This window comes from Arachis hypogaea, chromosome 8 (assembly GCF_003086295.3).
Source record: "Arachis hypogaea cultivar Tifrunner chromosome 8, arahy.Tifrunner.gnm2.J5K5, whole genome shotgun sequence".
Lineage (NCBI taxonomy): Eukaryota > Viridiplantae > Streptophyta > Magnoliopsida > Fabales > Fabaceae > Arachis > Arachis hypogaea.
Genome location: NC_092043.1, coordinates 12,114,643 through 12,186,731, shown reverse-complemented (window position 1 = coordinate 12,186,731; position 72,089 = coordinate 12,114,643). Strand labels below are relative to the sequence as shown.

At 34.6% G+C, this 72,089-nt stretch overlaps 2 protein-coding genes across 21 annotated transcripts; one reads left to right on the top strand and one right to left on the bottom strand.

Annotated features, from left to right (window-relative positions):
• The first annotated feature begins 25,682 nt into the window (after positions 1–25,682).
• Positions 25,683–28,824, top strand: LOC112706140 (F-box/kelch-repeat protein At1g22040). 11 transcript variants are annotated; one of them, XM_025757283.3, is made up of 4 exons: positions 25,769–26,162; positions 26,377–26,493; positions 26,628–26,672; positions 27,001–28,824. In XM_025757283.3, exon 4 carries the CDS (start codon positions 27,003–27,005, stop codon positions 28,425–28,427), a length of 1,425 nt encoding a protein of 474 aa, XP_025613068.1. In that variant the 5' UTR covers positions 25,769–26,162; positions 26,377–26,493; positions 26,628–26,672; positions 27,001–27,002; the 3' UTR covers positions 28,428–28,824. The 11 variants fall into 11 exon arrangements, with proteins under 11 accessions (XP_025613069.1, XP_025613068.1, XP_072056796.1 ...); XM_025757281.3 differs by having other exon boundaries at positions 25,780–26,162; positions 26,380–26,493; XM_072200694.1 differs by having other exon boundaries at positions 25,952–26,162; positions 26,380–26,493; positions 26,628–26,676.
• A 1,179-nt stretch (positions 28,825–30,003) lies between these two features.
• On the bottom strand, positions 30,004–41,039 carry LOC112706138 (uncharacterized). 10 transcript variants are annotated; one of them, XM_072200690.1, is made up of 12 exons: positions 40,570–40,789; positions 40,300–40,450; positions 39,273–39,433; positions 38,658–38,858; positions 38,071–38,193; positions 37,822–37,859; positions 37,610–37,739; positions 32,586–37,154; positions 31,826–31,945; positions 31,531–31,632; positions 31,304–31,446; positions 30,004–30,796 (listed from the first exon to the last, which is right to left on the bottom strand). In XM_072200690.1, exons 3-12 carry the CDS (start codon positions 39,348–39,350, stop codon positions 30,541–30,543), a joined length of 5,760 nt encoding a protein of 1,919 aa, XP_072056791.1. In that variant the 5' UTR covers positions 39,351–39,433; positions 40,300–40,450; positions 40,570–40,789; the 3' UTR covers positions 30,004–30,540. The 10 variants fall into 10 exon arrangements, with proteins under 10 accessions (XP_072056791.1, XP_025613062.1, XP_072056794.1 ...); XM_025757277.3 differs by lacking the exons at positions 40,300–40,450; positions 40,570–40,789 and adding an exon at positions 40,894–41,039 and having other exon boundaries at positions 39,273–39,467; XM_072200693.1 differs by lacking the exons at positions 40,300–40,450; positions 40,570–40,789 and adding an exon at positions 40,894–40,999 and having other exon boundaries at positions 37,822–37,863; positions 39,273–39,467.
• Positions 41,040–72,089: the final 31,050 nt, after the last annotated feature.

Below are 72,089 nucleotides of genomic sequence, written 5' to 3'. Positions count from 1 at the left end.
CACTATATAAATTCCTGGGAATCTTACCCCCATTGAGCAATATTGATTATTTGAGAAAACGTTATGCATAGACTCTTGGGGATGCACGTCGGGGGATAGTATAAGGACAATTCAGACTTGTCGGGTTGGCTGGATAACCGACAGATGAGCCTCATCAGCCATAGGACAGGCATGCATCATATGCTTTTGTATGCTTTGTTTGTGTTTGAACTTGTTTTGGTTTGCCTAATTGCTAAACTGTTCTTAACTGCTACTTGAATTATTTGATGTAGCTGCTACTTAAACATGTGCTTTCCTTGTCTGTCTTGCCTGTGTTTGTCCTGGCATGCTACATTTGAGAATGAACTTTGGTGCTGAATTAATGATTGTATTGTTTGATTGCGTGGTTGATTTCTAATTGAGATTTTCTTATAAGAAAGGAAAGGTTTCAGATTTCTGAAAGATTAAACATTGTTTCTTCGAAAAGGTTTTGAACGATTACCTACTGGTTTTTAAAAGATTCATAAGGCAATGATAATCACTGAGCTTGAAAATAGTTTTCTTATTAGATATCTTCTTATGACAACTTTGAAACTGCGTGGTGAGACCGTGTGGTTAGGTTCTCACCCCCTACAGCTTTACCTTTTTAGGAACCAGATGAAGAGGCATTAAGGAGAGTTATACTGCGTTTGGTTTATATGCTGTTATGTTAATTAGATTGTTATCTTTCCTCATCTTTGTTATTACAAGTTTGTAAGAGGGATAGGAGTTGTATGTTTTATATGTATATTATTTTATGAGATATTATGTAAGGAGTTTTGTATATAAATCTATGACTGCGTGTATTTTTCTTAGGAAAGTATTTATTTCTGATTTTCAAAGAAATCAGCGATACAGTGTCGAGTCACAGGCTCCTATTTTAATATTTAGTAGGTAAAGTAGTCGTAATACTTCTTGCAATCAGAGTAGCGCAACCGGAAACGTGACTTCTGAGAGTGAGGGTGTTATAATGTGAATTGGTACTTTATTTTTAAGTCAGCTACCAAATTTCTGATGGTTGAGTCGGTAAACTGAGTTTCATTATCCATGGTGATGGACTGGGAACTCCAAACCTTGTGATAATATTCTTGTAGAGAAACTTTCGACTTTTTGGGCGGTGATAGTTGCTAGTGGTTCTACCTCGATCTATTTAGTAAAGTAGTCAGTCCCTACTATAAATTATTTGACTTGTCTTGGAGCTTCGAAAAATGGTCCTAGGAGGTCGAGACCCCATTTTGCAAATGGTCATGCCGAGGTAACACTAATGAGCTCTTCAGAAGGCATAACATGGAAGTTGGCATACTTCTGGCAACGCGGGTACTTCTTAACAAACTTGGCCACTTCCCTTTGCAAAGTCAGCTAGAAGAAGTCGGCTCGGATGACTTTCTTAGCTAGTGATCGTGCTCCCAGGTGATTTTCACATATGCCGCTGTGTACTTCCTCTAGGATCTCCTTTGTGTTAGAGGTTGGAGTGCACTTAAAGAGATGTATAGATATCCCTCTACTATATAGGACATTGTGGACCAATGTGTAATTTTGTGCCTCTCTTATGAGCCTTCGAGCATCCTTTCCATTCTCGGAGAGGACATCAAATTTGAGATAGTTGACTATAGAGGTCATCCATCCTAAATTTTGGTTGGATATCGCCATTACTTTCGAATTGTCGTCTCCCTTAAATATTGATGGTGCCTGTAAGGTCTCTTGGATAAGGCTTCTGTTGTTGTCCCCTGGCTTGGTGCCGGCCAATTTGGAGAGGGAATCGGCTCGGGCATTGGATTCCCGAGTTATATGTCGTACTTCACCTTCTAAGAACTATGCTAATTGTTCTCGTACTTCATCTAAGTATTACTTTATGTTAGTATCTTTAGCTTGATAGGTATCATTAATCTATGAAGTTATGACTTAGGAGTCACTGAACACTATCAGCCTTTTTGCCCCCACTTTTTTAGCTAGCTTCAAGCCAACAAATAATGCCTCATATTCTGCTTGGTTGTTAGAAGCGAGAAACTCAAACCTTAATGAGAGTTCTATCCGAGTTCCTTGTCCGCTTTTTCGGATAACTCCGGCTCCAATACCAGCTTTATTAGATGACTCATCTACATATATGCTCCATGTTGTTGGGCTTCCTTGATTTTTTGTATATTCAGCAATGAAATCGGCGAGATATTGGGATTTGACTGCTGTTCGGGATTTATATTTTAGGTCGAACTCAGACAGCTCGACAGCCCATTGTAACATCTGTCCTGCTAGGTCCGTCTTTTGTAGGATGTGTTTCATTGGTTGATTAGTGTGGACCTTTATGGTGTGAACCTGGAAATAAGATTTAGGGCAAGTATAAGGACATATGCAAACTTTTCTATCTTTTGATAGTTCACTTTCACTCCTTGTAAAGCTTTACTGACAAAGTAGATAGATCGTTGTCCCTTTTCATCTTCTCAGATCAAGACTGAAGCTACGGCTCGGCTTGCCACTGCCAGGTAGAGAACAAGCTCTTCTTCTGCTATAGGTCGGGTAAGTATGGGTGGTTGTTACAGAAAGGCTTTGAATTCTTAAAAAGCTTGCTCACATTCTAGAGTCCACTCAAATTGCTTTCCCTTTGTGAGAATTGAGTACAAGGGTAGTGATTTCAGTACTGACCTTACTAGAAATCTGGATAGAGCTGCCAACCTTCTATTTAGTTGTTGAACTTCTTTAAGACAAGTCATGCTTTTCATGTCAAGTATAGCCCTACATTTGTCCGGGTTAGCTTCTATGTCTCTCTGAGTTAGCATGAAACCTGAGAATTTTTTCGCTTATACTATGAAGGTACATTTTGAAGAATTTAATCTTATCTCATGCTTTCTTATTGTAGAAAATACCTCAGAGAGATCAGACAAAAGTGCCGAATCATCCTTGGTTTTGACAAGCATGTCGTCCACATATACTTCCGTAAGTTTCCCTAAGTGGGAGGAAAACACCTTATTCATCAATCTTTGGTAGCTAACTCCAACATTACCACGTAGTAATAGTTAGCTTTTGGGGTTATGAATGAGGTATTCTCTTGGTCTGGCTTATATATCGAGATTTGGTTATATCCCGAGTAAGCGTCCATGAAAGACAGATATCCATTGCCAGAGGCTGATTCGACTAGGGCATTAATGCTAGGAAGAGGGTATGGGTCCTTGGGACAAACCTTATTGAGATCGGTCGAAACACATCCTCTATTTTTCATTTTGTTTCTATACCAAAACTACATTGGCCAGCCTTAATGGATACTTTACCTCTCTTATGAACCTTGCTTCCAATAGGGCCTGAACTTGTTCTTCCACGACCTGTGTTCTTTCGAGCCTGAGCTTTCAGCACTTTTGTTGGATCGGCTTAGAACCAGGGTAGATGACTAGTTTGTGAGAGATATCAGGTCGGGATCTATGTCAGGCATGTCAGAGGCTTTCTAGGCAAAGAGGTCGGAATTTCTCCTTAAAATGTTAATGAGTTGCTTTTTTAGACCTTTTTCCAAATTCGCCCTTATACTCGTTTTTTTAGGGTGATCCCCGATTTAAACTTCTACTTTGCCTCCAGGTTGGGAGCGTAATTCTACTCGAGTTTGGATGCCACCAAGTTCAATAGTGTTGACCTCCTTTTCCCCAGGTCTGCCTTTTAAATTAAGGCTTTCATTATAGCATTTTTGTGCTAGTTTTTGGTCCCCTTTTATTGTAGCAATTCCCTTAACAGTAGGAAACTTTATATACAGGTGGGGTGTAGAGACAACAGTTGCCAGTCGATTCAAGGTTGTCCGACCGATTAAGGCATTGTATGCTGAGGTAACGTCAAGCACGATGTAATCAATGCTCAATGGCTTTGACTTTGCACCCTTTCCAAAAGTCGTGTATAATGAGATGTACCCAAGAGGTCGGATCAACGTGTTTTCTAATTCAAAGATATTATCTGGGTATGCTTTTAGGTCATTTTCTTCTAGCCCAAATTTGTCAAAAGCGGGCTTGAACAAGACATCTGTCGAGCTACCTTAGTCTATTAAGGTTCTATGGAGATTTGCGTTGGCGAGGATCATTGTTTATCACCACGGGATCATTATGACCATGTGTTATCCCTTGAGCATCTTCTTTAGTGAACGAGATGGTGGGCAGGTCGAAAAATCTGTTATCTTTTCCAATTTGGTACACCCCTTTAAGATGCCTTTTTCATGATGACTTGGATATTCGCCCTTGATAAGCGGATATTTTATACGCTTTTTGGGGGTAATTTCATGTAGATTTTAGTATGTTTTAATTAGTTTTTAATAGAATTTTATTTGGTTTTAAGCAAAAATTACATTTCTGGACTTTACTATGAGTTTGTGTATTTTTCTGTGATTTCAGGTATTTTCTGGCTGAAATTGAGGGAGCTGAGCAAAAATCTGATTTAGGCTGAAAAAAATGACTACTGATGCTGTTGGATTCTGACCTTCCTGCACTCGGAATGGATTTTTTGGAGCTACAGGAGTCCAATTGGCGCGCTCTCAATTGGGTTGGAAAGTAGACATCCAGGACTTTCCAGCAATATATAATGGTCCATACTTTGCGCGAAGATAGATGATGTAAACTGGCGTTCAACGTCAGTTCCATGTTGCAGTCTGGCGTCCAGCGCCTGAAACAGGTTACAAGTTGGAGTTCAACGCCAAAAACACGTTACAACCTGGTGTTCAACTCCAGAAACAGCCCAAGCACGTGAGAAGCTTAAGTCACAGCCCCAGCACACACCAAGTGGGCCCTAGAAGTGGATCTCTGCACCAATTATCTTAGTTTACTCATTTTCTGTAAACCTAGGTTACTAGTTTAGTATTTAAACAACTTTTAGAGATTTATTTTGCATCTCATGACAATTTAGATCTGAAATTTGTACCTTTTGGCAGCATGAGTCTCTAAACTCCATTGTTGGGGGTGAGGAGCTCTGCAGCGTCTCGATGAATTAATGCAATTATTCCTGTTTTCCATTCAAACATGCGTGTTCCTATCTAAGATGTTCATTCGCGCTTAATTATGGAGAAGGTGATAATCCGTGACACTCATCACCTTCCTCAATCCATGAACGTGTGTCTGACAACCATCTCCGTTCTACATCAGATTGAATGAGTATCTCTTAAATTCCTTAATCAGAATCTTCGTGGTATAAGCTAGATTGATGGCGGCATTCATGAGAATCCGAAAAGTCTAAACCTTGTCTGTGGTATTCCGAGTAGGATTCTGGGATTGGATGGGTGTGACGAGCTTCAAACTCGCGAGTGTTGGGCGTGATGACAAACGCAAAAGAATCAATGGATTCTATTCCGACATGATCGAGAACCAACAGCTGATTAGCCTTGCGTGACAGAGCATTTGGACCATTTTCACTGAGAGGATGGGAAGTAGCCATTGACAACAGTGACACCCTACATAGAGGTTGCCATGGAAGGAACTTTGCACTTTTGCATGCATGAGGGAAGAGGAATACAAGAGAAAAGCTGAAATTCAGAAGACAAAGCATCTCCAAAACTCCAACATATTCTTCATTACTGCATAATAAGTATTTATTTCATACTCTTTTATTTTTCGTAATTCAAACTGATAATTATAATTAATATCCTGACTAAGAATAATAAAATAACCATAGCTTGCTTCAAGCCAACAATCTCCGTGGGATCGACCCTTACTCACGTAAGGTATTACTTGGACGACCCAATGCACTTGCTAGTTAGTTGTGGGGATTGCAAAAGTGTGATTGCAATTTCGTGCACCAAGTTTTTGACGCCGTTGCCGGGGATTGTTCGAGTTTGAACAACTAAAGGTTTATTTTGTTGCTTAGATTAGGAATAATTTATTTTTGTTGCTATAGAGTCATTTATTCCCTTTTCAAAAATTTTTCAAAAATATTATTTTTCTTTATCAAATTTTAATTTTTTCGTGAGTTTAGTATCTTGTTCTAAGTTTGGTATCAATTGCATATCTTGTATTTTCCTTTAAATTTTCGAATTAGTGTTCTTTGTTTTTCCTTGATCTTCAAATTGTTCTTGTCAATTTTTCTTGTTTGATCTTTGGTTTGTCTTGTTCTGTGTCTTTTCTTGTTTTTCTTGTGCTTTTTCAAAACATTAGTTTTCAAAAATTTATTTTTATCTATAAAAATAATACATCTTTAAAACACGTTACATTTACTTCCCAATTGGCTAGAGCATTGGTCTATGTTCTTGGTAATTGGGTTTCTTTTTTTAAAATCTTTTTCAAAAATAATTTTTCTTTGGTTGAATCTTGTGCCAAACTTTAAGTTTGGTGTTTTATTGTTAATATTTTCATAATTTTCGAAAATTTTATTGAAGTTTTCTAAAAATTTTAAGTTTGGTGTTCTTTCCTTTGTTCTTATTGTTCTTGTGAATCTTCAAAGTGTTCTTGAGTCTTCTTTGTGTTTTGATCTTAAAATTTTTAAGTTTGGTGTTCCTTGGTGTTTTTCCTCCAAAATTTTAAGTCTTGTGTCTTTTGTGTGTTTTTCTCTTTCATCATAAAATTCAAAATTCAAAAAAATATCTTTCATCATTAAAAATTTTCAAATCTTATCCTTTTAAGATTTAAAAAAAAATTATTATATCTTTTTCAAAACAAATCTATATCTTTTCTTTCTTAAAATCTTTTCAACTCATAAATATCTTTTTCAAATCTTCACAATATCTTTTTCAAAACAAATTTATCTTTTTCAAATATCTTTTATATCTTTTCAATTTTCAATTACATCTTTTTCCTATCATATTTATCTTTTACAAATCATATCTTCTATCTTATCTTTTCTCATAATTTTCGAATTACTTGGGTTGACTTGGTCAAAATTTTTCAAATTATATCTTTTTCAAAACTTCCTAACCACTTTTTCTCTCCTCAATTTTCGAAAATTATATGCAAAATTTTTCAAATCTTTTCAAATAATTAATTATTTTCGTTTTCAATTTTTTTATTTTATTTATTTTGGTTTTCTAATTTTCTAATTTTATTTAATTTTTCATTTATTTTATTTCATCTTCCTTTTAATTTTCGATATTCAAAAAAAATTTAAATCCACATCATCTCCCTTTCTCCATCATGGAACTAAGTGGAAATGAACAGTCTAGAAGGACTCTGGGGTCATATGCTAACCCCACTACTGCTTCATATGAGAGTAGTATCTGTATACCCTCCATAGGAGTCAGTAGCTTTGAGTTGAATCCTCAGCTCATTATCATGGTGCAGCAAAGTTGCCAGTATTCTGGTCTTCCACAGGAAGAACCTACAGAGTTTCTGGCACAGTTTTTACAAATTGCTGACACAGTACATGATAAGGAAGTAGATCAGGATGTCTACAGATTATTACTGTTTCCATTTGCTGTAAAAGACCAAGCCAAGAGGTGGTTAAATAACCAACCTAAAGACAGCATAAAGACATGGAAACAGCTGTCAGAAAAATTCCTGAATCACTATTTTCCTCCAAAACGGATGACACAGCTAAGGCTAAGCATCCAAGGCTTCAAACAAGGAGATAATGAATCCCTTTATGATGCCTGGGAGAGATACAGAGAGATGCTAAGAAAATGCTCATCTGAAATATTTTCAGAATGGGTGCAATTAGACATCTTCTATTATGGTCTTACAGAGAAAGCTCAGATTTCTCTTGACCACTCAGCTGGTGGATCTATCCACATGAGAAAAACAATTGAAGAAGCTCAAGAGCTCATTGATACAGTTGCCAGGAATCAGCACCTGTACCTAAGCAGTGAATCTTCCAAGAAAGAAGAGGCTTAAACAATAACTGCTGAACTCAGTCCTGCAGAACAAGTTACAGAATTCAATCAGCAATTGGATTTTCTAACAAAACAGCTAGCCGAATTCAAAGAGATATTACAAGAAACAAGAATGGCTAATATGAACATGGAAGTGCAATTGAAGCAAACAGAACAGCAATTATCAAAATAAATAACAGAAGAGTGCCAAGCAGTTCAATTAAGAAGTGGGAAAACATTAAATACCTCACTTCAAGATAGCAGGAAGCCAAGAAATGAGCAAACTAACCAAAACCCCTCTGAGGACAGTAAGAGCCCAGAGAGGAATAATTCTGGCGCTCAAACGCCAGAAAATGGGTGGAAAACTGGCATTGAACGTCCAAACCATGCTCAGTCCTGGCGTTCAACGCCAGAAACAAGCAAAGAATTGGCATTAAACGCCCAAAGGAAGCACAGTTCTGGCGTTCAGACGCCAGAAACAGGCAAGGAGCTGGCGTCTAACACCACTCCAGCTTCCACCCCTGGCATTCAAAGGCCAGTGGGAGATCAGACACATACAAGTGCTGATAGCAACCCCTCTAAAAAGGCTTCTCAACCCTCATCTGTAGGCAATAAACCTACAGCAACTAAGGTTGAGGAATATAAAGCCAAAATGCCTTATCCTCAAAAACTCCGCCAAGCGGAATAGGATAAGCAATTTGCCCGCTTTGCAGACTATCTCAGGACTCTTGAAATAAAGATTTCGTTTGCAGAGGCACTTGAGCAAATACCCTCTTATGCTAAGTTCATGAAAGAGATCTTAAGTCATAAGAAGGATTGTAGGGAAACTGAGAAAGTTTACCTCACTGAAGAATGCAGTGCAGTTATTCTGAAAAGCTTACCTGAGAAGCTTAAGGATTCGGGAAGCTTTATGATACCATGCACATTAGAAGGTACTTGTACCAAGCAAGCTCTATGTGATCTTGGGGCAAGTATTAATCTAATACCTACAGCTACTATCAAAAAGCTTGGGTTGACTGATGAAGTTAAACCAACCCGGATATGTCTCCAACTTGCTGATGACTCCATTAAATACCCATCAGGCGTGATTAAAGACATGATTGTCAAGGTTGGGCCATTTTCCTTTCCCACCGACTTTGTGGTGCTGGAAATGGAGGAGCATAAGAGTGCAACTCTCATTCTGGGAAGACCTTTCCTAGCAACTGGCTGAACCCTTATTGATGTTCAAAAAGGGGAAGTAACCCTGAGAGTCAATGAGGACGAGTTCAAGTTGAATGTTGTCAAAGCCATGCAGCATCCAGACACCCAAAATGACTGCATGAGCATTGATATTATTGACTCTCTGGTAAAAGAGGTCAATATGGCTGAGAGTCTCGAATCAGAGCTAGAGGATATCTTTAAAGATGTTCAGCCTGATCTGGAGGAACCAGAGAGAATAATAGAACCTCTGAAAATCCCTCAGGAAGAGGAGAAACCTCCCAAACCCGAGCTCAAACCATTACCACCATCCCTGAAATATGCATTTCTGGGAGAAGGTGATACCTTTCCTGTAATCATAAGCTCTACCTTAGATCCACAGGAAGAGGAAGCACTAATTCAAGTGCTAAGGACACACAAGACAGCTCTTGGGTGGTCCATCAGTGATCTTAAGGGCATTAGCCCAGCCAGATGCATGCACAAGATCCTATTGGAGGGTGACGCTAAGCCAGTGCTTCAACCACAAAGACGGTTGAATCCAGCCATGAAGGAGGTGGTGCAGAAAGAGGTCACTAAATTACTAGAGGCTGGGATTATTTATCCTATTTCTGATAGCCCCTGGGTGAGCCCTGTCCAAGTCATCCCTAAGAAAGGTGGCATGACAGTGGTCCATAATAAAAAAAATGAACTGGTTCCCACAAGAACAGTTACAGGGTGGCCTATGTGTATTGATTACAGAAGGCTCAATACAGCCACCAGAAAGGATCATTTTCCTTTACCATTCATAGACCAGATGCTAGAAAGACTGGCAGGTCATGAATACTACTGCTTCCTGGATGGATATTCAAGTTATAATCAAATTGTAGTAGATCCCCATGATCAAGAGAAAACAGCATTCACATGTCCATCCGGAGTATTTGCATACAGAAGGATGCCATTTGGTCTGTGCAATGCACCTGCAACCTTTCAAAGGTGCATCCTCTCTATTTTCTCTGATATGGTGAAAAAATTTCTAGAAGTCTTCATGGATGACTTTTCAGTATTTGAAGACTCATTCAGCTCCTGTCTTGACCATCTAGCACTTGTTCTAAAGAGGTGCCAAGAGACTAACCTGGTTTTAAACTGGGAAAAATGTCACTTTATGGTGACTGAAGGAATTGTCCTTGGGCACAAAATTTCGAACAAGGGAATATAAGTGGATCAAGCTAAGGTAGAGGTAATTGAAAATTACCACCACCTGCCAATGTTAAGGCAATCAGAAGCGTTCTAGGGCATGCAAGATTCTATAGGAGGTTTATAAAAGATTTTTCAAAAATTGCCAAACCTCTGAGTAATCTGCTAGCTGCTGATACGCCATTTATCTTTGATAAGGAGTGTTTGCAGGCGTTTGAGACCCTGAAAGCTAAACTGGTCACAGCACCAGTCATCTCTGCACCAGACTGAACATCACCGTTTGAATTAATGTGTGATGCCAGTGACCATGCCATTGGTGCAGTGTTGGGACAAAGGCATGACAAGCTTCTGCACGTCATTTGCTATGTCAGTCGTGTTTTAAATGACGCACAGAAGAACTACACAACCACAGAAAAAGAATTACTTGCAGTGGTTTACGCCATTGACAAGTTCAGATCCTATTTAGTAGGATCAAAAGTGATTGTGTACACTGACCATGCTGCTCTTAAATATCTACTCACAAAGCAGGATTCAAAACCCAGACTCATCAGATGGGTGTTGCTTCTGCAAGAGTTTGATATAGAAATAAGAGACAGAAAAGGGACAGATAACCAAGTAGTAGATCACCTGTTCCGAATAGAACCAGTAGAAGGGGCGTCCCTCCCTCTTACTGAGATCTTTGAAACCTTTCCGGATGAGCAACTCTTTGCCATCCAGGAAGTGCCATGGTTTGCAGACATTGCAAACTTCAAGGCAGTAAGATTCATACCCAAAGAGTACAGTAGGCAGCAAACAAAGAAATTGATCACGGATGCAAAGTACTATCTTTGGGATGAACCATATCTCTTCAAGAGATGCGCAGACGGAGTAATCCGTAGATGTGTGCCTAAAGAAGAAGCACAGAAGATCCTCTGGCACTGCCATGGATCACAGTATGGAGGACATTTTGGAAGTGAGCGAACAGCCACAAGAGTCCTCCAATGTGGCTTCTACTGGCCTACTCTCTATAAAGACTCCCGAGTGTTTGTACTTAATTGTGACAATTGCCAAAGATCTAGCAACCTGCCTCACGGTTATGCCATGCCTCAACAAGGGATCTTAGAGATTGAATTGTTTGATGTATGGGGTATTGACTTCATGGGGGCCTTTCCCACCATCATACTCAAACACTTATATTCTGGTGGCAGTGGATTATGTATCCAAATGGGTGGAAGCTATTGCAACACCCACTAATGACACTAAGACAGTGCTAAAATTTCTCCAGAAACACATCTTCAGCAGATTTGGTACCCCTAGAGTATTAATCAGTGATGGGGCACTCATTTTTGCAATAAACAACTTTACTCTGCTTTGGTTCGATATGGAGTTAGCCACAGGCTGGCCACTCCATATCATCCACAGACAAATGGGTAAGCTGAAGTCTCTAATAGAGAACTTAAAAGAATCCTGGAACGGACTATCATTAACCGTAGAAGGGATTGGACAAGAAACTTGGATGATGCTCTATGGGCATACAGAACAGCATTCAAGACTCCTATAGGAACTTCTCCATACCAGCTTGTGTATGGAAAAGCCTGTCACTTGCCAGTGGAACTAGAACATAAGGCCAACTGGGCAGCCAGATTCCTAAACCTTGATGCTAAGTTAGCTGGAGAAAAACGATTGCTCCAGTTAAATGAGCTAGAGGAATTTAGACTCAATACTTTCGAAAATGCAAAAATATACAAAGAGAAAGCAAAAAGATGGCATGATAAGAAGCTGTCATCCAGAGTCTTTGAGTCAGAGCAGAAAGTTCTGCTGTTTAATTCTAGGATCAGATTATTCCCCGGGAAATTAAAATCCTGGTGGAGAGGTCCATATGTGATTACAAGTGTGTCACCATATGGATATGTAGAGTTTCAGGATAATGATTCTAATAAAAAGTTCATTGTTAATGGACAGAGGGTCAAACATTATCTTGAAGGCAATTTTGAGCAAGAATGCTCAAAACTGAGACTTGATTAAAGCTCAGTAATAGTCCAGCTAAAGACAATAAAGAAGCGCTTGCTGGGAGGCAACCCAGCCATTTACAAAGTTTAATTAATTGGTTTTTACAGGTATGTCAATTTTCTTCAAGGTAAAATGGCAATTGCATGAGTTCACAGAGTTACAGAAGGATTTATAGGATAAAACAGCAAAAAGAAGCTCACTGGTGCAAAAAAGCCAGTAATAGCTGTTTTGGGCGTTGAATGCCCAAAAGAAGCATCCACTGGGCGTTAAACGCCAGTAAGGATAGACATCTGGGCGTTAAACGCTAGAAAGGAGCATCTTCTGGGCGTTGAACGCTAGAAAGAAGCACCTTCTGGGCATTTAACGCCAGATTTACAGTGTCCTGGGCGTTCAGAAAAACGCCCAGTGACAAAGGAGTTCCTAGCGTTCAACGCCAGAAAGAAGCAACAGCTGGGCGTTGAACGCCCAGGAGAAGCTACAGATGGGCGTTAAACGCCCAAAACATGCAGCGTTTGGGTGTTTAACGCCAGGATTGTAGGGAGGAGGTAATTTCGTTTTCAATTCAAATTTTTTTCCAATTTTCACGTTTCAATTCATGATTTCTTGTATAAACATGTTACAAACTCTCATCTTTCAACTTCAATTTCAAAAATTTTTTAATCCTAAACATATTTCTTGATTTTTCTTTAATTTCTTCAAATCTTTTTCAAAACTCATCTATCTTTTTGAATTCTTTTCAAATCTTTTTAATTTCTTCTCATATCTTTTTCAACTCATCATATCTTTTAAATTTCGAATTTCCCTCCCCTACTATTCCTCTCCTTTCCTTTCTTTTGCTTGAGGACAAGCAAACCTCTAAGTTTGGTATGATTTGCCATGATCACTGAGCTAAAACTCATCAAGATCATGGCACCTAAGGGAACAGGAAGAGCAAGGATGTGACTTAAAGGAACTGAAGCGTCAGAAATTATCTCTTGAAGGACCAAGCACCCCACAGACTAGAGGAACATCCACTTCCCAAAATAAAGGTCGTTGAGTTCTAATCTTTGCCTTAACTCTGTGATAACTGTTCTTATTAGGAATTTACCTTAGAAGTTATATATTAGTAGTAGTAATTAGTATCTCTACTTTGATTTTAATTTCAATTAAGTTATAATTTATTTTTCTCATCATCATCAAACATGAATAAATAGTAGATTTTTAGAATAAAGAGGCAATATTTTTTTCGAGTTCTTAATAAGGAAAATTCTAATTATTTATATGTGGTGGCAATACTTTTTGTCTTCTGAATGAATGCTTGAACAGTGCATATTTTTTATATTGAATTTTGTGAATGTTAAAATAGTTTGCTCTTGAAAGAATGATGAACAAGAGAAATGTTATTGATGATCTGAAAAATCATAAAATTGATTCTTGAAGCAAGAAAAAGCAGTGAAGTAGAAGCAAAGCTTGCGAAAAAAATTTGCGAAAAATAAAAGAAAGAAGAAAGAAAAAGGCAAGAGCAAAAAGCCAATAACCCTTTAAACCAAAAGGCAAGGGTAAAAAGGATCCAAGGCTTTGAGCATTAATGGATAGGAGGGCCCAAGGAAATAAATCCAGGCCTAAGCGGCTAAATCAAGCTGTCCCTAATCATGTGCTTGTGGCATGTAGGTCCAAGTGAAAAACTTGAGACTGAGTGGTTAAAGTCGTGATCCAAGACAAAAGAGTGTGCTTAAGAACTCTGGACACCTCTAATTGAGGACTTTAGCAAAGCTAAGTCACAATCTGAAAAGGTTCACCCAGTTATGTGTTTGTGGCATTTATGTATCCGGTGGTAATACTAGAAAACAAAGTGCTTAGGGCCACGGTCAAGACTCATAAAGTAGCTGTGTTCAAGAATCAACATACTAAACTAAGAGAATCAATAATACTATTTGGATTCTGAGTTCCTATCGATGCCAATCATTCTGAATTTCAAAGGATAAAGTGAGATGCCAAAACTGTTTGGAAGCAAAAAGCTACTAGCCCCGCTCATCTGATTAGAATCTGAGCTTCAATTAAAACTCTGAGATATTATTGCTTCTTGATTTCTTTTTATCCTCTTTTATTTATCTAGTTGCTTGGGGATAAGCAATAATTTAAGTTTGGTGTTGTGATGAGCGGATATTTTATACGCTTTTTGGGGGTAATTTCATGTAGATTTTAGTATGTTTTAATTAGTTTTTAATAGAATTTTATTTAGTTTTAAGCAAAAATCACATTTCTGAACTTTACTATGAGTTTGTGTGTTTTTCTGTGATTTCATGTATTTTCTGGCTGAAATTGAGGGAGCTGAGCAAAAATCTGATTTAGGCTGAAAAAAAGGACTGCTGATGCTGTTGGATTCTGACCTCCCTGCACTCGGAATGGATTTTTTGGAGCTACAGGAGTCCAATTGGCACGCTCTCAATTGGTTTGGAAAGTAAACATCCAGGGCTTTCCAGCAATATATAATAGTTCATACTTTGCACGAAGATAGATGACGTAAACTGGCGTTCAACGCCAGTTCCATGTTGTAGTATGGCGTCCAGCGTCAGAAACAGGTTACAAGTTGGAGTTCAACGCCAAAAACACGTTACAACCTGGCGTTCAACTCCAGAAACAGCCCAAGCACGTGAGAAGCTTAAGTCTCAGCCCCAACACACACCAAGTGGGCCTCAGAAGTGGATCTCTGCACCAATTATCTTAGTTTACTCATTTTCTGTAAACCTAGGTTACTAGTTTAGTATTTAAACAACTTTTAGAGATTTATTTTGCATCTCATGACATTTTAGATCTGAAATTTGTATCTTTTGGCAGCATGAGTCTCTAAACTCCATTGTTGGGGGTGAGGAGCTCTGCAGCGTCTCGATGAATTAATGCAATTATTTCTGTTTTCCATTCAAACATGCGTGTTCCTATCTAAGATGTTCATTCGCGCTTAATTATGGAGAAGGTGATGATCCGTGACACTCATCACCTTCCTCAATCCATGAACGTGTGTCTGACAACCACCTCAGTTCTACATCAGATTGAATGAGTATCTCTTAAATTTCTTAATTAGAATCTTCGTGGTATAAGCTATATTGATGGCGGCATTCATGAGAATTTGGAAAGTCTAAACCTTGTCTGTGGTATTCCGAGTAGGATTCTGGGATTGGATGGCTGTGACGAGCTTCAAACTCGCGAGTGTTGGGCATGATGACAAACGCAAAAGAATCAATGGATTCTATTCCGACATGATCGAGAACCAACAGCTGATTAGCCTTGCTGTGACAGAGCATTTGGACCATTTTCACTGAGAGGATGGGAAGTAGCCATTGACAACGGTGACACCCTACATAGAGGTTGCCATGGAAGGAACTTTGCACTTTTGCATGCATGAGGGAAGAGAAATACAAGAGAAAAGCTGAAATTCAGAAGACAAAGCATCTCCAAAACTCCAACATATTCTCCATTACTGCATAATAAGTATTTATTTCATACTCTTTTATTTTTTGTAATTCAAACTGATAATTATAATTAATATCCTGACTAAGAATAATAAAATAACCATAGCTTGCTTCAAGCCAATAATCTCCGTGGGATCGACCCTTACTCACGTAAGGTATTACTTGGACGACCCAGTGCACTTGCTGGTTAGTTGTGCGGATTGCAAAAGTGTGATTGCAATTTCGTGCACCAGCCCTCTAGCGAATCCTCCGTTAATCATATGTATATGTCACTCGGGATTTTGAGGTGGACATTGTTATCGGCTGGTGCACGAAATTGCAATCACACTTTTGCAATCCCGCACAACTAACCAGCAAGTGCACTGGGTCGTCCAAGTAATACCTTACGTGAGTAAGGATCGATCCCACGGAGATTGTCGGCTTGAAGCAAGCTATGGTTATCTTGTGAATCTTAGTCAGGATATCAGAAATTATCAGGATTGATTGTAAAAAGCAAAAGAACATAAAACAGGTACTTGAATTGCAGTGATGGATAATAGGTTGAGGTTTTGGAGATACTCTGTCTTCTGAATCTCTGCTTTCCTACTGTCTTCTTCTTCAAGCACGCAAGGCTCCTTCCATGGCAAGCTGTATGCAAGGGTTTCACCATTGTCAGTGGCTACCTCCCATCCTCTCAGTGGAAATGTTCAACGCACCCTGTCACGGCACGGCTATCCATCTGTCGGTTCTCAATCAGGCCGGAATAGAATCCAGTGATTCTTTTGCGTCTGTCACTAACGCCCCGCCTTCAGGAGTTTGAAGCTCGTCACAGTCATTCAATCATTGAATCCTACTCAGAATACCACAGACAAGGTTTAGACCTTCCGGATTCTCTCGAATGCCGCCATCAGTTCTAGCTTATACCACGAAGATTCCGGTCAAAGAATCCAAGAGATATCTACTTAATCTAAGATAGAACGGAGGTGGTTGTCAGGCACACGTTCATAGTTGAGAATGATGATGATTGTCACGGATCATCACATTCATCCGATTTAAGAACAAGTAGTATCTTAGAATGGAAGCAAGCATGATTGAATGAGAAACAGTAGTAATTGCATTAATCCATCAAGACACAGCAGAGCTCCTCACCCCCAACCATGGGGTTTAGAGACTCATGCTGTGGAAGGTACACAAAGAAACGTGTAAAGTGTCATGAGGTACTGATACAATGTCAAAAGATCCTATTAATAGTAAACTAGTAACCTAGGGTATACAGAAATGAGTAAATGACGTAAAAATCCACTTCTGGGTCCACTTGGTGTGTGCTTGGGCTGAGCATTGAAGCATTTTCGTGTAGAGACCTTTTCTGGAGTTAAACGCCAGCTTTTATGCCAGTTTGGGCGTTTAACTCCAAGTTTTGTGCCAGTTCCAGCGTTAAACGCTGGAATTTCTGAGGCTGTTTTGCCACACCGGTTTGGGCCATCAAATCTCGGGCAAAGTATGAACTATTATACATTGCTGGAAAGCCCAGGATGTATACTTTCCAATGCCATTGAGAGCGCGCCAATTGGGCTTCTGTAGCTCCAGAAAATCCACTTCGAGTGCAGGGAGGTCAGAATCCAACAGCATCTGTAGTCCTTTTCAGTCTCTGAATCAGATTTTTGCTCAGAACCCTCAATTTCAGCCAGAAAATACCTGAAATCACAGAAAAACACACAAACTCATAGTAAAGTCCAGAAAAGTGAATTTTAACTAAAAACTAATAAAAATATACTAAAAACTAACTAGATCATACTAAAAACATACTAAAAACAATGCCAAAAAGCGTATAAATTATCCGCTCATCATCGGCTTCCTTCTTTATCTCTCTTTCTCATTCTTGGCTCGTCCGACCTATCTGCCAAGTACCTGTCTAGTCGGCCTTCTCTAGCCAACTTTTCTATGACATTCTTTAAATCATAACAATCGTTCGTAGAATGCATATGGAGTTTGTGGTACTCACAATATTCAGTCTGGCTCTCTGCCTTTTATGTTTAATCGGATGAGGAGGTGGAATCTTCTCAGTGTAGCATATCTCTCTGTAAACATCCACAAGAGAGGTCCGGAGGGGAGTGTATTTATGGTATCTTCTGGATTTCTCCGGGTTGTATTCTTCCTTCTTCTTAGCTTCTTCATCTTTTTCCCGAGGTAGATAAAGCAGGATGAATCTCGAAAGTGGTAGTCGTGAGTTCTCCTCCATGTTGATATACTTCTCTGCCTGTTCTTGTACTTTGTACAGGGAGGCCGAGTGTCGCTTGGATATGGATTAAGAAAATGGCCATTCTTTAAGGCCATTAACTAATCTCATTATTACTGCTTCAGTGGGTAGATTTTGAATCTCCAAGCATGCTTCATTGAACATTTCCATGTAGTCTCGGAGAGTTTTCTTGACCCCTTACTTAACTTCCAATAAGCTCGGGGCGTGTTTTACCTTATCCTTTTGAATAGAGAATTTAGTAAGAAACTTTATTGCCAGGTCGTCGAAGCAAGTTATCGACCTGGGACGTAGGTTATCAAACCACTTCATCGCAGCCTTAGTCAAGGTTGTCGGAAAGGCTTTGCAATTGGTAGTATCGGAGGCGTTAGCTAGGTACATCCGACTTTTAAAATTGCTGAGATGGTGTCTAGGGTCAGGTGTTCCACCGTAAGATCCATGTCGGAGGTTTTGAAATTCCTTAAAACTTTTACTCACATGATATCTTCCATGAATAGGTCTTCTCCTCCTAAAGGACTTTCTTTCCAATCTGCTCGATTACTACGTTTCTGGAGGTCGGCTTCCAGTCTTAAGAACATTTCATCTAGCTCCCTTTGTCACTGTACTTCTTGTCGTAATTCTCGTTCTGCTTTCCGTTGTTGTTCAACTTCTTATTCAAATTGCTCTAGCGTCCGTCATGGCCATATATATTTCTTTTTCTCTGGTAGCTCTCAAATCTATCCTGATAAGTAATATTTATAACAAATAAAAAAAGAAATAAGTGAAGACATTTTCTTTTATAGAAATTGTTAATTATTTATTAAATTATAGCTAGATAATTAGTTTGACCTTTTTAGATTTAATTTTGTAATAATAGCTAAAACATTAATTTCATGTAAAATAAAAAAATTGAAAATAAAAACTATATATAATTATATAATGATTACATATATATAAAAATTTTAATTATAATTATATAATTTTCATGTCATTCTATAGTTTTTGTTTTTTGTAAACATAAATTTTTATCTATATTAAAAGTGAAAATAATATTATTTATTTTCTAGTTCTATTTTTAAGAGTATAAATAAGAAATTTAAAAATATTTGTTTAAAAGTATGAAAAATAATATTTTTATGTATTATATATAATATTTTAAATAAAATACATATTTATAAATATTTGGATAAAACTTTATATTATATAATAATATATTTTTAACAAAATTAACTATTACAATATTTTTAATTTTTTAACGAATAATCTATTATTTTTAAATAATCTAAAATAATTTAATTATTTTATATTTTATAATTAAAAATAATACTACATAATAATTAATCTTAATAAACAAAAATAATTTTTTATGTATTTATATATTTTAAAACAAAATTGTATTTGTCATTTTTTAAGTATTATATATTAAAATATATTTATTTATGTATACATTAATATATTCTATATTTATAAAATTTATGAATATTTTTTATAATATTTTTTTATTTTAATTGATAGAATTTAATAATTTATAAAAAATAATGTATTTAATATACAAAAAATTATTAGACTATTTTAAATATATCTAAATTATATATAAATAAATAATAACTAATTTAAAAATTAATTCATATTATACACAGTATTATTTTTAGTTGCACGTGTGGAACTGATTTTTCTCATGAATAGTAGGAGAAAGAAGGGTTTTTAAAGTAATTATATATGATCTTTTGAAACAGTGGTATCATGCTTGGCGACCACGTGAAACGCTAGCTCCTTTGGTTCCTTTTGTGCACATTTTTTATTCTCACTTGAAGTTGGGCATTGGCGGTGAGATATTCTTTGCACAATTATTCGGAAGAAGTTAAACTTGAGTTGATGCTCTTTGATCCTATCAAGCAGGCAGGAGATAAAACAGGTTGGTTTTGGTCTTTTGGACAAACTCAAATACTCTCATCTACTCGACTAAAAGCGGGTATGAATGGTTATTGAAGAAGAAATTTGGCTGGAATGATCATGAAAATTGGCTTTGGCTTTGGCGCTTGAGAATACCAGAGAAGATAAAGTGTCTGCTCTGACTTTGCCTCAACAACGGAGTTCCCACAGCTAGGTACCGATTTCAAAGAGGTCTTGCTACTTCTGATTTTTGTCAGAGATGTTATCTTGCTCAAGAGGATATTAATCACTGCTTTAGGACTTGCCAAAAATCTCGTCAGATTTGGATTAGCTTAAATTTGGGAATGACCGCTGAGGACTCTAGTTTGGATTTTGTGTCTTGGATTCGTTTTAACCTCAACAACAATGAGTTTCTCTTTGCAGCGGCCTTTTGGTGGATTTAGAGGGATAGGAACAATGACATCTTCCATCAAGATGATCCATGGAGTAAGGAGAAAATTGTTCACTTGGTTAAACATGCTGTTCGAGATTTCTCTAATGTTGTTACCAACCAAAAACATATTATTCCTTCTTCTTTGAAATATAACTGGTAACCACCTCCAATGAATGTTTGTAAATTGAACTGCGATGCAAGCGTTTTTGAAAATGAGCAATTAGCTGGCTTTGGATATATTATTAGAAACAGCATGGGAATTTGGATAAAAGGTTGTTCTGCCAGTATACCTCTTTCTAGTGTTCTCTGTTATAAGCTTCATGCTATTTGGAGAGGGCTTGTTATGGCTTGGGATTGCGAGTGCAAAGAGGTCATCTGTGAAACTGATAATTTTAATGTGTTTCTTCTTGTTTCGCGAGGCACAACCAGCATGATTAGGAATGAATCTGATCTGCTTGGCAAAATTAAAGAGATGCTCCAGTGCAATTGGATAGCTACTTTAGTTCTCATCCAGCGCACAGCAAACAGAGCGGCTGATTTAATGGCTAAGACTACTGCTTTAAACAAGCAGGTGTATTTAGAGTGGTTACTGTCCCCTAATAATTTAGACATTATTATTAAAGAGGAGTACTACTCTTTTTCTTAAATCTTTTTTCTTTGTGTTATGTTAAGTCACAAAAAAAATGTTGAGATTTGAGGCTGAGGGTGTGTTTATTTGTGCCGTTATTAAATTTCTCCGGTCCTCTCACTTTTATTTCCGGATGCAATGCACCTCATTTAAGTCTCACCATTTACCATGTAATCAGTAAGATCTTATCGATCTTCTCCTTTTATTTATGTCTTTCATTTATTCCATCTATATCTGTATCAAATTTTATGGTTCAGAATAAAATTCTGCGTTAAATTGAACTAATTATTCTTAGAACAATTTTAATGGAATCAATTTTAAATTTTTAATTATTAGTTTTTACTTTTATAGTAATTAAAAAATAATAAAATAGTGACATTTGTATAATCTATTAAATTTTTCTTAAATGAATATTATAACAATTTATTATGACCTTACAATAAAAATTCAATCAAAATATACTTAAATAAATTAAATGTACTCAATTGTACTCCTATATTTTGTTATTCTATTTTTATTATTATTTTTTTAATTGTTTATAAAATTTTAATTTTTCTCGATCTAAATATACAAAATTCTCAATTTTCACATTCATAAATTATTTATTTTTCATTGCAATTTTTTTAGTGAGTAATATCTTTTAAATATGACATATAATTATTAATTTTGAATTTTATATTTTTTAGTTTAGTTAAATTTTCACAATTTAATTAAAATTATTTGAAATAGTTAAAAATAATTTAAGTATAAAGTAAAATGAGATGAAATATTATAATGATAAATTTTATATTAAATTTTAAAATAAAATTTTATAATATATAACTTACAAATATTTATATAAACTAAACATTGGACTCTTATAAACTAGACATTGAACTCTTATGTTTTGTCAAATTTTGAAATGTGCAATTTATATTATTGTTACCAGATTATTTGCGTGACTTCTTTCTTGGTTAAGCGGTTTGACATGTTATATTGCGCTCTGCGCCTGTCTGTTTCTGTGACCGCTTACTATCCTCGTAAATGAAATCAATATTATCTTATTAATAAAAAAATTAATTTTTAAAATTTTTTTCTTTAATTATTCTGTGAAGTATCATCTCTGATCTTATTATTTTTAAATAAAAAAATATATAACAAATATTAAATAATAAAAATGATATTTTATTAAAAAATTAAAAAAAATTCACTCCTTATCAATAATTGTCCTAACAAAAGTTTACTCTCTCTCAGGATAAAGAAATTATTTCATGGTCAGGAGTTCATTTAAATTGGTTTTTTTTATAATTTTTACATATTATAAATAAAAAATAGATTTAGCTAAGAAGCATATTAATATTATTATTCTTTAAAATTTTTAAACTTTTTTAGATTAATTAATACATAATAAATGTATGAAGAAGAATTTAAATGTTATATGTTCAATAGATAACAAATGTATTAAAGTATCAAATTTTATATATTTTCTATAAAAAATTTATTAATTAGTAATCTTAACATATTAGCTAATCCTATAAAAAATAATTAATTATGAATTTTTTTAAACACACGTTTATATACTGCAAAACATTAAAACACAATTGCTTGAACTTCTTCCTTCTCATAGATGATATATTGATGATAGTTATTATTTTTTCACATTAATCCAATGAATGTAGATATAACTTTATCCATATCCCTGCTGCATTGCTTTATGTTTAGTTAATATTTTTTTTGGTGACTATATGTTTAGTTAAGATGTGTTTTAAGATTATTACGTGTTTTTAAATTTTTACTTTAATAAATATAAAATAAATATATTAAAAATTTTATTTTGTATATTTTTATAAAAAATTTAATCAAATTTAAATATATTATATTTTTACAAAATAAGTATATTATTATGTTTCTAAATTTATTTTCAAATTTTTTAATAACTATCAACATAAAAAAATCTGATGCATTTAATTTATAAAAAATGGAAAGGTTATTTTCGATGATGATTTTCTTATTGTGTATATAAAATATCCTGTATAAAAGAATTAATGAAATGTGTTAAGAGTTAAAAAAGACATTATTCATTAATTTAGAGATATGACTGGAGAAGTAAATTAATTAATGTTAATTTGATTTTTTTTAATGTACAATTATTTATAAAAATGTAAAATGTTAATTATATACTTAATTAAAAACGGCATTGGATTTCATTGTCAATATTATTAGAAGTATAATTATGTATACACTTCTTATCGATAACTTAAGCTTTTGGAATAAACAATTTATTATGATAAGATATATATTGAGAACTTTTATGATGAAAAATTTTATTAAAAAATTAGTAAAAGAGAAATAAAAAAAGGAAAGAAAAAAATACTAAAATAGTGATAAATAGTTATTTAATGATTTTACCAATTCTTGCTTATTTATTATCTTCAACTTTTCGCCGCGTCACAACATGCATCTTCTTATTTATTTTTTCCAGATTAGGGTGCACCGAAAGCCTGATTTTGGTCTTTGAAATGTGCCTTCCACTGAGACTAAGCGAAACTACACACGCAAAAACGGTACACACTCGAACAAAAAGAGAGTGATGCAAAATGGAACCACATATATGTTACCCTAATAAGTAATGCCCTTTCCCTTCTCCAATTCAACTCCGCAATTTCTTCCATTATTTCATGCATTTAATTTTAATATTAGCAATAATAAGTTAATAACGTATATCCAAAACTTTCTTTAATTCACTGCCAGCCGTATCCAACCATGGCCAAATGCACAATCCATCTCATTTAATTTTTTTCCTCTCTTCATTTTTTTCTTGCAGGAATTATATTTTCTGCTATGTTTTGTAGCTTAGCTTAGCTGAATCCCATTCAACAAATTTTCCCAGATTCATTCACGATGAAGTTATGTATTCGGAACCAGCTGGTATTTATAGCATCATAATAGGAAATCAACAGTCTGTTATGTCCATTCTCTTATGAATGGATATAATTACAGATTTTTTACCACAAAAAGTGAAGAACATAAATTCAACGCTTTATAGCAACGTTTGGTTATGGAAATCAACGGTACCATTCTCAATGAGAACTTTTCATTGTAAAAAATGTTACCGGTACCAACACCAAGTAGGCCTCAAAACCCTAGCTGTAAGTCAAGAAGAAAAAATACTACCCTATAATGTTGTACACTGTTACACCGTAGCACCGTCATCGAAAACCTCTTCTACGCCGCCACTAACGCCTCCTCCTCCTCCTCCTCCTCCTCCTCCTCCTCCTCCTCCTCCTCCTCCTCCTCTGCCACCATCAATGTGGGTATCGTGTTCATATGCGTTCCGGTGCACCATGATCGGCGACGTGCTTGGAGCGGAGAGTGGAGATTACATGACCTTTGAGGTCAAACCTGAAGCTGAAGAAGAAGAAGAAGAAGAAGCAAAACCTTCTTCGTTGATTCGAATCAAGTTGAGTAAGGGCAAAGAGAAGATGGAAGAAGAAAAGATGAAGAAGAAGAGGGGGTTACAGTTTCCACCGCCGATAACGTTGATGAGAACACATACGGGGAAAATGCCTTGGAATTTCAAGAGGGAATGCGGCGATTACGGGAGGCTTGTGATAACGGCGGAGAGAGTGAAGCGCCGTGAGTATGTTGAAGCTCTCAGAGTGAATGGAAAGGTCACAATGAAGCTGGTTCCAGAAGAAGAAGAAGAAGAAGAAGAAGAAGAAGAAAGTGAGTACTGTGAAGAATGTGGGTATTCCATGAACGAGGAGGAAGAAGAAGAAACGATGGAACTTGAAGATCTTGAGTTTAACAATGAAGAAGAAGAGGAGGTGGAAGAAGAAGGTGGTTTTGAGATAGAGGTTGAAGAAGAGGGGTATAATAGTAATTTGTGGGACAAGGAGAGGGGACTATGTTGGGATTTCAGTGAATGCAGTGTTGGAGTTGGAGATTCAAATGATTTTATGGGCCGTCCTGGTTCTGGTCCGGCCCATCTTAGGCCCATTACTTCCGTCATGTGATGTGAGGCCCTTCCTACTTTGAGAATAGCTACTTGTGAGGACTGAGTAGTAAAATTATACTCCGGGTACTGATAAGAGCTAAGAAAATTACTTGTAGCGTGGGTAGTCGTAGTGATTCTTTTTCTAAAATTTGTTTATTTTGAAGACTGAAGAGTCTTGTGGGATATTTTCATGGTCGTTTAGCATTCATGTAACTCTATGTACCGCTGCTGCAACAGCTCAAATATGTTACTATTTTTTGAAGAAAAAAACAACTCAAAATTTTGCTAGAAATATAAAGAGTAATATTCTTGGTAGTTGTACACTCAAAATATTAGTATCCGTTACAAATAATTGATGGTAATGATGGTGAGCTTGAGAGAGATCTTTCCCAACGATGAATGAGGAGATGGAAGTCTCAAACTGAAACTGAAGGGATTTCCCCGAAATTTATCAATTTACAGATATTGAAGGAATCTCCGTCTTACCTCAATTCCCCTTTTCTTTCTCTGATCTGAATCAACTTAAATTATTGTGATGTATACATTGTCTCTCATTTTTTTTTTTTTGGTTAATTATATTGTCCTGTTCATTTCAGGGGCTAAGTAAATCTTCTCAGCGAAATTGGTAACATTGTAACAACAATTAAAGTGTCCATAAAATAGGAACAAAATAACATTCATTAACAAGAAAACGAATTGTACATATTAAATAAACAACTCTGTTAAGTATATCGACCACCACCAACCAGCCACACATATATATTTGAATGTGATAATTAATTTAGTGACTCAGTTTGTGTGTACATAATATTTCTACTAAACATAATTGACAAGTCATATGGTGCATGTGAGAAGGACATCTTCATGAATAATTGAGAAAATAATACATAAATAAATAAAAGGCAAGATGTCGTAAAATATAATTATTAAACTAAATTTAACACAGTGTAGCGTAAAGGAGAGAGTGGACAGATGAAGACAAAGCACTGGTAGGTAGATCATGGATGAAGGTGTGAGTGGAATATGAAGGATTAAGATATGTAGATCTATAATTTAAATTTGATGAAAAACATTGACGTAGTGTTCAGGATAACTAATATGTGTGGTTCTGGTTTTCTAGTAGAGGGAAATTTCAGCGAAAAAGAAAAAATGAAGAAAAGTATGAATACGTGGAAGGTTGAGCTGAATTGGTGCCACGTGTATATTAATTTAGGTGTGATCAGTGGACGAGGTAGAAGAGGAAGAAGACCTTCACCTTCCCCTTCCCCTTTTATTTTCAACTTGAAAGTTGAAAGCAAAAACCGCGACTTCGTTGTTCTTCTCAACTCTGAACACTGTGATTTAACTAAATAATGCGGTGCCAATTAATTTCCCACCGTTTTACGTTTTCATCAAACCTTTAATACTCTCTCTCTCTCTCTCATCCTTTTCTATTACCAGCCAGGTACCTTCTTCACTTTTTCTCCTTTATATATTCTTTCTTAAATTATCTCATCTGTGAATCTCGAGTACTAATTTAAGTATTATTTTGTGCCACTGTAAGTATATTTATTTATTTGTCTTAGTTTCTTGCTTGCTTCATCGGTCTTCTTTTTCTTTTTCTTTTTTATTAATTAATTATTGGTTGTTGACTTGATCGTTCTAATTATACATACTAGTAGATTTGATTGCGATCATATTGGATTTCTGTATGTGGATCATGAATTGGTGATGTTCATCTGAGTCTCTGTTTTGGACAAGTGGTGAATCAGAGGAAGGGAACAGCGTACATTCATGTAACTGAAAATTCTGATTCTGAGATTTTATTTCGGTGTTTCTTTTGCTTATATAATTCAGCTCTGATTGGTGTAGGATATGCATCTTGTGATCTCATGAATTGTTCTGTACTTGTTTTTCTTGTTTCTGTCAGCTGCTTCTGGTGCAAACTGAGGGGAAGATCTTTCTTTGTTGAGTGGTAGGTAGGATTTAACTGTATGTTTAGAAAGAAAGAACCATTCTAAGGATAAATTCATTCTTGATTGTCTTTGGTGTATTCCTTTTGAATAATAGTTCAGGTGTCGTGTAATGTGTTGGACTTCTCTGTTTGATTTTTAACCAAATTTGTTTTGCCTTCCTGAAAACGTGTCTGTGCATCTAGAAGGACTGTTTGAAGTTGTATTGTTTTCTTTTTTTTTTTTTTTTTTTTTTTTACAATTGTGGTTGTTGCTTTCTTGTATGGCCTTGTCTGGCACATTTTAAATTCCAATGGATAGTTTCAAGAATTTTCTCCTCTTGCAATGCAGATATGGGTTCGGTTTTCAGTGCTGCAAATGCTATACCTAAGCTGAATGAAGTCTCTTCGAACGAGACGTGCAAGAGGCAGAAGATGTCATTATCTACATTTGATGAAGAGAGTCCAAGATTGATTCCTAATCTTCCTGATGAGTTATCACTTCAGATTCTTGCTAGGCTTCCGAGAATATCTTACTTCAATGTAAGATTGGTGTCAAGGAAGTGGAAAGCAACTATCATGAGTCCAGAAATATATGAAGTAAGAAAAGAACTCCGGACCTCTGAAGAGTGGCTATATCTGTTGATCAAGGTTGGGGAATATAAACAGCAATGGTATGCTGTTGATCCTCACTCTCAGATATGGCAGAGACTACCTACTATGCCTAAAGTTGCTGAAGAGCAAGAATCAAGAAAGAGTTCTTCCAAGCTTTGGATGTGGAACATGGTAGAAGGTAACAGAATAGCCAAAGTTATCAGAGGCTTTCTTGGACATAAGGATGCATTCGATGAAATGCCCTTTTTTGGTTGTGCTATAGGAGCTGTTGATGGATGTCTCTATGTTCTAGGAGGATTCTCTAAAGCTTCAACTACAAGCAGCGTCTGGCGATTTGATCCAATGCAAAACACATGGAGCAAGGTGACTCCTATGTCCACAGGTAGAGCATACTGCAAGACCGGAATCTTAAACAATAAGCTTTATGTTGTTGGAGGGGTTAGCCAAGGCCAAGCCGGACTAATTCCTCTTCAATCTGCCGAAGTTTTCGACCCTTCGACTGATACATGGTCAGATGTCCCTAGCATGCCATTCTCCAAAGCTCAAGTCATGCCAACAGTATTTTGGGCCGACATGTTAAAGCCTATTGCCACGGGATTAACCTCATACATGGGAAGATTGTGTGTTCCACAAAGCCTATATTCATGGCCATTTTTCGTTGACGTCGGCGGAGAAATCTATGATCCCGAGACAAACTCATGGATTGAAATGCCAACTGGGATGGGTGAGGGTTGGCCTGCAAGACAAGCAGGTTCAAAATTGAGTGTAGTAGTGGATGGTGAGTTATATGCATTTGATCCTTCAAATTCCCCAGATAGTGGAAGGATCAAGGTGTATGACCAAGGAGAAGATGCTTGGAAAGTTGTGATTGGAAAAGTTCCAATACATGATTCAGCAAATTCAGAGTCACCATATTTGCTTGCTGGCTTCCATGGGAAACTTCATGTGATTACAAAAGATGCAAATCATGATGTTGCTGTTTTGAGGGCTGATCTGAGAAACAACCGGGATTGTTCTTCTCCCTCAATATCTTCAACTTCTTCATCATCATCATCATCATCATCACACAGTGCTGCTGAATCAGATGCAGTTGTTTGGAAGGTAGTTGCAAGCAGGGATTTTGGGAAGGCTGAACTTGTCAGTTGCCAAGTTATTGACATATAATTTGAATTGAATTAGATATATTAATCGGAAGTTACATATACAGGAATTAGCCTCAGCCCTCATGCGACTGCCTCTGTCTGTATTTTTTGTTAAGGTGTCAGTAAGATGAGAGAATGGGAAGTGCTACATCAGTATATAATTAATTATTTACCCTATTGATATTTTTGGAGTTAGTTATTTGTGCCCACACTTTCTTGAACGTTGAGTTGATTCACTCTCTTCTACCATTAAATTGGACGAACTTGTAATGTTATGCACTCTGTCAAATGGTAGAGGAAAGTAAATCAGCTTGGTGTCCAAGAGAATGAGCGAGTCTTCCATATCCATAGTAACTACAGTTTCCACAGTGATGTTCAAGTTGCTAATAAAAAAATTGTGCAGAATATTATCAAAGCAATTCATTATTTTCCACAACGTTACATAATACAGAGGATAAGATCAGATTGATATATATCCGAGGCCTGGCTATATATATTCTAGCCACACATTTTATCTTTAGCATGCTTTCAATTTTTTCTGTTTAGTTTTATACACGATTTTTCATGTTTCCAGCTCCTGACTGAACAAAAACGTTTATATTTCTTTTGTGAACTATATCTGACTCCACTAAAATTGAGGTCACCGAACACTATCTTAAGACTAATTATTATCTTTCCTAAATATTTTTCCGATTAATTTTTAAATAAAAATATATTTTTATTTCTTGTCAAAATAATTTAAAAATAAAACATATACACTTGTCTTTTAAAAATTAAATGCTTATAACTTTGTTCTCGAAAGACTTTTGTTCAACACCATTTTGGACAAAACTACTAGTATATTCCTACTTGAGACCTACTTGAGACAATACATCCAAGATACAAACATTTACATCATGTTGAACTTGTGATATAGAAATAAAAGGATAAACAAGACAAGAATTGAAATTGAATAGAAAAGATAAATTGTAATTGAAATAAAAGCAAAAAGGATAAATTAAAATTGAATACAAAGAGAATCATTCTACTTTCTATTCGATTTCTTGATGCAATAAGAAAGAAACCTAACTTGTCAATGCCATAGTTTGGGAATTGAACTGAAGGGACCCTCAACCTTCTACTCAATTCCCCGATGCAACAAAGAAGGAACTCTTCAACCTGAATTGTCTACGAAACCGAAAAAAGGGTTTTCAAACTACTAAATCATTCTTAATTATGACTACCCTAGTTTATAAGGTATTTATAACTTCTTATTAAGTTAAAATATAGAAAACTTTGACAAACATAAGGATCAATCTAGTAATCAAATAAACAAAATTAAAATACATCAAATTAAATTAAAACATTCTAAAAATATAAACTAATATTTTCTAAATAACACTTAAATTCTTCGTATCATAAACATTTAAAACACATATAAATTTGGTTTTTTTAGTGAAATTTTATTTTTTTCTATAAATTTCAAACTCAACACTTCAATACGATGATTATTATTATTATTATTATTATTATTATTATTATTATTATTATTATATTAAAGTGATTGATAAATGAGAATGACATGTCCGGGGAATAACAGAACAGACGAGACGAAACAGTTCTCATAATTCCCTTTTTCTAAATAGAAATAATCTTGTAAGATATTGTTCCTGTACAGAAAAAAACAATTACACCACTGGGAGGCTTGGGTAAAAGATGTTACAATATATACTAGGATTCTAGTTGCAAAAGACAAGGCACTATTCTTATTTACACAAATTATTATCTGCTTCTCAGCTTTGATAATCATGTGATACCATACCAACCCTTGCAAAAATATATATCTATATAAAACTCTTGCTATAGCTTATGAACTATGAATGAAACCCCTTATAAGCATACCCTATGTACTTCTTCCATTTCAAAATCATCTGTCAATTTGTACAAAGTAATCAATGAAAAACCAATGCATTTGAACAATTCATTGATTTTTTCAATGTAGACACTTTATCCAAATGAACAGATATTTTGAACCAGAAAGAGTAATGAGTAACATTCATGGTGGGGCCACAAATATCTTGACCAAGAATATGCATAGATTATTAACCTGTGCAAGGGTGAGAAAAAAAATTGATGATGATGATGTCTCACTTTGGCTACAAGGAATCAGGTGAATTTGGAGCTTTCTTGGAAGATCTAGTATTCTTGAGTGTCATCATGAGCTTTTGTCTTTCTCCTTCAACTTCTGCAAATTGAAGGCTTAGTTGAGAGTAACGTTCATGCATCTCTTTCAGTTCTGTTTCCACAGCTGAATGTCTTTCCTTCAGTTCCAGCATGTCCTTAATCAGCTCATTGATGTCCCTGAAGCTTCTGAACACTGCTTCTTCATCACTGTGTTGTTTCAAGAAAGAACTGAAATGTAGGGAGGAAAATTGTCTTAAAACAATGTGATTGAATTGGTCTCAATACAGTGTTCCACTACATGTTCATGCATGCCAAAAATTCAATTATGAGAAACAAGTAGCATTTAATTTCTATGCAATGTCAGTGTAAAACTCGTTTGCACCATTAAATTAGGAACTGCCACGTAGATAAAAGTGACTCTTAATTGGATGTTAGTATAAAACTCTTTTACATTAATTAATTGTGCAAAACAACATAGTGTTAACATCTTTGGGAGATTGTTTGATTCAATCAGCAAAGTACTTGTTTTAAAATGCAATTGATAGCTAAAACAAGAAAAAGATCATTACTTCATTTCAAAGAGTAAAAAAGATGATGCATATCAGAATTTAGATTCTAACCAGTCATCAAATTTTAACCGAGAACAAAGAAAATGGTAAATTTAAGGTGATGTGCTTCCAAAATTAGCATCTATATGTACCAAAATCTAATTACTGCTCCAAAAGAAAGGTGTACCTCTGAAATTGCATGCTTGATTTCTTCTTGGCCTGCAATGCTTCAGCAAGCTCAATCTCCAAAGCAAGAACCCTTTCTAATGCATTGCCAGTGACAGATATTTCCTTGAACACAGGGAATATGTTTCCCAATTCTTGATTAGCCTGAGCAAAGGATAAAATTCATAAGAATCTGAACAAAGAAAAAGACATGTTTCACGGCAATCAACGCAAACAAGAGTTAGTTACTTCATGTAGCTGCACCAATTCTCTTTGCAGATTGGGAAAAGTAAGTTCAATGCTATAACCATCTTCTGAAGGAGTTGAATTCTCTTTTTTCATCTTTTCCAACTGCAATAAGAAGACACAATTTAGATCACATTTACACCAGACACAACAATAAAAGTCACAACTCGAATACAAGGAAAATGGAAATGCTATCCATGTTACCTTTCGCATGATACTAGAAAATAAATTTACTATATTTAGAAGTATAGATGAATGCAGAAAGAGTAGTTACGAATAATGGTGCCTAAAATGTTACCTCCTTATTCAAGTTGTCCAGGCTAGATTTCAAACTTCTAATTAAATCCGCGTGCTTTTCTTCTTTTTGTTGTGAGTAGTCTTCACTTTCAAGAGTTTCGCATCCATTTGCAAGAGGATCCTATCAAATGATAATGCAAAGAAATTGTTGAGGCTCACTATCATACTCAAGATAGATGAAGGAAGGAATACATTGCAAAAAAAAAGGTACAAGACTTTTACTACAGCCATTAAAGATCCTTAACAGAGAAATTTCTTATCTATTTTATTATATATCACCAATAAAAAACAGAATGCTCAATTCATGATAACAAGGTTTTGGTTTTGAAGCACCAAATTCCCAAGCATTGTTGTTTATTTGGTATATATAGTTTTTATAATAGTTATAATCTTATTTGTTGATGCTTATGTGATAAAACTATTCATGGCAAAAGAACTTTCTAGAATCACCAAGTGTAAGAAGAGACAAATTAGGGTGAGAAGGCCTTTCATGTAAGCATCGTTATTATTCTAGCAATCATGCACAGATAATTCCACAATCTTTTTATATGTACTCATATAAAAAATAGTTCCCTGTTTATTACTGTGATTTTTTCTTTTATAAAAGTGACAATAAAAAGATGGGAGTGGATATTGCCACTACCAATTTACCATATTCATGTAAACATACAATGGAAAGAAAACAGGTATGGGAATGGCATTATCAACATGGAAGTGGCAATGTACACTCGCTTACCGAAAATACTAAATAAGACAATTACCTCGGGTTGCATATTTGTACTCTCTAGCTCTCGACTGCTAGCTGTGTGATTAGATTTCTCTCTCACATCAGATCTCAAACTTTCAAGCAATTGCTTTGCTGAGGTGAGCTCCACTTCAATTTTGGACCTCTCCTCATTGCTTTTCAGAAGTGAAGCTTCAAGTTCTTGCTTTTCCTGCTTACAGCATTCGAGGGATATCAATGAGCACTCCTTTTCAGCCTTTACCAGGTCAAAAGCATTTGACAAATTTCGTTTGTCTGAAATTACAGCCTGTAGCTCAGCTTCCAATTCCAAGATCTTTGTTCCCAGTTCTTCATTAAGTTTTATGCAAGAAGCTTCAGACTTTTTCCTGCTCTCAGTTTCTTCAATTGCATCTTGCAGTTTCCACAGCATTTCCTCACTATGCTTTTTCGACAAAGAGAGTTGCTGTTTCAGTTCTTGCAACTTGGTTTCATATTGTTCTTTGATAAATGCAATTCTCAAAGACTCCTGCATAGCAACAGGTGGTCCTTCATTTCCTCTTCTCTCACGAGCATTATGACACTCGGCTTCAGCCTTGTCCTTCAGCTCCTTCAAATGAAGGGACAAATTTTTGAACTCCTCCGTCTTAAGAACCTGTTCGGAAAGCCTCTTGGAAAGCTCATTACATTGGTTTTCCAGTCTTACCAATTCTCCGTCTTTCAAAGAAGTCATAGCAGTTTCCAGTTCATGTAATTTGGCCTGAAGGACTAAACACTTGAGTTCAGCTTCTTCCTTCAACAAAAAGAGTTCCTCACCGTCTCCGCTAGAACACTCCAGCAAGTTCCCCAGCCTTTCAACCTCAAGGACAAGCTGGCTTTCGTGGATAGAAGTATTGTTGACATTCTCTGTTCGACTCTTGTGCTCCTCCAGCTCGGATATCATTGCATCATTTTGATCAATTAATGCTCTCTTTTGAGCAGAAGTGGCATCTAACTCCGATTTGAGGGAGTCAAGACTTGTCTGCAATCTTTTGTTATCTTCAATGCAAGTCAATTCTCTGCAAAGGCAGCTATTCAATTCAGATTCTACATCAAGATTCTTCTTGTGAAGCATGTCAAGTTGCTGACTAGCGGAATGTAGTTTCTCACTAAGCTCCACAACATGATCCGCCAATTGAGCTCTAGTAAAAGTAGCAACGACATCTGTGGCTATCGAAAATTCATGCAGTTCAGAAAAGTGAGTTGCTAGGGAAGTAAAAGATGAAGATTCTTTTAAGGCAAGTTCAAGACGTTCCTCGGATTCTTGTAGAAGATCAGATATTCTTGATTTCTCAAATTCTAAGTCTGCAACCAGTTGCTTAAGATGGATCATTTCTTGTCTGGTCATATCAGAATCCTGCAGCTGACATTGCTTGTCATTCAATTCTGCAGTCAGATTTGCAACTTCTTTCTCCAATTTTTCTCTCAACATTTTCTCAGTATACAACTCATTGTGCAAAGAATGTAAGCTTTCCTTTGAAAAATCAAGCTCGGATGAAATCTTCACATATACTTCTGTTTTGTCTTGTAAAGACAACTCCAAAGCTTTCTTTTCCTCTGTGACATGTTCTAAGTTGAGCTTACACAATTCAAGGCCACTAGATATCGTATCAAGCTTTAAAATTTCTTGAGCAAGTTCCTGCAGCTGAGATTGCTTCTCCTTCAATTCTGTGGTAAGATCTGAAACTGTTCTCTCCAATTTCTCTCTTAACAGTTTCTCACTATGCAACTCATTTTGCAGAGAATGCAAACTTTCCTTTGAAAAAACAAGCTCGGACGAAATCTTTGCAGATACTTCAGTTTTGTCTTGTATAGACAACTCCAATGCTTCCTTTTCCTCTGTGACTGCTGCTAAGCTGAGCTTACACATTTCAAGGTCACCAGATAAGATATCGAGCTTTGAAATTTCTTGAGCAATGTCCTGATTTCGGGAGTTAAGTTGCTGTACCTCAGCTTCTAAGTGATCAAGACTGGACAGAAATTCTTTGTGATGCTGAGAGAAGGTTGCTTCAAATCCAAAACCAGCATTGATCCTGTTGACAATCACCTCGAAATCAATCTTAAGCTTCTGCAATCGGGCACTAGACTCAGTTATCTTTCTTAGCATCTCGTGCAAATCATGCTCAAACTTCTGTTTCATGACTAGAACATCCAATTTTGCGGAATTTAAAGATACTTGAACCGAGTGTTTTTCATCCACTAAAACTTGTTTCTCTTCAATGAGTAGCAGAATCCTGTCACGTGTTCTCTGTTGTACCTCTTCCAACCGCAACAAAATACCTTCTAACTCTTTACATTCCGAATCAGATGTACCTCGAAAAGAAATTTCACTGTATGTATCATCATATGATGCCAGCAATTTCTGAAGCTTATTAGACAAAAAGCTGACATTCTTCTGAAGATTATCCTTCAAAGAAGCCATCTCATCAAATTTATTTCTGACAGCTTCTAATTCTCCATGCAGAATTGATATTTCTTCACGAAGATGACCATTTTCCAGGCTCTCGTTTTTCAACATACTTCTTATCTCTGAGTTTTCTGTAGTACATGCCATGTATTTGCCTTCATAACTCCTAGACTCTTTCAGAAGAACATCCAACTCATTGATTTTCTGAGTAAGAAGACTGTTTTCATGAGAAAGATCATTCAAATTTACTTGTAAAATTTGGTTCTGGTGAGCAACATCATTGCTCTTGGCTGTGCAAATCTCCTTGTACTCATTCAGTGAGAGGATATCATTCATAGCAGTCTGCAGCCTCAGCACCAATAACTCATTAGATTCATTTGAGACTTGCAGCTGCTGAGACAGTTGAAGGACTTCCTCTTTCAAAATTCGAATGTCACAACTTGCTTCAAGCAGTGTTTCTTGGAGAGCCTTTGAAAAAACATCCGAATATATATTTGCAAAATGCATCTGGCAGATTTCTTCTTCAACTTGTTTGTATAGATCTTCTTGTGCCTTAAGGGATCTTTTCAAATCGCTTAGTAAAATGTCTTCACCGAAATGTTGTCTACTTAAGGAAGAACTGTGATTTTGGGATGGGAGATTGGAGATATGGCCTTCAGAATTGTTCAGATATTTCACTGGTTCTCGGAAACCATCAGTATCTGGAAGGGGAGAATCTGAAAGAGTTTGCTTTATAAGATTCTCATTTGTCTCATGCATAGAAAGAACCTGGCAAGAAAGCAATTCAAGATCCTTTTGTAATTGACCAACAGCTATAGAATAGTTTAACCTTGCTCTTTTGAGTGCTGCTTCAGCAGACAAAGCTCTTTTTTCAAACTCACTGCTGATAGACTCCAAAATGCGCTTGTCTTCAGAGAAGTTCATTATCTGTTCATTCATGTTCCGGTGCATTATCTCCATCTCATCCTTACTAGCAGCAATTGTGTATATGCAAGTAGAATGTTCATTCCTGAGGTTCTGCAACTCGGCCATCAACTGCCTTTGACTCTGCTCAAGTTCCTGAACAAGAGCTTCATAATAGCACTCCATCTGCTCCATTTTCCTAATGAGGCCTTCTCTTTCGGTTTTGGAATCGTCTAGCTCTCTTAGGAGTTCAAAAATTTTTGCTTTCATAGCAATGGTTGGATCCACCGGTTCAGCCTCATGAGACATAATGCCAGGTATGGTAAGATAATGAGCCATGCCTTCAGGTTGAAACAAACCCACATCAGACCCGATGTCTGTTAAATATTGTTCACCTTTTTGTAAATCCATTTTCTTGTTCTCCCTTTCATTCGCAACATCAGCTTCCGAAATAGGCTCTCTAGATTCTTGTTTGAGATCCCGCAAAATCTCAAGCAGTGATTCTAACTCCAAGTTAAGCAACCTAAAATCCCTTTCTGGAAATCCCATCGACGCCTTCTGAATAGCTCTTACCTTATCTTCCATGAGCAAAAGCCCCTTTAGACATTTAAGTGGCAACTTCTGAAAGAACTTATCCCGACCCGTTTCTCTCAGGTCTCTGAGACCATGTAATAAGCTTAACTTGGAACTTTTGAGCTGCTCAATTTCATCTTTAAACTTTGAACACTCCGATTTTAGTACAGCAACCTCTTTTGCTAGCTCTTCTCCCGCGGAAATCTCAGCAGATAGTTGCTTGGAGAATTTGTGTGTTTCAACACCTATTTCATCAGCATGATTTTGTAAAGAGCTCACTGTCAGCTTCAGATCAAGAATAGATGACTCGACCGCGCCTAAGTTTCCTTTAAGACTACTGTTATCTTCTGAAGGAGCCGTCAAGTTATCTGATGCTGAATAGTCTGCACTCCAACCATGGACCCAATGGCTACCTTGTGACAGGACCTGGCCATCAGGTGCATCTCTTTTTTCCGGCTGCGAGCTTTGTCCAACTAAATCGCCAGATACCATGCTTTTAAGGCTGTCAATTTCATGTGTACTGGATACATCATGCTTCTCGGTATATGCACTTTCTGAAGTAGTAGAGGAACCATCATATCCAGCAGCCAAATCTGCATAATCTTCATTAACCCCTGATTCTCTTTCAAGAGAAGAAATTCGGGGAATATCTTTAGATTCTCTTTTCAGTTTCAGTCTTGAATTGACCTGATTTTATGAAATAATAAGGGATAATACAGAAAGAGAAAAAAAAATTAATAACAAGCAGTGAAACCTTAATATTGAGCAGCAAACATATTCATTATTTTTAAGAAAATTTATATTTCGTGATAAAAAATAGAACAGCTAATGGGTTGTAATTAAGAGGTCAAATGTTAATAAGGAAAACTCTGTATCTAGATCTGCTTTTATCAAATGCATTCGGCCCTTGTCAAGTAGTAAAATAATTTGTTAATCTTCCAACCAACGAATAGCATGTACTAACAAGAAAGACCAAAAAAATGTATGAACCTTTTTACTTTAGGATAACAGAAGAATAATTATGACGATGGAAAAAAGTATAATACAAGGAAATGAAGGACAAGAGATCCTACATACAAGAACAAAAAGCAATCCAAAGAAAATCTATGTATGAAGTGTAGTTTTCAGCAGAGGTCACAAACCTTATGCATATGATTGTTGACATTCTGATCCGGAGACGAATCTTTGCCATCAGCAGATTCCTCATGAGAACCTTGGTCAGAGGTTGCCCGTAGACCCCTCTCAGTGAGTTCCCTCTGCTGCTCAAATTCTCTGAAAACAATAGCATCAAATATCAAATAAGTCTACTATTTTTGGTTAACATACGTAAATGTCATAACTCATCATATGATACCTGAAACCAGTTTTGGAAGTGAGCAGCTGCACAGTAACCTGGCTTCAAACAAGAAGAGAAACACAACATTAAATGCATACTATAAATTTCTCTAGCAACTGAAGATCTGGCAACAAATATACGAGTTGATATGCCATATCCATGTAGAAATACATAAACTACATGGTTGTACTGCAACATGACCATGCAAGTGGATAATCTAAAAAGCCATGGTTATATCTTAGATATATTAAGTATAAAGATCCTCACATGTAATGTAGGTCCAGGATCACTGCCATTAAGAGGGAGTGCGAGAGATGTAGGCTTCAAGGCATCAACAAAATCAGCAAGATTGATATTGGCCTCGCCAAGGATGCTAGACCGTGAAGATCCCTGAAGTCATTAGGCCAACAACAAGGTTAGTACAACACAAGCCGGACTATCAACCACAAGATTCCTCCTGTTGGAAAATACATATAATACTAAGGTATTTCTAAAGAGAGCAAGCAACAACTGAAAACATATTTTGTAAGAAAAAACATGGAACTCAAATTATACCAATACTGATGAAGTCATATATTCATTAAACTGACGAACGTGTTAGTTTGATTTTATTCGCAACATTAAGATCCATTAAAAATCTAATTATCTTGAATGAGAAACTTACTAGTTAAAAAAATTCAAAAGTGCATTTGATAATTGGCAGAGCACAGACTAGTCATATACAATAAAAAAAAATGCTTACATATGATGTAAGTGATACAATAAAGGTTTGTGCATGATGTTGTAACTTGACACTTCTATAAATTCCATGACATGATCGTATATAATTTACAAATTCAGGAAAAGAATCTTACCATCCCCACAACGAGCTTATAAAGCTTCTCCTCATACTGTTTTGTTCTAATGTCTTGTAGGAGTCTTGTAGTTTCATAGATTGGATCCGACCACTTGCAGGCTCCATTTCTCACATTTGCTTTGGTTGTCTTTGATGTAGCCTTCCCGGTTTCGGCAGGGATGAAAGAGATATACAATTTATCCCACCCGGATTGTGGAATCTTGCATACAAACAATAGGTGGAAAATATAATTGAGAAATCATAACAATACGTTTCAATTTTTGAATTAGACTTGACTGAGATGAAAGTATTATAATACAAAATAAACAATGATCAACACCCCATCAAAAACTTTAATACTAAACAGCAAATCAGTACTATGACCTATGAGAGTGCCAATTATAATTCATGATACTGGCATGACAAGCATTCACTAATAATGGCAGCTGAACTTTCATTGAATTCCATGAACTCTACACAATTGAATGCCAACTCAGACCAACTCTGCAATGCACTACTTTGTTCACGTTAAAATGAAAGAGCAGAGAAAAAAGAAATAGTCCAATTATTTCCCTAAAATTTAACTTGAGAGCCAAAGGTATAAGAGAGAAATTTGCTTAGATGAGAAACTTACATGTGTAGCATGGAATTGGAGCCGAAAAACCACCTTAACTTTCGTCTTCTCTACCTTCCACTTAGTAATTCTCGACATTTTTTCAGCGAATTAGTAACACCTAACATGCATCACTCAACATGATGATTCCACTCTCATTCCCAGTTCCAAGACCCAGTCAACTGTTTACTAATCAATATCAGAAACTGTAATCACCTGAAAACAACCGAAGCAAATAAATCATGTTCATATATATATATATATATATATATATATATATATATATATATATATATATATATATATATATATATATATATATATATATCCAGTTCTTCGGTGGGCATTTAACAATTTTACTCCGATGAGTAAACTTTACAAGCAAATCAGATATTCAAAATCACAGACCTAAACAATTTATGACTCATTGACCCAGAAAAACAAGCACTACATGCAGAAAAAGAAGGGTAGAACCATCACAACAATGCATCATTTTGGAACCTAATAATAGAGAGGGAGAGAAGTTCAAAGTATGCAATGCATTAGTCTTTTTTTTTTCCGAAGCAACCATAATGGAAAAGAACCAACAATGTAAATATGAAAGAAATTTTGATATTATTTCTTCAATTCTCAAATATAAGTAAATTCTGAAACTTTCAGCTGCCAGAGGCAACAATTGCATATACTACATTCCAAACTTCAAGCTAGATGAACATGTCCCCAGAATAAAAGAATAAAAATGCTAGATCTCCAAGATAAAACATTTGAATATTCAGAAACTTTTAAAATTAAAGGGAAAAAAGGAAAGATTGTATATGAGCTAAGCCCATCTTTCAATCTGATTAAGACACCTTTCAGCTACACTGAAACACTGATTAGCTAAACAAACTTCGCCAAATGGAACAACTAAATCCAACATTTCTTCTCCATTTCAGAACAAAAAAGAGGTAGAAATTAGAGAAATAAAAATGGGTGGGAGCAGAATCAGATAAAATGAAAATTAAAAAAAATAAAAGTCTTTTTTCCTTTATGCAATGGCCATTGGTACCTTGCAGTGAGACAAAAGCTTGAAAGCTTGAAACTTTCACCGGGAAAATCCGCGGATCGACCAGAAAGATTTCGAATTTGAGAAGAAGAAGATGGGGAAAAAGAGGAGGACCCCAGAAAAGATGCTGACTCAGACAATGCCACTCTACATCCTATAACACTCAACAACCCAAGAAAATACAAAATAAAATAATTGAAAAAGAAAAACTCAGAACCCAAGGACTGACAAAAGCAAAGAGCAAAAAAGAGAATCCTAAAACCAAATGCTTACACAAAGCTAGGGGGGAAAATGATGCAGCTAAAATAATATAGCAAAGTTGTAATTTTTATTTAATTTGCTAGCTGTAGATATTGACACTTGCAGCAAAATGCAACATCTAATGGAAACCAAAACATTGCAAAAGAGGGATTACGACCATCAGAGTGGGTAACAGAAGCAACTAATACCACTAAAAGCTGGCACAGTGACACCTTTGTCTAAGTTACCAGATGCAAGTTTATTTCATGTGTATTTGGTTTATATTATATTAATATTAATAATAATGAAATAATTAATGTGGGGTGCATTGGAAGGGTGTAATGGGTGGGTGGGTACCTTAGCTGCAGATCTGTGGCTGCTTAAGAAGCAAGAAAGATTGAATCTTTGGAAACAAGGTTGTAACTTGTAAGCCCCCACTTTGAGGGGAGAAAGAGAGTGTTTTGAGGCGTTGTAAGTTTGCATTAAGGCATATGCACATGTTCATTTTTCAACTTTTTGGCAAAAGCGTTATAAGAGAAGAAGCACGTTTAATCTTTTTGAAAGATTCAATTTTTGGTTTGGCAAATTTTTTATCCATGAAGACAGAAGTGATTTTACTTTCATAGAAGATGCGAACATTAGTGTCAGAGCCTATTTTTCATAACAAGCCTTTCTCGATCACCTTATACCCTTCAAGAACACTTCTCCAGCCCCACGACGGTACGCTTCTTATCTCTGCATGTAGGAAATCTGTATATCTGAAATATTTAGCTTTGAGCATTCTTGATAGAGTAGAATTAGGGTATTTCATTAAACGCCAACATTGTTTTCCCAATAAAGCCAAATTTTGCGCCCTTAGGTCCTTGATCCCCAGCCCGCCATCTTTCTTTGGTCTCGTCATTGTGTCCCATTTAATCCAAACCATTCTTCGTTCTGCGCCTTTTTGACCCCACCAAAATTGCGAGAGCATGCTATGAATCTCAGTCAACAGCGTGTCTGGGATCTTGAAACAAGAGAGTGTATAAATAGGAATCGCCTCCCCCACTGCTCTTAATAGCGTGTGCCTACCACCTGATGACAATAGACTTCTTTTCTAACCCATAATCCTCTTCTGAACTTTATCCTTGATAGCTCCAGAGGTTGCTTTCTTTGATTTTTGAACTATAGAGGGCAGTCCCAGGTATTTGTCTTGTGCTCCGATATGTTCAATATTTAGTGTCTGAGCAATTGCTAGTCTTGTGTTCTGAGGTGTGTTGTGACTGAAAAAGATAGCTGACTTATTCAGATTGACTTTTTGCTCACTGAAACCCTTATATATCTCTAGCAATTCTAGAATACTTTGACTTGTATTAGGTGCGCTCTTGCAAAAAAGGATTGAATCATCAGCAAACAAAAGGTGATTAACTGTTTGGCATCTCCGATTAACTTGAACTCCTTGAATTAATCTGTTTTACTCTGCCTTGTGTAGCAAGAAGGAAAGCCCTTCTACACAAAAAAGAAAGAGATATGGAGATAGGGGGTCACCCTGTCGGATGCCCCTATTTGGCCTAAAATAGCCAAAAGGTTGATCTTCCACAACGACAGAGTAAGAAACAGTCGTTACCAATTCCTTAGTCCAGTTAATCCATTTAGCATCAAAACCCAGCTTATCCATAATATACCATAAAAAATGTCATTTGACCATATTTTATCCTTTATTGTACTATATTTATGTTGTGTATAAAATTTTTTATTTTTTTATTTGATTTTATTCATATAAATTTTATTTATTTTTTATTATAATTATTTTGTTCGTGTGATATATGTTGTTGATTGTAATTATTATATACTATATTTGTATGAATTTTTTTTGTTTTTTTTCATGTTTATTGTAGTGTACTTTATTTTCGTTTTTATTATATACTAATTATAAATAATAAAAGAGTCCTAAATAATAAAAATTTATAGTCCAAAATGATACTAAATTAAAGAGTACTAATTGTACTAAAAAAAATTATTGAACATTTTCTTTTTGTTTAACATTATAAAATGTATAATACTCTCTATCATATTTTTGTTTTTTATTATATTTATTTTATTTATATGATAAATATTTTTTATATTATTTTTTGTAGTATTCTGTTTTTCATGTATATTATTATTTTTTAGTTCATATGAATGTTTTTTTATCATTTACTGTTCTTTATGTTTTAAAAAAATTATTTAACTTAGATGTCTCTTATAGTAATTTTTCATCTAAGAGTAATTTTGAATAGTATAATCCAAACAACATTTATTTTACTATAATCCATTTTGATATAAAGATTGCCAAACATAAATCAGGTTAACACAAACTTACTTTTCATCAAAATTAAGTTTGCAAAATCAATTTTATATAAACTCTCGTTTGCAAACTGTAATCCAAACACACATTTAGACTTCTCAGTTCTCACCCAAATTCTATGTGACTAAGGTCTACTAAACCTTCTAGAAGTTTGGTTGGCTCTTTAACATCTTCATGAAGATGATAACAACAATCAAATTCTTGAAGTTCTAATAAATTTTGATAACATAGAATTTGGACGAGAAATTTAAATCACAATAAATTAATGTACTAAGTCAATATGTTGTTAACAGAAATTAGTTTAAGGATTAATATGAGTTACGATTATAAATTTTGGATCCAATTTGAGTCTATTGAAATTTTAAAAGTCAAATTAAATCCAATTTCAAATTTTAAATGTCAAATTAAATATTACTCGCATTTTAATCAATATTTTTTTAACGACTAATATATTCTTTTTGTTTTGTTTATTAAAAATAATTTAAATACATAATTAATTAATGACAATTGTATTTTTATATTAATATAAGAATTTTTGGTGGATAAATAGTGTTATTATAATAAATCAATTAATATATATCTATTGGTTTAAGCAAGTGCTACACCCACATGCACAGGTAAATTTGTGAATGATGAAAAAAAGTGAAGATGAAGCATGGCTAAAATATATATAATTTCAGTACTTATGCATTTTTAGTAAAAGTAAAGATTAGGGATGACAATGAGTAAGGTAGAGTAGGATTTGAAGTCTAACTCTATCTCTACTCGCGGTTTGAGATTTTATATAAACTCAATTCTATTCTACCCGTGAATTGAGAATATCCCAACCCTAATTCTACCCGTTCTCAACTCGCAGGTATCCGACCTTATCCACGGGTTACAAAAAAATGCAAAATTATTATATAACTTCATGATAATTTAAAATAGAACTAGTTTTTATGTAAAAAAAAATATTAAATTATCAATTAATGATCTCTTTTTAGTGGCTAAAGATCTTTTACATTTAGTGAGAAGTCATTGGTTCAACATTCACTTAAAACATATTTTTATACATATATATATATATATATATATATATATATATATATATATATATATATATATATATATATATATATATATATATATATATATATATATATATAGGGTGCAAGTTGATCGGATAGAGTTGAGGCTTAACCCGCTCCCTACCCTACCCGATATATATATATATATATATATATATATATATATATATATATATATATATATATATATATATATAGGGTGCAAGTTGATCGGATAGAGTTGAGGCTTAACCCGCTCCCTACCCTACCCGTAGCCTGCTCCCTACCCTACCCGCTGCGAATTGGGTTGACAACCCTACCCGATTGGGTGAGGTCGAATTAGATACCCTCAATTAGGGTACATGTTGCCACTCTTATAAAGGATTATTGAACTACACTCCATTTGATCGTTAATATTAGAATATTTCATTCAACCTCTTAAATTAAGGATAATAGAACTTGATATAAAGTAAGTGTTATTTAGATCATTTTAATTTTTGGTTGTTCATACTATATCTCTCATAATTCAACAGACTAATAATTAATTTGTTGTGAATTAAAATTATATTTAAAAGTTTGTTATTGACTAATTGATTATTATATATACAAAATAAAATTTGAATCTCTAACATTTATTTAAATAGACAAATGAGTTGACAACTCGATAAAATCAATTAAGTTGGTTCAAACAAAAGACCATACTAATTTAAGAGAATTTTTATGAAAAGTTCAATTTAATTTTAATAAGAATTAAATTATATATAATAAAATAACATAAAATAGCATTTTTGAAAAGGAAATTTTTTTAAATAATATTTTTTAACAAAAATAAAGTGGACAATTATTTATTCAGAATATTATGAATAAAATATTAAATTAAGAATTATATACATAATAAGATAATAACGCATTATGTAATTTATAATCATACTAAATAATAGTACCTCACTCTTATTCACGGGTACTAAAAAGTTAAACCTTAATTTTCCTCTGTTATTATAATTATTAAAATTTAATAAATAAAATTAAATTTTAAAATTTATATAACAATCATCACAACATAAATTAAAATAAAATCTTAAATATGATACAATATTATTAATCATTTTATTATTTATTTTACATATATTATATATTAAAATTATATATTTATTTAAATTATATATATACTGGAGCGGATATTACTTAAACTTATTCTATTTAAAATCTCATTCTACATATATTATATATTAAAATTATATATTTATTTAAATTATATATATATTGAAGCGAGTATTACTTAAACTGATTCTGTCTAAGATTTCGTCTTGTTAAAAATTCATCCCGCACTGAAACAGGTAATTATCTATCCTAATGGACAAAAATGACAGAATAAATACCCTTGTCATTCCTAATTAAAAGTCATATCTCACTTCAGAATGAAGGAGTTTATTAAAGGTAAAGTTGAGAAAAAATACCAAAAAAGAAAAATAGTTAAGTTAATTTGAATTGTTGTCATACCAAAATTACTATTTTGAGAAAAATTATTAGAATTCTGTTATAACTATTCTCTCATTTTCATTGTATAAATTGATGGTAGTGCTTGGTACAATTACAAATGAATAAATTACATTTTATTTTTCATGATTTTTTAGAAAAAAAATTTAGTGATGATTATAGTGTCTAAAAGTATTTGTTTAATTTACTAAAAAAGTTTAAAAATCAATATTTAATTTTAAAAGTATAAAAATAAATAATTATTAAATATTTAAAATTTATCATAAAAAATAAGTTAGACAAAAATTAAACATTAAATTATAGACACCATAGAATTCAATTTTTTTTTTTTACTTTCTTACTTTCAATCTCTTGCCTTCATTCTTGACATATGAATCAAGAATTCAATTTTCTCTTCTACCTCGAACCTTAATAAGTATGTTGTGTTAGTGTCACACTCCTATATCTATAATCATAAAGTGTCCCACAATATTGATTAGAATTGGGATTAAAGATATTATTAAGTGGAATTAAAGTATTGATTGTATCATATGAATTTGACTTAGCTTTGATGATAAGATGTGGCTTTGTGAAGGGCCCATAAAATAATGTCTTATCTAACAATAAATAGTGAATAGTAACATTAAATTAAGGAAAAGCTTTTTTAACATTTGTATCCTCTTTCTCTTTCCGGTGATGATCTCACTTTTAGTTAAACACTTAAACCCTTTTCTTTATGATGTATCTTTTCATTAAATGTTTCATCTTTCAGCATTTATTCAAACCTCACAAAAAGAAAACAAACAAATATGAATATGAAGACCCAAATAAAAACACCACAACCTGAGTATGTGTCATTGTAGTGATCACGTGCATCATGCACGTGATAAAGGGTATTGGCTTAGCTGTATGTGTGACACGATGATCACAATATCAATAATCTTCTGACTGTAGGGTTTGAAATTTAGGCTCCTTCATAGAAAACAAACCCATGTGCATAGCCACTAAAGTATCATCCCCACAAACCAACACCATATTCTAACATTTAAATCAAATTATTGGATGTATTTGTATGCATAAATTCACCACATACACACAATGCAAAACCAAATGGAAGTTGTATTGGACCAAATCACTTGTCTACATGCCTCCGACAAAGTATTCTTCAGTGGAATGTGATCTTGTCTTTCTCCTTAGTTTTTTTACCTCTTCAGTTTTAGAAGTTTCATATCACGTAATGGTGTGTGTGTTTATGTCTCTATGATAGCTTTTACAAAGACTAAACAATAAGGCAAATGACTTTATTAAACTCAATGCATTTTAATATGTCCTAAATGTTCCAAACAGCTGGGTCGATAAGAGCATCAAGCACGGGTATATCTTGTAATCGTCTCCTCATCTCTGTTTTCTCATTTTTTTGGTTTGGGACATTCAGGACATATTGAAATGCACTAAATTTAATCAAGTCATTTGTCCAAACAATAATATAAATGATTTTCATACCCCTTTATTGATATCTAAAATTAAATTAGATCCATTTAATTATATTAATATTTAGAGAAAACATAATTTTTTTCTGTGAGATATTTAAATAATATTTTTATTTTATTTATAAAATTTGTATTTTTTCTTTTTAAATTAAAATAACCTACTATTTAATTTTTTCCCAAAAAATCTTTTAATTATCATTATAATTATGTATACAAATTAGTGATAACTATTTGGTTAATTCAAATAATAACGATATAACATATTTTAACTTGTTACAAAAATATTTAATTATAAGAGTTTAATTTTGATGCACTGACAGTGTACACTTTACACTGTCGTTCAATAATATTCGTTCTTTTGGATGATATTTATGTGGTCAATATGAAAGGTAATTATTTTTATTGATGTGACGTTATATAATTATATGCACGTATAAAACCATTTTACACTAACAATACATCAAAATTAAATTTATTTTATAATTAATGATAAAATATTAAAATAAATACATTTTATTGCATTAATAATAAATATATGTTCTTCATCTTCTTTTGTTGTTGTTTGAATTTACCAGATAATTATCACTAATTTAATAATAATAATAATAATAATAATAATAATAATAATAATAATAATAATAATTTGATCAAAAGGGACTAAAGATAAGTTACTTTTATCTTTGTAAACCAAAAAACGGTATATTTTATAAATAAAAAAAAAAGAATATTCTTTAGACAACTTGAAAAGAAGAAAATTGTCATTTTTTTAAATATTCTATTATTTAATTCTCTTAACCAAAATACTTTTCAATATTTATTTTATATATATATATATATATGTATATAAATTAGAAATAATTATTTGATCGATTCAAATAATAATAATATAGAATATATTTACTATTTGACATAATAAAGTTTATTTATTTTTAATATTTTATCATTAATCATAAAATATATAAATGCTTTTTTTGACACCAAAAATATAGTTTTTAATTAAATTTTTTTGTAACAATTAAAATATTGTATATTATTATCAACGAAATAAATATTACTAATATATATATATATATATATATATATATATATATATATATATATATAATGATTATCAAAGGATATTTTGGTTATACTTAAATAATATATTATTTTAATTTTATAAAAAAAAAGAGAACTGTATATTTTACAAGCAACACATAAAGAAATATTATTTAATATAAAATAATTTTATACTTGGCTTCAACCCAATAGATAGGACATAACACGAATTTGTTTTTTTGGCATCCAATGCAAGATGATTTTGGTTAGTTACTTAGTAAGTTAGTAATTTTCAAGATTCTGAAAATCGAACCGGTCATTGAACCATTTTAAATATTGGTTTATTAGTTTATTGGTTCAACCGGTCCAACTGTGGTTCGACCGAAAAAATCGTTTTAAAATAAAATAATAAATAAATTATAAATAAACATCCTACAATATAATTATAGTCTAATATAAATCTTTAAATATCTTTCAAATTTAAAACACTACATGAAATGTCATCAACTAATTAAAACCATATGATCTTTATCAAAATACAAACTCAAAAGTTAAATAATAAAAAAAATATCTAAATATTAAAATTGAACATTATGCTTCTAATCTTAAATTGTTTTACCCATTTATATAATAATTTAATCTTAATATTGAAGCATTTGAGAACAAAACCGACATTTGAGATCTGAAGGAAGACCAATCATACTTGACATGCCACCTGAGAGAACAAAACCAGCATTTGAGAATGACAAGAAAAGTTCATAAAACCAAAAGGTAACAAAAAAAGATTGAACATATTTGGTCTATCCGAAAAATTGAGCACACAATCAAATTAATCACAGATGTTCATGTCATTTATAGCTTGTTGCCAAACAAAATGATGCCAAAGAAACTGAAATTTTTTTTCTAACATTAAGATCCGTTGACAGGCACAAATCATCAAAATAAGCTAGTTATTGAATCTTGAAAGCATAACATGCCTTCAACTCCTTCATTTTCATTAAACAAATAATTGACTCAGAGAACAATCTTTTAACTTAGTTATGAGCTTACCTGAATTTGCCCAAGGCTTCTCCAAAAGAATCTTATAATATGCATTGTCAAAAGAAGTTGGACTTCCAAAATTAGTGAATTTGCCCCCTCCGAAATGGGTGCAGAACTTGAACACAAACTCAGTGTTGGTGTCCTTAACATCATAGATTCTAGCAAGCTTCTCTTAAGTTCATCCTTCATATTTCAAACAAAACAAATTAAAAACCCTAAACACTATAATTGCCCAACCAATAATTACTAGACAAAAATCAATTAAATCTAAAGTTTTCAGCTCGCAAGCAGTAATAATGTTCTCATAATTGTCCAACCAATAATACTCAGAATTGAATTTAACTGATAATACCTGCTTCTTTTCTATTTCTTTAATTTTTTATTTTTGATTCCTGAGAAGCAAGAAATTATGGTTAGTTTCAAAATCCAACATTAAAACTAAAGGAAATAACATTAACTTGCAATCCATTTATCAGGACATGGACAGCAACTCGCACAGACTTAAAAGCTCTGCTTTTATATCTGCTTCCCATTGAATTACCTAGATTAACAATGGAAGAAAATATTATTAAACAGTAAGTTTATTTTTAATTTGTTGAACTACCCAAAAAAAAATCACAAACACAGTATAGAAATAGTACACAAACAAAGCAGAGCATCCAATGCTAATCAAGAATCAAATAATCATTCAACAAAAACACAAAACATTCAATAATCATTCAATAATTTCTGAACTGAGCATAAAAAAATTAAATTTAGGGGAGAAAAATAAAAAAAAATCGCAGTTCACACTTCACACTTCACAAAACTTCAAAGTAACCTTCGAACAGGCTTGAACAGAACTGAACTAACAATAATTATAAAAAATTATTCAATTAATCATCCTTCAACAATTAATCAATGCTTCAACAATTATTATTACAAAATTCAAAATTCATACCTAGGGTTAGAAGCTGGAAGTCTGAAAAAATACAAAGCTGGCGGGGACAGGGACAGTGGCTGGCAAGAGCAGGCCGAAGGGGTGGAAGGGTTGAACAGAGCTAGCATCGGCGGTCCTTAACTGCGCGACGAAAAGTGGCACTGGCGGTGGCTGTGATTTTCGAGGGCTGACTTGGCGATGGAGCGTGGTTGCGCGAATAGTGGTGGTGGCTCCACGAACGTTGCGACGGCGGGGCTTTACGGAAATTGCGCCGGAAACTCGAGGTGGAGATCGGAGACGTGTGAACTGAGAGCGAGAGGTGAGGGTGGACTGTGGAGGCTCGAGAGAAGAGGTGTGAGTGGGTCTGTGGGTGAGACTAGGGTTCATCCCCTTTGCCCCTTCTTCAGCATGCAAAACGCAACGTTTTGTTAATGCTAGCCAATTTCAAAAACCGGCCGGGTCACAGTTTTATTCGACCGACCAATTCTCGGCCGATTTGATGGTTTAATTTTGGTTTTTAAATTTATCGGTTTTACTATCTATTCAAACCGTATTTGTCAACAGTTCACGATTTGACCGGTTCGACCGGCTGGTTCGAACCGATTTTCAGAACATTAGTAATCTTCTACTAATCTCATTTGGGCAGATAGGGATATGATGGTACGATTAACTATTTGGGTGCATTAAAACTGAAAAAGAAACGTTCAATTATTGATAAATAATTAATTATTACAATATACTATTCTAGGCGTATGAAGGAATATTTTGAATATTTAGACATCTTTGGGTCCAATGAAAATTTTGATTTGTAAACAATTTATTTTTAGAAAATAAGCGAATCAGATAATTATTTTTATTTAAAAAAAAAAAAGAAAACAAGCATTCAACAACAGTGTTGTGATGCTCATATGTTCTTGGTTAATACAAACAAACCATTAATTATTACAAAGCGACACGGATAGGTATATATGTAATTGGAGAGGAAAAAAAAAATGACATTTAGCTGCCACTAATGGATAATCCCTGAAACTTGCCATAAATAAAGGAGGGATAAGTTTGTCTTCACAATGTCCTAAACTATTCAGAAGTAATGGACCACCGGTGGCACTAACCATACCAAGAATGAAGATAGGTACGGTATAATAGGGTGTAGAATTTATTAGTATATAACATGTCAATCTTGATTTTATTCGTTCTTAATTTGCAACCATCCGATCTTATTTATGGATTATAAAAACTATATAATATTCAATAATTTGATATTTATATATTATTAAAATTTTTATATAAATATAAGTGTTAAATTTATAATTAAAAATTTTAATTTAGCGATCGAAGACTTTTATATAAATAAAAGATTATTGATTTAACATTCACTCATAATATATTTTTAATATATATATATATATATGTATATATGTATGTATGATGTGTGGATTGAATCGAATTAGATATATGCGAATAGAATTGCTACTACCACTCTTAAGTCATACAAAAGACCGATGTGAAATAAAAAATAAGATACTTTTTGAAATACTAATTTTAATTAAAAAAAAAGCTACCCCAACATTGCAAAATTACTAATAATGTTAATTAATTAACCAATGTGTAATTAATTGGTATCGATATTAATTCACTAAAAAAGAGACTTTGGCTGGTTAATGAGGTTGATGGGTCATCTAATCCCCTACACAGCTCCACTTCACCATACTTATTAATTGGCCTTAACTCCATGTTTTACTGCTAATTCACGCCAAGCTAACAACTCATCATCTTGCGTTTTCTCCAAAGAAATAAATAATGGAAAAGAGAAAAACAAAAAAAGAACAATTGCATTTTTAATAAATAAACCAATCTTAAATTTTAATGTGTTCCTTTGTTGCCATATTTATTTATCTACAAATATAAAATAAAATTTACTGGATTTGTGTCTTAAATACAACAATTAATACATATATAATAAGTCACTACTCACTACACACGTAGCCACACCCTTAATCTCTCACATACTCATTATATATAACATTCAATGCATGATTCATATTATCAAATTATTATAATATATATTATTTTCATGTATATTTAAAAAATTAGTTTCACAACTATTCTAATTTAAAAGATCACAACCCAATTGTGTTATATATATATATTTTCATGTATATTAAAAAATTAGTTTCACAACTATTCTAATTTAAAAGATCACAACCCAATTGTGTTATATATATATATATATATATAGATAGATTTTTTAAGAGGTAATGTTTAAAATAATCTATAAAATTCTCAACTTATTTTAATTAAGTCCTTCACTTTTTAAATTGACTAAATGTATCTCTCATTTTCAAAAACTTGAGTCTTCATTAGTTTAAATATCATCAACCGTTTTAATGTTATTGATGTGTGCAGTTAAGTACTAATTTGACAGTTTGCTGCAAGTTGACGTAGACAAAAAATGAATTGAACTGAAATTCGTACCCCAAATTTGTTTATAATACTCAAATTAATCCATATACGATTATAAAACTATAATTCTCAAATTTTTATCTTCATCATTTGTTCTTCCTTTCCTGTTTTATGTTGTCATTCTCCTCATTTTTCATCATTTGTTTCTTCTCCCACTCACTCATCTTCCCATTCCAATGGCTTCCTCTCTTCCCCTTCTGTCTCCATCCACTTCTCCTCAACCCACAGCGAATCTATTTTCAAGTCTATTTTCAGTGCTTCTGTTAGCGCCAACAATTCCACTCCCAAAATCGTTCTCTAATTTGAAGCCACGTCGCCGTTTAGCGCATTTCCATTCCAACCATCTCCGAGAGGCAATGGTGAGCCTTTTAAAAGTGCTTTCTTCCTCTCCGGTCCAATCGAGAACGAAAGGGGAAGGACTCGCCTCTAACGTGGTGTTCCTTTCTTGGCGCCACTAGATGGGTTGTACGTAAAGAAACGGAAGAAGGGGATCCCCGAGCTTAGGAAGGCGTTCCACCATAGAAGCCTCTCAGAGATGAAGTGACCTTGGGTGATGCCCGTGCTGAACTTTGTCGAAAGGAAGGAAGATCCACCGAAGACAGAAGGAGGGAGCAAGGCTGAGCAGCGGAGATGGGAAAAGGCGAGAGCAATGTGCAGTAGGCGAGGAGAATCGTGTGAACATGGTGGTGTCGGAGAAGCAGGGTTGGTTGTTTGTGAGGATCTACAATGGCTTCAACAGTCCTGATGTACCCGAGTTCTTGATGGATCACCTCTACCATTGCTATTCACAGTGAGTTTCAGGGGTTGTTTTGAAAAGTCGAATTTTTTGCCTCATATTCTGTTCTTGATTATATATACAAGAGTGTTTTTTTTTCAGAGTGATGATACAACAACTACACAAATCAGCAACCTTTTTAATGTTATTGAAGTCAGCTCTTTACTGCCAACCTCTACGTGCAACTCTACTTCTAAACAAGGTTGGTTCATTCCTTCTTGTTTCTTATTTTATCAAACGAAATTGAAGTGAAGTGAAGTGAATTGAATGTTCATTCGCAGTTGATGATATTTGATCATGAATTTGTATTATACTATTATGTATTGTTTATTGCTCTCTATCAGATTGCTTATTTAGTTTGAACTATATATTGTCATCGGAAGAAGAGGAGTCTCTAGAATTAGTCTACATTTATAGACCGTGCTCCTCAAAGAATAAAGTGAATACTCAATCTATACTTGAAATCCTTGAAAAAGATAAAAAAAGAGCAAGTTTGATAGCGTCGAGACAGCACTATGTCAAGAACCAAGTTCAATTCAGATGATAAAGATGAGGAGAAAGACAACATAGAAATAGGGGAGGAAGAACAGATGATGAAGATAAAAATTTGAGAGTTAGAATTTTATAATTGTGTATAGACCAATCTGAGTGTTTTAAATAAATTTGGGACACTAATTTAAGTTAAATTCATTGTTTGTCCACATAAACTTGCAGCAAACTGCCAAGTTGACACTTAACTGCACACATCAACAATATTAAAACGGCTAATGATATTTGGACTAACAGAGACTCACGTTTTTTAGAACGAGAGGTACATTTAATTATTTTAAAAAGTAGATGACTTAATTAAAGCGAGTTGGAAATTTCAGTAACCATTTTAGGCATTATCTTAATCTTTTAATAAAGATAAAAAAATGTCATGAACGAAGAAAAATACACAAAAATTAAGAAAAAATAAAAAAAGTATATTCTTATTTCATCTAATTATAGGAATTTTTTATTTAAATTAGTATATAATATTTAGTGAAATGTGTGAACAGTAAAAGATTTATTGATATATTACATCTTGAATATTGAGATCCAAAGAAGTAAAAACACACATCTCTGGTCATCGAGATAAGCAACAACAAGGACATTACACATCACGAATGCACCCGAAATATGTAATAAATGCATAAACTGGGCAACAACCACAATTTACATCACGAATTGTAATGTATCACTCCATCACATGTTGCAACATTAGCCTAGCATGTACGTCAAATATTACCCTCATATGCTCATTAGCTTTGAGTCAAAATATCTTGTTAAGAAATCTTTTACTAAGCAACATTGATAGGAATCTATATACAACTTTTCTAATTTTTTTGGAATCTATTATCTTCATGTTGTTCAAAATGACATTTTTTAACTCATCTAGAGAATTAAGACGGTAAATATGCAATATCATAAGTGAATTGCACTTAAATATCACTTTTTTTTTCACTATTTTTTATGATTTCATTGAAATAAACTACCACAAAAAATTGATTACTACTTGTAGCTAGTGTTATGTTTGAAGAAAAAGGAGAAGGAGAGTAGAAAATAGTGGGATGGATGTGGTGTAATTAGTTTTGAGCCAAAATGTTCTTTATATAGAATTTTTTTTTTTGATGTAGTTATTTAAAATGCTAAAACTCTTAGATAATTGTATCCATATCTTGGATGTATTAACTAGAATTATATTCTAACCTTATCTCAGGTGTTCAACACCCTAAATATGTACAACTATATAATCGTATTATATTTTGAGTGTAACCAATTTTTTTTTAATAAATATATTATATCTCGAGTACATAGTATCCAATTTCTTTTATTACTTATTTTTTGTGCTATGTACTCGAAATATGCAATATATATGCATAATTGTATTTTTTTATATATTTTACATTTTAATAAATATTATTTTTTATTAATTTCAATAAAAAATCCTCTAATTATATGTTAACATTTATAACTGTCTTGTCGCCAGAAATAAACTCTAATTTTATTTATTTATTTTTTACTTTTGAATCTTATTAAATTTGAAATAAACACTAATTTCTATTTGTCAAAGAGGGGAATAAAGAAAGTTCAAAATCCACAATACTATTTACTTAGTCTAAAATTAGTTTATAGTCAAATCTAAAATTGTTTAATGCTTTCAAATGCAAATAACGCCGCTAAACAAAGAAATTATGAAACAAAATTGAATACTATTATAGGAATAGATACTCTGAATCTTTTTTAGGTTTAATTAATATATTAATTTTTATAATTTTATTAAATTTGTAATTAAATTTATATATATATATATATAATTTAGTTCTTATACTATTTTTAATTTTATAATTAGTTCATTGTCAATATACAAAATATCAGAATTAACGAAGTATTTTTTCGTAAATTGAAGATATCCATAATTAAAAATCTAATTAAATTTTTTCTCATATATTTTTTTAGAAGAATATTCTATTAATTTTAATATTTTTAACATAAAAACTTAGTTACAAGATTAAAAATATTGTAGAAATTCAATTAAAAAAAAGAATCTAACTACAAATTTAGTAAAATTATAAAAACTAACAGAATAATTTAATTTTAAATTATTTTATAAATTATAATCTTTTATCTTACACAAAAAAATATGAAAAAATATTAAATAATAAAAAATTATTTATTTTATAATACAATTAAAAAAATTGAGAGGAGAGCTCTTGACTTGAGTATGAGCCCAAGAACACAACACAACATAAAGTTATCACTACAGTTTAGTTACAACTAAAGTTGCGAGAACCGAATCGATAAAATAACTACAGGGCATGGAAGAAACAGGCATTAGCATGCATCAAGGTGAATAAACTACAGAATCATCTCGATCCGAGAAAGGTTCCAGCTCAATGCAGCTCAGAATCAGACAGATGCAATGGAATTGAAACACAGTAATACATAGACTGGGAGGTCCGAGATCAATGCTTAGTAGCATGGTTAATCGCATCAATGGAGCAAAATTTTGTGAATCGAGTAATTGAATACAATCATGCGTACCAGATCTGGCATATGCTAGATGAATACTTCGAAGCCAGAGTCAAAGCAAAAATTAAGAATCTGAAGTCACAACTAAAAACGTTCAAGAAGCAAGGATCAACCGTAGCTAAATACATCACAAATTTCAATCAGGTAGGATTCTCTAAATGCTCTTGGAGCACCACTTACCAAGGAAGAATACATAGAAGCTGCGCTAGGAGGTTTCAGTGAGGAATATAGAGCATTCATTATAATTACAATGGTAAGAATGAACCACATGTTAGAAAGTGAATTCACAATTGCTCACAGAAGAAGAGATGATTGATAGGTTCAGAAGACAGATCTAGGGATGATTCATGCAAATGTTTTTCAAAGCAATGAGGAACAAGAAAAAGCTCAAGACAGAAATTATCACCACCGCAACAAAGGTAGTTTTCAAGGAACGCGAGGCAGAGGCTACTTCAGAGGTCCTGGAAGATCTACATGGTGGCAAGGTAGCAGACCTCAGTGCCAATTATGTGGAAAGATAGGATATACAGTTGTACAATGTTACCACAGGTTCAATCCAAAATTCATAAATCCTCAACTGTAACCCCCTAACCACAGCTCAACCACCCTTAATGACATTCCATAATGCCTCAAGCAATCAACAACATTATCAAGATCCAAGAATGCAGTCACCTACAACAGCGAATCCACAAGCACTCCTTACGTTGCCATCAGCTCTCCCTGACACGGCCTGGTATCCAGACTCATCAGGAGCCTCGCATCACATCACATTCGATCAAAGAAACCTTGCGACAGGATCAGATTATGAGGGCATAGAAAAAGTGTATGGAGGTAATGCCCAAGGTATGAAAAATGAGCATATTGGAAGTTCCTTTATGCATGCGTGCTTATCCAATAGACCTTTCACACTAAGAAACCTACTACAAGTACCTACCATCTCTTAAAATCTTGTTAGTATTGCTAAGTTTGCACTAGACAACTGTATATTTTTTGGATTCTGGCCTTATTTTTGCAATGTCAGATGTCAAAAAAATACTCCTTCAAGGCCTACTTAAGGAAGGACTATACATATTTGAAGGGATTCAAGTTATCCCAAGAGTCACTGAAACCAAGCATTTACCTTCCCCACCCATTACACCAACCTTCAACATCACTAATATGTCTGAAAAACCAAAATTTTCAATCTATGATCCCAAAGAAAAATCAAATCTTCCTCACCAATGTCCCAATTCTTCACACTCACCTGCTGCAAAACCAAATTCAACAAACTCAGCTGGAGTCACTTGCAAACCAAATTCTGTCCTGTATGAAAAAGAAAAAGACAAAGACAAATCAGAAAATCAAATTATTAATAGTCCCATTTATAGTAAAAATTCTGGTCTGTATGCAAAAGAAAAAGAAATATCAAAAAACAATAGTCCTCTTAAGTTTGTAACAAAGGTGTAGCAGCAAATATCACTTGTAAAAGAGTTAGTGACATAACTCAGCAGTGGCATAAAAAATTAGGTCATCCCTTTGATAATGTAGTTACTCTTGTAATGAACCAATGTAATGTGCTAAAATTGGCTGATGCAATAAATAAAATTAGTCTTGTCCCTTTATTATGTCATGCTTGTTGCATAAGCAAAATATACCAATTACCATATCCTAATTCTTCTACATCTTATGCACCTTTAGAATTAATATTTTCTGATGTTTGGGGACTAGCACCAGTATATAGTAGGTCAGATTTTCATTATTATATCTGTTTCATTGATGCGTGTACCAGATATTCCACCACTTACTTGCTTAACACCAAAGCTCAGGCCTTTAAAGCCTTCCAGTTGTATAAAGTAGCTATTGAACTCCAAACGGGATTAAAAATTAAAGCATTACAGACAGACAATGGAGAAGAGTACATGTTCTTGGCATTCAAACAATTTCTTACTGAACACGGCATCCAACACAGACTTACTTGTCCCTATACACACCAACAGAATGGCACTACTGAGAGAAGACATATACACATCATTGAAACATCCCTCACCTTACTAGCACAAGCCAACCTACCTCTCACATTCTGGGAAGACTCAACCATGACTACCACCTACTTTATAAACAGGTTACCCACCCACCTTCTCAACAACAAAACCACATTAGAAGCCCTCACCAACAAAAAAACTAGACTATAAATTTTTAAAACCCTTTGGTTGCACTTGCTACCCTTTGCTAAGACCATACAATTCACTACAAGTTTGATCACAGATAAGAAAAATCAATATTCATTGGATATGCCACAGACCCAGAGGATACAGGTGCTTATCCTTAAATGAAAAAGAGATTATCTCAAGAAATATGTTCTTCAATGAATCTAAATTCCCTTAACCCCAACTTTTTAAACCCTAACCTTATTTAGCTACCCCACAACCAGTCCGCAACCCTACTTTCAATCTCAATCCTTTTCCCTCTATTCAACCTCTTCCTCTCACCACAACTCCAACCCCAAACCCCCTCCCTCCCCTTTGCGCCTTACATACACCTCCTACATTGAATTCTATAAATGATACTTCCAATATACACAATGACATGCATGCATCATTATCTGCTATACCTGTATATCTATCTGATCACTCTGCTCTTATTGATAATACTGCTATTGTCACTAATCCACCTCCCAACAATGTCACTCCTACTGCAGGTGCTAATTAATCAATCATGATTGAATTGTGCTGCCAGTTACAACTCTAACAAACCTACATCTGATGCAAACAAGAAGCAAATCTGAAATTTTCAAACCCAAGACATATGCAGCAGTAGTGCAAGAAGGTGATCCTAACCTCTCGGAGAACCTGCTTCCGACAGTGGCACAGGCCCTCGCTTGTACCCATTGGCGAATAGCAATGGAGGAGGAATATGAATCCCGAATGAGGAACCACACTTGGGAGCTGGTCTCCAAACCTGCTCCTAACTTAGCTCCTATCATTGGTTGTAAATGGGTTTTCAAGATAAAGAGACATCCCAATGGCACCATTCAGAAAGTACAAAGCTAGACTAGTGGCCAGCAGGAAAGCGTGAATTTTGATCAGATCCTCAGTCCCGTAGTGAGGCCACCCACTGTGAAAATTATGCTGACCTTAGCATTGACAAAAGGATGGATGATAAGGCAATTTGACTTCAACAACGCATTCTTAAATGGGGATCTTGAAAAAATAGTATACATGACTCAACTAGAGGGTTTTCTTTCACCCCACCATCTGATTCATGTGTGCAAACTTCAGAGGCCACTATATGGGTTAAAGCAGGCACTTCGTGTGTGGTTTACCAAGCTCAAGACAACCATCAATCGATTTGGATTCCATAACACTGTCTCAGCCACGTCTCTCTTCACAAGATTTACAGCATCCTCAGCAGCATATATTCTTGTCTATGTTGATGATATCCTGGTCACAAGAAGCTCAGATTCTGAAATTACCACATTGATCAGTCAGCTTAACTCAATTTTTCTTTAAAGGACTTGGGAGAAATGAATTATTTCTTGGGTATTGAAGCTATTAAGAAAAATGATAATGAAATACTCCTTGCAAGACCAAGTACATCAAGGAGCTATTTGTAAGAGCAGGAATGCATGATGCAAAAGCCATGCCTACCTCAATGGCATCCAGCTTGAAACTCTCTGTGTTTGATGGTGAAGTATTTCAGAAACCAGCATTGTACAAATCCATTATAGGAGGCCTCCAATATGCAACAATCACAAGATCAGACATCACCTTTGTTGTCAATAAAGCCTCACAATTTATACCACAACCTCTAGAAACTCATTGGAGAGCTGTCAAAAGAATACTCACGTACTTAGATGGCACAACCCAACATAACTTAAGGTTTCAAAAGTCGAGTGACTGTAGAATTTATGGCTTTATTGACTCAGATTGGGGGAGTGATGTTGATGATAGAAAGTCCACCAGTGGCTTTTGTGTTTACCTTGGACCTAACTTGGTCTCTTGGTCAAGCAGAAAGTAGACAGTTGTGTCCCAAAGTTTCACAGAAGCTGAGTACAAAGGAGTGGCACTGTGCCTTGACAAACCCCAATTTGACGATTTATCTTATATTGATTTTAGGGGATTTTATAACCTTTTACCCACATTTATTCAATGAAATAGCATGGTTTTGTATATTCTCCTTTAATTGTGCTTAAGAGTGAAAACATGCTTTTTAGGCCTTAAAATAGCTAAATCTAATTCACCTTGATTCCATTAGATGCCTTGATATGTTTGTTAAGTGATTTAAGGTTTAGGAGGCAAAGATTGGATCAAGGGAATGAAGAAAGAAGCATGAAAAGTTGGAGAACTCATGAAGAAATGAAAGAACCGGAAAGCTGTCAAGCCGACCTCTTCGCACTTAAACGACCATAACTTGAGCTACAGAGGTCCAAATGATGCGGTTCCAGTTGGGTTGAAAAGCTAACATCCGGGGCTTCGAAATGATATAAATTTTGCCATATGTTGCTTCGCGTTCAGGGGCGCGCACGCGCACTTTGCGCGCGCGCGCCGATTCTGTCTGTGGCCCACTTTAATGAAATCGTCCCCAGCGGTTTTAGGAGCCTTGTGGGCCCAATCCAACTCATTTCTGATGCTATTTAAGTCAAGGATTGAAGAGAGATGAGACATCTAGTTACCATTAGTTTAGTTTTAGTAGTTAGAATTAGTTTCTAGAGAGAGAAGCTCTCACTTCTCTCTAGAATTAGGATTAGGATTAGGATTAGTTCTTAGATCTAGGTTTTAATTCATCTTCTTCTACTTCTATCTTTTCAATTCTTTGTTGTTACATTCATCTTCTTCCATTTCTTTATTGTAATCTCCTTTATGATTGTTCTTATACTTTGTTTTAGATCTACTATTGTTCATTCCATTTTCTTTCAATTCAATAAGAGGTAATTCATAATAATTGTTCTTCTTTGCTTTTCTATTGTTGATCTCTTGCCTTTGTAGTTAGATCTTTCTTTAATTCTTGCAATTTATGTTGTTTACTTTTATTGCCTTTTATGTGTTTGTTGAAATGCCTCTTCTAGATATAGTGTAGATTTTGTTCCTCTTGGCCTAGGTAGAGTAATTAGTGACACTTGAGTTATCTAATTCCTTTGTTGATTGATAATTGGAGAGATTGCTAATTGGTTTGGAGTGCACTAAAGCTAGTCTTTCCTTGGGAGTTGGCTAGAACTTGTGGCTCAAGTCAATTCATCCACTTGACTTTCCTTTATTTAGTAAGGGTTAACTAAGTGGTAGCAATGAACAATTCTCATCACAATTGAGGAGGATAAATAGGATAGGACTTCTAATTCTCATATCTTGCCAAGAGCCTTTTATAGTTGTTAGTTTATTTTCATTGCCATTTACTTTCATGCCTCTTATCCAAAACCCCAAAACAACTCAAACCAATAACAAGACACTTTATTGTAATTCCTAGGGAGAACGACCCGAGGTTTGAATACTTCGGTTTATAAAATTAGGGGTTTGTTACTTGTGACAAACAATCTTTTGTATGAAAGGATTATTGTTGGTTTAGAAACTATACTTGCAACGAGAATTCATTTGTGAAATTCTAAGCCGTCAAAAATCCAATCATCATGCCTCACTAAAATTATCTAGGTTCAAAACCTGCTGAGTGAGATGAAAGTGACATGCTCTACCAAGCCAAGCCTCTACTGTGATAGTGTGCTCCTTGTAGCCAATCCTGTACTTCACAATAAAAGCAAACACTTTGAGCTAAACCTCCATTTTGTTAGAGATTTTGTGGCCAACAAAAAGATCCATGTTCTTCATATTCCTTTCCATGACCAAATAGCTGATTGCCTTACAAAGTCATTGTCAAGTGTATCATTCTTAAAATTCAAACCACAACTCAGAATTGTTGATCGAGAACTAGGAAAAGAAAGCAGAGATCTCAGTAGCAAGGTTGATATTGGCAGCAATAAAAGAATAGAGTCCAACAGTAGAGTTGATGTTAGCAGCAACGAAAGAGTAGAGTCTAGCAGCAGAGTTGATGTTAATAATAATGACCCTGCACACACAAAAACATGTGCAGTTAGTTAGAACTATCAAGACAAATTAGCAAAGTCGTTAGAAAGTTAAGCCATAGTTGTTAGAAAGTTAAGCCTTTGTCTGTGTATATATACCAGTCCCCGCCGTAACAACTTTCAGAAGTTGAATTTATTCATAACCTCTTTTCAAAATTTTCTAGCATCTTCTATCTTTCAGTTTCTCTCTACTTCTATCTTCTTCTTCTCCTTCTTGTACCTGCTTCATTTTCTTTTTCGTAAGAAATCTAATACCTCACACTATCTATTGGTTGAAGCCTATCAAAGCATGTAAAAGTTAGTTGTACTAGATCAGAAGTTAGTTATCAAGAGTCTGTTATGTAAAGTCTTACATACAAGTATAGGATATATATTTGACAATCTTAGTGAAAAAAAAGAATTACAAATTAAACGATTAACAATTAAAGAGTGCCCTGGCTCTGGGGTTTAGTCATCCACTCTGTTAGGGTTTGGTGAGGAATCCTAATTTGTGTGATACATTCATCGAGTCTGTTTGGACTCCAATGGTAGCAAATGATGAAGTTTCTGATCACGTAAACTTTAATGGAGAAGAGGAAGATGACAAGATAATTCAGTTTGAGGATGAGGATATACAGGAAGGACTGGAAAAGTGCACAAAGAGCTTAGTGGGAAGACTATTTTCAGATCGGCATTTTAGCTCTGGGACGCTGGAAGCCGCTCTATATGCAATATGGAGACAGCCGAAAGGTTTTAAGGTTGTAGATCGAGGGGGAAACCTATTCCAATTCTTTTTGGCAATGAGATTGACCTGATCAGAATTGAGAAAGGGGGACCTTGGCTTTTCAAGAATTATATCTTGAACTTGAAACGTTGGAGCGAGGATATTCAAATAGCAGATGCATAATTGATGATTGGATTTTTGATGGTTTAGAATTTCACAAATGAATTCTCGTTGCAAGTATAGTTCCTAAACCAAGCAATAATCTTTTCATACAAAAAGTTGTTTGTCACTAAAACAAACCCCTAAATTTATAAACCGAAGTATTCAAACCTCGGGTCGTTCTCCCTAGGAATTACAATAAAGTGTCTTGTTATTGGTTGTGAGTTATTTTGGGGTTTTTGGATAAGAAGCATGAAAAGTAAATGGCAATGAAAATAAACTAACAACTATAAAAGGCTCTTGGCAAGGTATGAAAATTAGAAGTCCTATCCTAGTTATCCTTCTCAATTGTGATGAGAATTGTTCATTGCTACCACTTAGTTAACGTCTACCCATGGAGGAAAGTCAAGTGGATGAATCAATTTGATTCCTCAAGTCCTAATCAACTCCTAAAGGAAAGACTAGCTTTAGAGGCATTCAAATCAATTAGCAACTTCTAATTATCAATCAACAAAGGAATTAGATAACTCAAGAGTCACTAATTACTCTACCTAGGCCAAGGGGAACAAAACCTACACTAAAATCCAACCAAGCATTTCATCAAACACTTGGAAAGCACAAAAGAAAAGTATAGTAAATCACAACAAGAATGAATTCTAATTGCAATTGAATACAAAGAATTAACAACAACAATCAAGGAAATCACCATTATCATGAATTACCTCAAATTGCATTATTGAAAGAAAACAAATGAACAACAATCTATCCAAAACAAAATGAAGAATTACAATTATTAAAGCATCTAACTAGAAAGAGGAAGAGGAGAAGATTAAGATTTGATAAAGGAGAAGTGAATTAAAGCATGAATTAAACCTAGATCTAAGAAGAAAGATTAACCTAAACCTAATCCTAATTCTAGAGAGAAGTGAGAGCTTCTCTCTCTAAACCAATCCTAATTATGCTATATGCTAGCTTGATTCCCCTCAATCCTTGATCCTTTTATTCCTTTCTATCAGCATTTGGCGCCAAAATGGGTTCAGAAACCCTCTCAAATCGCCAGGCGCATGTTGCTTTAATGAAGTCATGTGCGGTCATTGACGCGTGCGCGCACGGTACGCGTGCGCGTCCCTGGTCGATTCTGCAATGTGCGCGCGGGCGCCTTGTGCGCGTGCGCGTGCATGGCTGACTTTGCTTCTTTGACTTTTTATGCTTCTCTCCACTTGTATGCTTCCTTCCTTGCTTCCTTTGATCCATGCCTAGCCTATTTCAATCCTGGAATTACTAGCAAACACATCAAGGCATCTTATGGAATCAAGGAGAAATTAGAATTCATCAAAATAAGGCTTAAAAAGCATGTTTTTACACTTAAGCATAAATATGGGAGAGATAACAAAACCATGCTAATTCATAGGCTAAATGTGACAAAAGGTTATCAAAATACTCTAAATTCAATACAAGATAAACCCTAAAAATGGGATTTATCAATAATTTACCTACGTCCCATTATGGATCCAACTCTGGGGATTGCCTGAGCAATGCAAAACCAAGGGATTAGGTAGGAGAGTCAGAGAGGCGATGGGAAGGGTCCTGGAGGCTGATTTGTTTAATATCAAAGGGAAGGAAGAGAGGCTGCTGAAAGTTAAAGTACTGTTGGACATATCAAAGTCCCTACGCATAACTTTAAAAATTGCAGGAAGAAATAAGAAGATTATTGAGGTTTATCCAAAGTACGAAAGGATTGGTAATTTCTGCCATTACAGCAGCTTCCTTGGACATGAAAACAAAGTATGCAAACAGTACTTAGAGGACACTGCAACCAGAAAGACAACAGAAGAGAAATGGGGGCAGTGGTTACGGGCAGAGTGGGTTGGGAGAAAAATCAAAGAGTAGAAGGAAAATCAACACCCTAACAGATTCTCAGCGGATGAGGGAAGGAAGATAGCAAGTAAGAAGCCAACTCCAGTCAACTTAATCTGGGTCTTTGTAAGTTTATTGGTGAATGAGAGCAATACACAAAAGCCAGAAGATGAGAAGGAAGTTCAAAGTAACCAAAAAGGAACTTTGGTAGAAGAGGAAGTAGAGGAGGAAGTAGCCGAAAGTGAGAGAGTCTTGGAGGCAAGAAGAAAGGAGAAAAGCTTCCAATAGATCTTGGATAATACAAATAACTCTAGAAGCCTCTCTAATTCTGGTTCTATAGAGAGGCAGAAAGGAAGAGATGTAAGGAAGAAGATAAAACTGAAAAAACTAGCAAGGAAGAGAGGAGAAGTTAGTTCTATCACTGGAGTTAAGAAAGGGCCTAAAGAGATAGAAGAAGTAGATAGAAGGAAGAGGCAATGTCAGGAAGAAACTATATCAATTGAGAAGGGGGATGGTGCCACCCTACAATGGGCACCCAAGGAGGGATGAAGATGCTGATGTGGAACTGTCGGAGTTTGGGGAAACCCCTGATAGTTCACAACATCAAAGGGATTGTTAAATCTCATTTTCCCAAGGTATTGTTTCTATGAAAAACAAAAAATAATGCCTCGAAGGTAGAAAGCATTCTGAGGAGGATTGGGTTTCAATCATGGTTCTTGGTGGACCCAACTGGGATAGCAGGAGGTTTGGCATTGGCATGGAAAGAAGGAGTTACTATCCAAGTAATGGATCATGGAAGTTTCTTTATACACTTTGAGGTGGAAGACCAGCAAACAAATCACTCATGGGAGGCAATAGGGGTTTATCTGTCCACAGATGATGCTGTGAGGAATGGGCAATTTATGGAGTTACTTCAAAGAGTAGAAGGCACTAAGAGGAAGATTGTACTGATCGGAGATTTTAATGCAATTCGAACTCATAATGAAAAGGAAGGTGGAAGAAACAAATCAGAATCCTCCTTGAGGGAGTTCAACGACTTCATTAACATAGGGGGACTTATTGATTTGGGATTTGAAGGTGAGTTATTTACTTGGAGCAACAGACAATTTGGAGGAAATCTGATCAAAGAGAGGCTGGATAGGGTCCTTGCCACTATGGAATGGAAAGAGACTTGGCCGAACGCATATGTGGCTCATTTAGAAGATTGGGGATCTGATCATAAACCGCTATTGATGAATCTTGAGAGAAACAACAAGAGATATAAAAGGATATTCCGATTTCAAGAGAGGTGGTGCGACAAAGAATAAGTGGTGTCTTTTATCAAAGGCTCATGGAGTGAAGAAATAGAAGGTTCACCTATGTTGAAACTTGCTGGAAAATTAAAATAGTGCAGACATAGGTTGGTGGAATGGCAAAAAAATACTCCAAAAAACTCCCAAAACCAAATCCTAAGTACTCAAGAAAGACTCAAGGCCAAAAAAGAAAAAGGAGAGCATGTTGACCCGATTGCATTGAGGATTATGGAGGCTGAACTAGAAGAAGCCTTAGAATTAGAAGAAAAATATTGGAGGGAGAAGTCAAGGGTGTAGTGGCTGCATTGGGGAGATAGGAATACAAAATTTTTTCACTCCAAGTTCAAAAGAAGGAGTAGGAAAAATAAGATCCAGTTTTTACAAAATGATAAAAGTCATATAGTAGATAAACTAGAAGGGATCGCAGCTATTGCGCAACAATATTTTGATAATCTGTTTTCTTCAAACAATCCAAGAAACCCTGAAGAGGAGCTACAAGGGATCTCCAAGAAAATCAATGCAGCAACAAATAGGAACTTGACTCAACCAGTTACAGAAAAAGAGATTAAATCGGCTGTCTTTTCAATAAATTCATTCTCAGCCCCGGGAGACGATTGTTTCACAGCGAAATTCTTTCAATTCTTTTGGGAGACAATTAAAGGCGATGTGATTCGGGCAGTCGGAAGTTTCTTTCAGGAAGGTAAATTGTTAAAAGCTTTTAACCAGACACACATATGTCTTATTCCTAAAGTTCCTAATGTTAGCTGTATGAAGCAAATTTGGCCTATTAGCCTTAGTAGTGTCTTTTATGAAATCATCTATAAGATTCTAGTGCATAGAATGCAATTTGTTATGAACAGACTAATTAGTGACAATCAAAGAGCTTTTGTTAAAGGGAGGTTAATAAGCGACAATGTTTTTATAGCTCATAAGTTCATGAACTCTCTGAAAAATAAGAGGTATGGAGAGTGGGATTTAGCTCTGAAGCTGGACATGAGCAAAGCATATGACAGGGTGGAATGGTCTTTTGCTTAGAATGTCATGAAGAAGTTGGGTTTCTGTAAAAAATGGTTAGATTGGATTCAGGAATGTGTGATGACAGTTTCTTACTCTGTTACTGTAGATGGTCAACCTCATGGCTATTTTAAGCCATGCAGAGGGCTGCGACAATGCGACCCTCTCTCTCCCTGTCTATTTATATTTTGTGCAGAGGAACTCTCCCATCTGCTCCACAGAAGAGAACAGAGACATGATATTTCTGGATTGAGACTCAATCACAGATGCCCTAGAATCAACCATTTATTTTTTGCAGATGACTTTATCCTATTCAGTCGGGCCTCGGAAGGAGATTGTCAGAACTTACTGAGTATTCTACAAGTATATGAAGAAGTCAGTGGACAAGTGGTTAACTTAGATAAATCTTCAGTAACTTTCAGCAATAACACTCCAATTTAGACTCGGGACTAGTTAGCAGAGATATTACAAGTTTCCCATGTTGGTAATCAGAACAAATACCTTGGCTTGCCTTCGGTTGTTTAGAGATCGAAAAGAGCAACATTTAATTACATAAGAGACAAGGTAAATAAAAAACTACAACATTGGAAGAGAGCTCTCTTGTCTCCTAGTGGCAGAGAGGTTTTAATCAAGGCAGTAGTCACAGCGGCTCCATTGTACACTTTGAGTTGTTTCAAGCTACCAGACACCCTGATGGAAGATATACAATGTTCTATGCTCAATTTTCGGTGGGGCCAAAAAAGGGACAAAAGAAGAATACATTGGATTGGATGGAAAATTACATGTAGACCGCGGACTCAAGGAGGACTAAATTTCAAAGATTTAAAAGCTTTCAACCTTGCAATGTTAGCAAAGCAATGGTGGAGACTTTTAAAGCGGCCAAACTCCCTGATATCAAAGATGTACAAAAGTAAATACTATAAATACACTAATTTCCTAAGCGCAAAAGTAGGGAACAACCCATCATGCGGCTGAAAAAGTGTATTAGAAGGAAGAAAAGTCTTATAAAAAGGTCTACTGTGAAAAATTGGAAGAGGTATCTCAGTAAGGATCAGAGAAGATTATTGGGTCAAGGAATTTACTACAATTACTCCTAATTCTAATGTCAGACCAGAACCCATACCAATTTGGGTTTTAGACCTCATATTACCAAACAGACAATGGAATCAGAGTAAAATCAGAGAATGGTTTAGTCTAGAAATTTCTCAAGCAATTATACAAACCAATATACACAACGGAGACGATACTGTTACCTGGATGAAGAAAAAGAATGGCTGATACTCTGTGTCCTCAGGCTACCATATAGTCTTTTAATTCAATCATCCCCCAATTGATTTTCTACCTGAACAGTGTAAAACCAAGAAGCTATGGTCAGGAATCTGGAATTCAAAGAGTCGACCGAAGACAAAAACCTTTATGTGGAAAGCCCTCCATGAAGGATTACTTGTGAAAGTTAAGCTCCACTCAAGAATTCCTTCGATCAGTCCAATTTGTCCTCGGTGCAATGAGCAAGAAGAAACAGTGGTACATTATTTATGGATGTGCCCGGACTCGAAGGAAGCATGGAGACTAGTTGGACTTCCATCACCGACTCGTGAAGTAGAAACCTGAAAATGGTGGCTTGAATTTCAGAACAGCATCGAAGGAGGCAGTAACACGATGGAGAAATAGAAATTGGCCGTGAATCTTATCTGGCAGAACTGGAAAGCTAGAAATGAGTTGATATTTGAGCAGCGAAGGAAGACTCCATGAATATGTCTTGAAGAAGCTCAAAGGACAATAGGTAGCGTTTGTTTTGAAGTACTGAGACAGAGATTAAGAGACTGAGACTCAGTATCGTGTTTGTTAGTTCAGAGACTGGTACTAAAATTTCTGTCTTTGTCTCTAAAATTTCAGTATTTTAGTACCTCTAAAAAGTAGGGACACATGGGACTGAAATTTTTAGAGATGGAGATTGAAACTTTAATAACATTTTATACCTAAAATACTTTCATTTCAATTAATTAGTTTCAATTTTACCCTTTGTGTAAATTAAATTAGAGTTTTATTCTTGTTTCAATTCCTGTCTCCCATTTTGCACCAAACAGAATATTGAGATTTATTTCAATCTCTGTCTCTTAATCTCTGTCTCTCAGTCTCAGTCTCAGTCTTTCTGTCTCTGTCTCTCCACCAAACGCTACCTAAGCGAAAGACCAAGAACATGTTAAATAAATCCCTAAAATTGAGTCCCCTGTAATAGCTCAGGTTTTGTCTTTTGGTGGAACTTTTCCTTTTCTTTCCTTGTGTGTAGTCTAATTGGACCTTTCCCTTTCTTAATGAAATTTAATTAACATGAAAAAAAAGACAACAATACTCATTTTTTAATACGATTATTCTATAGAAACAAAAACAAATCAGCCAAAATTTATCTTTATTTAGTATTAATTAACTGTGATAATAATTAATAAATACTAAATAAAATAAGTTCTTACTGTTTATGGTTATTTAACATTTCTATTTTTAATAATAATCATTCAACACACTCATCGATTTTTATTTTCCTCTCTCCTCTCTGTTTTTTGCTCACACTTATATTCCTTTATGGTATCAAGAGCGCACAAGATCCATGGCTCAACCCGAAAGTATTCAAACCAATGATGATGATGCTGAATCAAACACCAGCAGCTTCTACTTCATCAAATTCCAAGAATAAACCATTCAACATTTCACTAGCTGAGAAATTGTGTGAAACCAACTTCTTAACCTGGAGACATCTTGCAACCCTTTCAATCTACGGGCAAGAACTTGAAGATCACCTGGATCAAGGTAAAATTCCTCTACGATATGATAATCCTGCAGATGAAGCCAATAAAAAAGAATCCAAGAAATACAAAACATGGAAAATTGATGACTACAATGTCACCTCTTGGTCATTTGCTTCAATGGAGGACTCGCTCAAACATAGAGTAATTGGGTGTCACTTTACTCATGAGATATAGAGCAGAATTCAAACTTTTTTTGCTTCCCAAAACTAAAGCTCGTGCTCGACAATTGCAATTGCAACTATGATCAATCAAGAAACAAGCCTCAATGTCAGATTATCTTCTTCAAATGTTTGGCTTTAAATCGATTAAAGAGAGTATGTGGTAGAAGCTTAGTGAATATATCTGCCACCTGATCATAGCTTGGAATATGAGTAACATACAAATGTTTCTGATTGACTTGTTCCCTTATAAAGTATAAATCAAGTTCGAAATGCTTGAATTTTGTATGAAGAATTAGATTAGCTGCTAGGAGACAAGCACTTTGACTATCTGAGTAAATGGTTGGTGCAATTGGAATTGGTACACGAAGCTCATATGGCCTTATATATATGTGAGGATCCTTTTAATGGCCTTCCAATGATTGATCATTTGGCTATGTATGAACTGACATACTTTATTTACTACATAGATGAAATCTATTATGGTTAGGGTGAGATATTATAAGGCACCAGTGACTGATATGTATAGAGTTAGGTCCTCAAATAGTGTGGAATTGTTACAGTATAATTTATTAGATGATATAGGTGTGGGAGTAGGATTGGCATGAAGCATGTTAGTTCTTGAGAGCAAATCTCTAGCATACTTAGCCTGTGACACCAGTATTTGATTTGAATCAGGAAAAGATGCCTCAAGCCCAAGAAAAAAAGAGTTAAATTGTCCCAGGTCTTTGAGAGAGAACACAGAGTTCAAATTCTGAAATTAGTTTGGAAATATCTTGTGAATTGCTACCTATAATTAAAATGTCATCTACATAGGCAATAAGAAAAGTAATAGATTGAGAATTTCTTCTAATAAATAGAGAGGGATCAAATCATGTACTCCTAAAATCATAGCTTAAGAGAGTAAAGCACAAGGTGCTTGTTTAAGGCCATAGATGGTCTTATTCAGTTTGCACACCAAACCTGGATTTTGATCAATGAATCCCAGAGCTTGTTCCATATACATAGTTTAACCAAGCCTTTCATTTGAAAAAGCATTATCAAAATCAAGCTGACGCAGTTTCCATCCATTTGATAATGCTAGACCGACGATGATCCTGATTTTTTGAGGTTTGGCCACTAGACTAAATGTTTGGTTAGAGTCCACACCTTCTCTCTGATAAAACCCTTTTGCTACAAGGTGTGTCTTGTGCCTAATGATTTCTCCATTTTAATTATATTTTATGGCATAAATCCATTTGCTGCCTATAACAACAACATTGGGTGGTGGAATGACCAAATTCCAGGATTGACACTTGTGCAAAGCATTGAATTTTGGTGTCATAGCTTGTCTCAATTCTGAATTCTTCATTGCTTGAGTGTTGTTTTTGATATCAAATGAATATCATCAGAAAAGGGTGAGAGCACTGTGGATAAAAGAATTTTTGGTTTGGTGATACCAGCTTTAGCTCTTATAATCATGTGATGTTAATTATGAGGTGTAGATTGGGAGGGAAAAGAATTTCAGGTAGTGATTGGGTTGGTGATGGTATTATAAAAGAGGAAGTAATAGTAGTATTTTCTGTTTGTGAAGTAGAGGTGGAATCAAAATCATGAATGGAAGTAGGTTGATTTAAATTGGTGGGAGGAGGCTTATCCGGTTTTGAAATGAGAGGAGATAGAAACTTGGAAGAGAAGTCAGTATCATTATGTGCTAAATCAGTTTTGTTAGATGTTAGAAAACCAGAATCTTTGTAAGGACATGACATCCTATGCAAAATACCATGTTGTGGTAGAAATTTCTCAAATGCTTTTGATAGAAATTCCATCCCATGATCCATTTGAATACATTATAGTTTGCAACCTGTCTGTGTTTCCATGAGAGCTTTATAATTTTGAAAGGCATTAAGAGC

Bases quoted from the DNA above. Each gene is read 5' to 3' on its own strand.
- LOC112706140 (XM_025757284.3), top strand. From the start codon at position 27,003: ATGGGTTCGGTTTTCAGTGCTGCAAATGCTATACCTAAGCTGAATGAA.
- LOC112706138 (XM_025757277.3), bottom strand. From the start codon at position 39,350: ATGTCGAGAATTACTAAGTGGAAGGTAGAGAAGACGAAAGTTAAGGTG. The intron at 31,946-32,585 runs GTAATTGTCTTA...ATCATTTGATAG, and splicing joins GTACAAATATGCAACCCGAG to GATCCTCTTGCAAATGGATG. The intron at 30,797-31,303 runs GTACACCTTTCT...CCTACATTTCAG, and splicing joins TCAAGCATGCAATTTCAGAG to TTCTTTCTTGAAACAACACA.